The following is a 72,089-nucleotide window of genomic DNA, read 5'->3' on the forward strand; positions in this document are numbered from 1 at the left end:
CTAGAAAGATTAACTTGACATTTATTTACTTTATTGAACGGGTTTACGTAAGTTCTATATTAATATATTACAGTTCCAGGTAAGCATAAAAATAGTTACACAAACATCAAATCTGATGAACTTAAGCTCGTGTCGTTTAAACTATCATATGGCATATAATTTTTTTTCATTCTTAATGCATTGTTTGTATATAGACTCATCGAAGGAGTGATTTATCCATAACCTATCTATCTATTGCCAATAGTTTTTACAAATTACAAATTTTTAACCATCAATTATAGCGTACTCTTATAAAAACTAATTGCAGACATAACTCGATTGTCCTGCTCGTCGATTTATTTCCGTTCACCCCCTGGGTACATATATTTATTGTCTTTCCGAGAAATGCATTTATCATCAATAAGAAAATTGATCCCCGTGTAGTAAAAAAAACCATACCTCTTATCCTAGATACAAAACATTTCTGTTTATTTAGAACACAGTCTTACAGATTTGATATTGTATCCTAGTTAACACATTACTATTTTTTCATTGATTTTCCTCAGAATTTACACTGGGTTCTGTATATACTTGATTATGTTTTGAAACTGATATTTGTTTCTGCATTTAACGACTCCTTTCAATCACTCACAATGTAAAACAATAAAACAGGAACATAAATATAATTATGATACAGTTAAGATAGATTAACTATATCTAAATACATGGTATGAGAAACGAACACACAGTTCTAACTCCTAGTTGATTATATAACCATCCAGGTTCTACTATTCCCTTGCCTACTTCAACTAGGCACAGGAATTTCTTAAAATTCTCCATAGGATAGCATTACAGAAGTTAGGAAAAGTTAGGCAAGGAGTTTCGTTAAAATCTATAATGCTTTCCTATGGACATTTTTAAGTTAAGGAATTCATTTAAGTTAGGAAATGCTCATGAAACTGACCCCTGTATAAAAATAAGAAAGTTTGGTGTATGTTTGATGGTTTGTGTGCGTATGGTTATCTAACTCAGTCTTCAGAGGAAAGCAAATGGAAGAGAATATATAACCAAAAACGATAATCTTAATAAAGATATGCATTGATATGTCTGTTATATAAACACCAAGAAGAACAGAACCAGGAATTCCAACAGATTAAGCGTTGTTTACTTCGTCGACGACACTTACCATACAAAGGTAAGTTAAATAATATTTGAAGACATATTTCGAATGAGAATAGGAATTTTAATGCTATCGATATCTTTTGAATCATAATGCTTGAACATGAATAAAAACCTTAATGGCATACATGTATGAAACTATCATTTAACTTTTCAATCAAGATTATATACTTAATTTATGGCCCTGTCTTAATGTTTAATATTAGGATTGTGTATCACGCCCTGATCACGATATTAAAAGAGAGAAAGGCATAGTCTGCACACCTTTATGCTTAAACCTATCATGATAAACGACATCACGGTGTTATAACCTACAGCCGAGGGGGCAGTGTTATTACTCGGCACTTGACGTCTATGATTTACACATGATCCTCTTATCTAAATCGGGTCAATATGTACATGGATTAACACAGCATGGTGGCATTAAATAAACATAAATATATAAATAAGAATATCTCCATATATCTTTTAAATGTTTTGTAAACTTATTTAGTATCCTTCACTTAGACGTGAACTGAGATCTGGGATTAGAATTTAATTGAAAGTTATTTTCATTGTTTTTTTTTTATCTTTCTATTAGACATGCCTTTAAAAGAATCGTAAATCTGAATCCTAAAATTATTTTTAATATATAATGTGTAGAGCCTTCGACCATATAACTCAATATAACATCGGCTAAAATCCTCATTTTGCTGGCTTTCAGAAAATACGGGGGTTTGAGATTCCTCGATCAAAAGATTACGTCACAATCACCGGTAGGTGAGGTAATCGACGATAAATTGTTCTTTACATACGTCGTTATAGGATCTCGACCTACAGCGGATGAACGAGTGTAGGTAGTAGATGGAGGATTAGTCTGAATTTGCATATTACAGAGTAAGTCGCCCGCGTGTTGGTATAGATTGTGATGTCATGTGTTTGCGAGCGTGACGTAATACAATTTAGCGAAAAACGACGTGAATTTTAATCACAAAGTAATGACGTCAATACAAGCAGTCTGCAAAATATTCATGTCACAGTTACTCGCATAAAATTGAGATGTTTGTAATGTTCAAAACAACAAGTTTCAGTGTGTGAAACAACTCATTTATTTAAATTTTTTATTCTCAACCCGTTCATGTTAAAGTAAATATTAATGGAATGACTTATAGCTACATAATGCGAAAAAATTATTACATTTGAAACAAAGATAAATGCACCATAGATGCACCAATAAAATAAAAGAGTTAAGTAATTCACTTCACATACATTGAATAATGGTAAAGATACATGGTAAGTTGTGGTAATCACACGAAAGTGTCATTCTTAACATTTTACTGAAATTTGTTTATATTTTTTTTCAAACTTAATCAAGTAACCAACAGGACAGGCTATTTCCACTTAGTTCCAACGAGCAAAACCACAATAGTAACGATGATAAATACAATTATGTTTACAAAGAAAATCCAACTATAAAATTTGTCCAAAATGCTCACAACTTCTTTCCATGTCAATTCCGGTGATCCTCCATCGGCCTCTTCCACAAGACTCCGTCGTTACTAGTGTTTCTTTCTGATGAAGTTTTGTCTTGATTTTGTGGGCACACTTCAATGACTCGCCTTCTGGACTTGAATTGGCAGTTAAGGGTCCTCGCTAGTCTGATCAGCCATCATCCTCGATACTCCAGGGGTTCCGATCACTTACGATCTCTACACCCCTGGACTATCTCATAGTGAAATTGAAGGCAGCTCAGCTGAAAATATTTGACCAATCACAGACCAGCAAAGATTTCCTTTGAAGACTACAGAGAGAGCGACGCCCAACTTCAAAGCCACATAGTCAACCACAGTGTACCGTTATATGGTTCTTTTGATGTACATCAAAGGACTAAATTACCTGTTCTGTTCTGTTGCCTCCAGTTTTACGATGAGATAGTCCAGGGGTGTAGAGATCGTAAGTGATCGGAACCCCTGGAGTATCGAGTCTGATCAGCCATCGAGGTACAGGCACATGTTCATCCCTGTGGTACATGCGAAGTTGAAAGATATTGATAGAGGCTTTGACGCCACTGACAACGAGAACAGAAAAGACAAAGTAGGACAACTTGGACATACTATCTGAGTTCGCAGGCAGCACGGCATTCACAATAGTGATAAACACGGTGTAAGGAATACTGTCAAACTGAACCCGACACGCACGGCAGCACAAACACTAGCGGATTCATTAGCAGCAGCAGATAGATTGGCATCAGAGTGTTGACAACGTGGAAGGCGGGAAGTCGTGATATGGTCATGTTGAAATAAGCTGTGCTGTAGTCACTGATCACGGATGTTCCCGTAGCAGTATTGTCCAATGACCATTCACAATTTGGTTCATAGAAATCTAAAGTTATCGTTGAGCTCTGTGGTTGCAGCTTGACACGTTTGTTTGAATATCCCCATGGCATTAACTGCACTGAACATGTCTGCGTATCAAATGGGAAATAGGACACGTCAGGACTACACTTGATGTCCATGATGGTGCCTGGTACCAATTGACGTCACCATTGGAATCGATGGCCGCTTGCAGATGAGTATTTGTTACTGCGCGAAATTTGTCGGAGGCTTTAAGATTGAAGAGTCGTGGAAGCCAAATATTGTCTTCATTAGTTCTATATATGTTACCGAACAGAGTTGGGTCCCAACTGAGAGAGACGTCATTCCAATTTTTTAAAAATATGGCAAGAATATTCAAAGTTCCCGAAACTTCATCAAACTTCCGAATATTTAGAAGAGATATGTCAATAAAAACGGTTAAAATTCCGCATTGATCACCAATCGGACTGAGATTTTTGTTATACCCGTTGTTAAGGTTATTAAAAAGCGTGTCGGCATCCAAGATTGTACCCGCCTCAATACCTGTGACGGTCCACATCACCACAATGTAGGATATGATGAGACGAGCATTTTGTATTTGAGAATCGGTTTACTTATCTTACAGCAATAAAACAGTGACTGTTAAAAGTGTGATGAACGAGTCTGCTCTACATAAAAATACACCTGTGTTATATAAACACCAAACAATAACCAGACCAAAACGTTGTGACCATGACCGCAAGCTCACAAATTGGAAAGCTTTTTAATTTTGTTGGTCGGTGTGTTAAGTTCTTCCCCTTTGGATGACGTTAAAAAAATAAAGGCACCAGAAAACACGAAGACGTGACCGCATTTCAAATTGTACCCCAGGACACAAATATAGCATTCAGAGGGAAGACAACTAAACGAAATGATGACAATTCGGATTATCTGATAGCTATCGTTGACAAGTTCAATTTATTTATCGTATTATTTGCTTAAAAATATAATTATCGTTGTTGATCAGTTGGCCATAATCTGACATGAAATTAAAACCAGGTTAATATTTTCGCAAATCTTATTTTTGTCGTCTAGGCTCTGTCACCATTATTTTGTTGAAAATACAAAATAGAAAAGGAAGCTCATGATGAATAAATTCTAAAACTCGCTAAGACGTTAAAACGTTTTTGTGACTTCATGCATATGTTAAAAAAGTATCAGAAATGTTGTGTAATAAATTTTTATTTGATCAGAATTGCAATACGTGATAATTTCATTGTATCGTATCGGCTGTACATATATTTGATCTGATCAGTTCGCCAATATTAAATGAAATATTTTCTATAAAAAATGGTTGAAAAAAATGAGGTTTGTTTGTTTGTTTTTAATTGGAAGAGTATGGAGATGGATTTGCCAAATTACTGCCCCTTGACCAACACCACCAACAATTTTAATGTTTGGTATGTGATGCGTCTTATAATCCAGTTTGTAGATTTTATAGACAACACCACTGACAACTATACATTACAATATCCAAGATACAACTTAGTGTACTTTGTTGAATTGTCTGTGATCAGTAAAAAACGCCTCTCGACCTTCTCACATTACATGCATTTTCTCAATAACATGAATTGCGCTCACAAAATAATGACGTGATAATCGACACCTACCCACAAGGGAGCTAACTCTGTAGTAAGCAAAGGCGGAATAAAATGATTTCATGATAAAAGACATGTATGTAAAAATACAGTGCCCTTTTATTACGGCAGAGAACATACATAGTGCAATGTACATAAAGTGACATTACTTAAAAAATCTTGAACTTACATATGTACATAATGAAATGGCAAGATCTATGCATGTAATAGATCAGCCAAATGCATTTATTACATACAGTATATACATATATGACTTTCATAGCATGCAATCCAACTGAAGATTATTAATCATTAATTTTCATTGCATTCTAATACATACTTATCACTTTAAATCAGTGTGGAAAGCTCATTCTGATAAATACTTTTGTTTGAATAAAGCCTGTATCTCGAAAGTGATGTCTACATATGTATGAACGTATGTAACAATGAGTTCAGATTAACAAAATTTATAACATGTTACAAAAATAAGTTTTGTTATACAAACAATCTTTCAGTGGACAACAGTCATGACGAAATTCAATGTTGTGAACACAAAATTGAGTTCTTTCGTAACAAAATCACTTTCGTCTTACAATCTTTTTTTTCATTTTTATAATAACTTCATTTCCGTAATGATAGAAAGGAATTTTGTTAAACAAAATTATTTTTAGTGGACAAAAATCATTTTTGTTATGACAAATTTCATTTTTGTGGATAAAATTCAATTTTGTCTCGGCAGAATTCATTTTCGTCAGTAAGTATGCAAATGAGTCCATGTTTGACCTTTTTTTTTTTTATCTTTTATTATTTTTTCTGCATCATTTCATTCTACAGTCATTACATATTGTCATATTTCAATCATCCATGTACACATGTACAAATGAGAGTATGTATGATAAATGTATATCATTGGTAAAATTCATGTGTCATGTTTTTTGTTGATATATTAACAGAAAATTATCGCAGGATACGTCCAATACTTTCCCATTTCTGCCTGGTCTTTTTTGCTGCATTTAGGGTTAACATATATGTGGAGTATAATTCTAAATCTCTACAGTTTTTAATATAAAGGACTTTGCATGATTCCCAATCGGGTAATAATTAATTTGCCTTCTTAACGATATATATTTTTTATTAGCAAAATTAAAATATTAAGTCCTATAGGCTTCACATCTTTTATAACCCCAAATAGGAAACAATCAGGTTTCCTTTCCGTGATAATATCATAATGATATGCAACTAAGTTTATGAGACTTGTCCACAAAGATTGAATGTGTACACAGTCCCAGAAGAGGTGGCATATTGTTTCTGGTGCTCCACTGCAAAAGCTAGATTCTCCATTCTCAAGAAGTTTATGCTTTAATGCTCATTCTTTGGCGAAGGGTAATATAACCAGACTTGGAAGTTGTGATAGTGAATGAATATTTGTTGAATATATACGTAATCATTACGCTTATAACAATTCATGTACATTTCCCTTGAAAGACTATTTTGCATAGAGTATCAATTTAGAACTGTATGTACGTAACCGGCCTGTACTTGATATCGTAACATCCTCCCCCCTCTTCTACTAGGCCTAATAAATGTTAAATCCAGAGCATGAGCCTTTCACAAAAAGTCGGGACATATTCTGCTGATCAATGTAAGTATATTAAACATTTACAAGAATGAAACGGATGATACAACCACATGTGCTTGCAGCCTATCCATTATGTAATGCCACATTGGTTTAAGACCGTGTGCCTTGCTATACCAACGGTCACTATATCCAATGAGAGGCCACGTTACAAAATCGTGATGAGACAGTTCATTTGCATATATTCATATTTGGATTCGGTGACGAAATTGACTTTTGTGACACAAAATTGAATTTTGTGTTCAATTTTCATTTTTATCTAACAAAATTCAATTTCGTCCCCAAAATTATATGAATTTTGTCATGACAGAAATGAAATTTGTGTAGACAAAAATGAATTTTGTGTGCTGGAAGATAATTTTGAAAGACGAAAATGATTTCGTTATGGCAGAATTCAATTTTGTGTACTCAAAATTTATTTTTATTACAAAAAGATAAAGTCCCAATCGGCCCCCCGTAATAACGTCCTAGTATATGTTCGTCATAATGGCCATTTGAAAACTGTTACATCGTAACAATAACACAGTTCTCCTGATTGCCCACATGTCACTGAATTGTTTTAAAACAACCCAAAGGCGTCCATGTAAGCCGAGCGCTGCAGCAAAATGTACAGCAAGCGAGGCAACTCTTCATGTCTTGGATATTTAATTAGATATGTTTTGGTGAGAATGTTTTTTTTCATACGTATTTGGTTAAATGAGTGACTGTGTGGGTCGCAAAACTGACCAATGGGCAGTACTTTTCGAGCTACTGTTCAACATCGTCAAATGGAATTTGTCATTGGCAGCCAACTTTGATATTTTTTTACGATGACTATAATTGGTTCACACGCATGGAGTATACGTACAGTAGTATAATTAAGTCTTATTTTATGATTCGACCTCCGACTCGTGAGTTCGAATCCAAAGCGGGACAGACATTTTTCTCCTGGTACTCCTGGTTTTCTCCAGCTCCTAAACAGGACATGTCCTCTAATGGTCATGGTGTTCAAACCAAAAGTACATCATTTATCAGCTTATAAAAAAAGCTAATCGACTGTTTTCATAAATGTACTGTTTACTGGGTCATAAAAAAAACAAAAGTATTCGCGGTATGATGTGAATCTAACTTAAAGATATGTGGCATTTGACCCCAAAAAACTTATCTACACTTACATATGGTGTTGGGTAACGAATGTTTACGATATAATTATACACCACAAATGATAATTTCAGACTCCCTAACCACAGGGGTCTAGGAAGAATTTGATGGCGATGTACTTACTAATCATTTCTAATTATAATTTAATTACCATCACATAAACCTATGTAGTGTTGACCTATAGGGTTTATAGTGAAACATCCTTTCATGTCGGACAGCTTAATGTGCTAAATTAGTTAATTCTGAACCGGAAAGGACGGATTTGTAAACATCCCTCAGGGTATCCCAACTGATCAGCCATCGATCATTCACGTGTGAGCCTGGGTATATCCGATGTTTCCGGGATCCGTCCATATGATAGCGGTGTAATATGTACAGCAGTAATAGTATACATTGTACAGGGAGTGTGTATCGCGTTTGTGGTTGATGATTTTCCTATACGGAAGTTTGATAATTTACAATATGAGTCATGCATCAACAAAAGGTGTACAAACTGTTTGTTAATCTATTACAGAACTATACATTTACTGTCAAGTGATTTATTGGGATTATAAGTAATCAACAAGTAAGTATATTGTCAGATACTGAGAAAATATTTCTTTAATTATTCTTAATATCCATCCACTTTACAATTAATATATATGTGTTTATTGTTTATCACCAATGTATTCTATGATAACATCAGTTGTATATTATAATAAGCCGTTACCTTACATATCATAAAGTGTTCTTAGCATACTCTACAGGTTTTTTTTATGCCTATAGATATCGGAAAGGTCCCACTGTCTTAAAAATGCCTTAAAAGTTAAAATACATGTCGTGAAAAATTGAATTGAACTTTTTTATCACATGTAACTTATCGATCCAGTCAATTTCAAAGCTGTTAGTCATTTTTGTACTGATAAGGAACTGATATAAACTAACACTGGGCCTTACACTCACAATCAACTTCAAGATCACCAACTAAAATCCAAAATATTCACTTTAATTACACAAACTAACACCGGCTCCGTGGATTGATACATAACTAGCTAAGCTGCGTTGATAAGGTATTGAGAAATCGACTACTTCAGAAAGAGATAGCCTTGAAAGATGTAGTCACAGGCGTTTGGCTCTATAGACATTTTCTCTCTATATAGACACAGTATTAGAAATATATAGAGAGAACATGTCTATAAAGCCAAACGCCTGTGGTAAAGTTATGACACATTGACCCCCAAAGTGTGCAGTGCACCTGGTTTCGGATGTATGCCTCTTTATTAAGAAGGCTGTATACATGATATCCTTTGTTATTCTTTCATCAGATACCATTGTATCTTAGCTGATAAACCGGATATTAAAACATGCTGCACAGGAATGCCGCTATCTGCCGATTATACTATCGTTTTTTTCTTTAAATATTGTCATGCCTCTGTAGATATAGATTCGTGTTGTTTGTACATGTTGTACACCCGAATAAAGCTGTATATATATATATGGTTGTTTATATTAAGTGTTCGGCGAAAGCCGGAGTAGTCGGAAATAAATCAACGTTACACAGACTGGCTGCCCACATACATGTATGTGTCTCATCAATCACACACTTCGCGTAACTATATGGGGAGGAAGAATTGTATGTGGATGTTATGTATGGGACAAAGAAGTAGTTGTATTCCTCGATGTTACTCTATAAATATTGCTAGAGTCTAGTATTTGGTCAATCAAATATGATAAAATTACAACAAATGGAATTAACATAATATTTATGTGTAGGTGATCATGGTTTATATAAATGTATTAGAACTATCTTAAACTCTCACAAGAATTCATATCCTCGATATTCCAGGAGTTACGTTCACTGTCGTTATACTCACGAGAGTGATAGTAATCCCTGGAGTTTCGAGGATGAAGAATTAAGAAATTGAACACAATGTAAAGGATAGAGATAATGAAAACAAAATACTGTCTAACTAGTTGATTAACATCTTTATAAATGAAGGATTATTCTATAGTTAACACACAGAATTGCGATATTCCTTGCTAGCACCATACGATACAGTAAAATGAAACCCACCAAAATAAATATGGTTACAGTAACATAAGCTAGGGCGCAGCTGGTATTATTTTACACAGAGGAGATTGATAGTGTATGAAGGCTGAGTGAATACATCCTTCACAATTAATTATCTCTATTTTGGGTCTAGTCAAATCTTTAATGATAAAAAATGGTGCTCTGTACATGTAGTAGGGATTTCTAAGAATATGTTTATACATGTGTGCAATCACTTACGACAAAGGAATATCTACAAATGTTTTTTTTAATCATGCTTGTATATACGCACACATGTACATGCATACAGATCCAGAGCTACAATTCAAAATGATTACAATGTAAATATCCATTTAAAAATAAATCAATGGGGTAGGGTACTATATAGGGTAGGCCTACATGTATATACTATAACCCCCTTCCCCATCACCACAACCACCTCGTAACGTCCTTGGGGTGACGATAAATGTGCTGCTCTGGTTAATTAACAACTATTTAAATTTTGAAATATCCGGGAAAATAATTACTGTCAGCTGAACAACGAGATTAACCAGTGTATGGAAACGATCGCGAAATGCTGCAGTGGCTGGAGACCTGCGCCAGCTGTCACCTTTGAACTCTGACCCTAAGTGGGGTCACCACGCGCCCCTTGAAAACATGGATGCTGATCATGAACGTTGTCGCTTTGTCTGTGCGTGTTTTACACATTCCAATTTTGTTGGATAGTCTTTCTATGTGACACTGCATTGTATACAGTTCACATATGTGTTGACAATTAGTGGATGCTAATTCAGCTCTTCAAAGCACGTCATTATGTCATAAGTTGAGGTGAGTAGCAGACTGCTGTGTAACAGGTAACCTGGCAACAGAAACCATGAGGTTGAGTTTGAGAAGGCCTACCTGTCTACTGGAACGATGGTTTCTTTGATCACCATAACTTTTAAGAATGATATCCCTTTTTAACAATTTATGACATTAGGCCAAACTGATAAATGACAGTCAACAATATCACTTTGGGCATCACAGTCGTGGTTATGGAATAAATGATATAAGCCATCAGGAATACAAGATAAAATATTTTTTCACAGCAGATTTGTAAATTAGTGATGTGTCTACTTTGAATCGATAGAGAAATAAAACACATTTTATTGTACGATTCTTAAGGGCCTATTGTTAGAGTTCTACCAAATTGTTGTGGCTCTGACTGAAACTGTTGTTACATTTGTATCCATGGCAATGTAAATAAGGAAAATTAAATGATGCATTGATTGTCTGCTAAAATTTGTTAATCCTGGTGTTATCTTCAAAACATATATAACATAGGCCTATACACCAGGGGTAAATCTCACTCGATTCACTGCCATAGTAACCTGTGGAGTGTTACATGTACCTTTATCTGTTACATGTACCTTTATCTGTATATAATGTTGGTTAACTTCCTTGTGTACCCCGTTATATTGATATGTAATTTAGGATGAATATAAGTCTGTATTAACCAGGAACAAGGAAATATAATACATATGTATAGTGAATACAGTAAAAGGAATCCCTCACAATTTATCTTGTATAGTACATGTTTGATACCTGTGTGTATTACCTGTGTAACCAGCGCGTCCTTGTAAGTGTCCTCCTTCAAATCTTACATGTAGTCAGACAAAAACATCAGGTACACACCTGTACAATGAACAGCGATTATGGCTGAGCTAGTGTGAGATAATTAGGCCATTACCAGAGACCAGATACAGATGGTGAGTCATAATGTATTTCATTATTGATTCCGAGAAATAACACATTTGTATTTTGTTTTGTTTCACCTTTGTGTTTTATTAGTGTCCATCTCCCTTTGTGATATGCTGACCTTTTCATGGTTTTTTATCCAAAATGTCAGACATTTGTGGCCTTGTTACTGGTCCAATTTGTATGTCACTTCCATGTAGAATCCACAATAATGATTAATAGGGCATCTCCTGAGAATAAACAATATACATATATCTGATATAGGTAGAAATTTTACAGTAATATGAAGCAGCTACCAATTGGCCTCCAGAACTCATCCCCCCAATCACCCCCCTCCCCCCAACTCAGTGACAAAAGGCCCTTTTTACCCGGCTCCTAATAAGTGTCCTTACAAAAAGCCTAGAGAATCCATCTACTTCACTTTAGAACTACAGCTCCTCAGTCTCAGCCATGTTTACCTCAAGAACATATAATTAAATACTGTAGTCTATCAATCTCTTTCTTTGATGGTTTGAAGCAGGAACTGGTCTAAGCTGTTGTGGTTATTATAATTGTTTCATGACTTTCATCACAATCTTGTAGCTTTCAGCCTTAGGAAAACAGTTATTGTTTTGGACTTTCTTTACTTTTAAGCTTTATTTGTTTATTCCTCTGTTAAGCTGATTACATGCACTTTATCAATATGATTATTGAAGAGGTAACCATTATCTATCACTATCTAGTAGCATATAATGTCAATAGAAATTATACTTATTGTGTATTGAAATATACACTCTACTTGATTCATGTATGTGGTGCCATATATTCATTTTATCAAGTGCTAGAAAACAATAAAAATATAACTTTTCATTGATATTTTACCATTATATAAAAAGGAAGACTAAATTTAAGCTCCATGTAGGTTATATAGGTAGTGCCTGGAGGTAAATACATCCACATCAGCACACATGTATGTTTAAGTATGTTACACTAATTACCAGAAGCCTTTGTAAGGCCTTTGATCTTTAATACTTAAGTTAGAAAGCCATGCCACTCTAATAGATTTTCACAGCATCTTATGATGTTGTTAACTCTATTACCCAGCAACTTGTTTTACAAGATTTCTCACTAATGGAATACTGGCATTTCTGTTGGTTTTCAAATGAAAATAAAGAAAAAATATTATAAACTTTTCAATATATTTAAACTTTTTGAAGTGGAGTTTCTACTTATTGTATCACTTTCTTTAAGTCAGTGATTTAAATCTAGGATCATTTGATACTCAAGTTGGCACTATGGATACAGACTAGGAAACTTTTTAACTTACCATGTTCATCTCTATAAGTGACCCTCCACTTTTCTAGGCCTCAATTTTTCTTTCAATTTACTCTATTCAATGCTATTGCATCACAGGGCCCAGCCTGAAATTTCTACTTTTGATGGTCTATTCTAATGTTATGTTGCACTCCAAATGTTTTTTTTTTATCCTCCGCTTTCACCGAAACGGATGTTAATTTTGGTCTGTTCATCTGGTTGTCCGTCCATCCGTCTATAACGCTTGGTTTCCTTGCAATAACTGCCACAAATCTTACGAAACGATTTTTCTATAACTTGGTCACATGGTCAAATGTGCCAAGGGCTCAAATAAGTTAGCTCAGCATTTTCATCAGACCCTATTTATCAGAGTTATGGCCCTTTGATTAACGAAAAACAGCATTTTCGGCTGTTTCCGTTTGATAACTCTTGCAAATATGACTGGATTTCCTTGAAAGTTTGTAACAACAGTTTTAATGTCTTAGGGCCTTGGCCAATTTTGATCGGGACTTTGATTGAACCCTATTTGGCAGAGTTAAGGCCCATTGATTATTGAAAAAGGCTATATTCGTCTGTTTCCATTCAATAACTCTTGCAAATATTAACGGATTATCTCAAAACCTACTCACATGGTTAAATGTCTTGGGTTTTAGTTAAATTTGAGGGGCACTCTCATAGGACCCTATTCGGCAAAGTTATGGCCCTTTGAATAACGTAAAACGCCATTTTCGTCTGTTTCATTTAATAATTAACTCTCACAAATATTACCGGATTTTCTCGAAACTTGGTAACATGGTTAAATGTATTGGGGCCTTGGCCAAGTTTGATCAGCACTTTCATAGGACCCTATTTGTCGGAGTTATAGGCCTTTGATTAACGAAAGCGGGGATATAAATTCCACAAATTTGCTTTTCATTATTAAATCATGCAGTGCAGCATTTAATCTCTGTTTTGGTGATTGTTGTATTAAGTTACTTAGAAACAATTTCAATAATCACACCACTAAATATTTAAACAGTGCAGTATTGATTCTGCTGTCAGCTCATTTACTGTAATAGGGTGTTTTCACCATTGGACACTCATTACCAGTCTATGTAAACTATGCATAATGAGATAGCTGATATTCCTTTAAAACAATACTTAAAATATATGCCACAATCAGTAAATGGAAAAATATATGGTACATTGTACATAGCAAAAACCTGTATGTATAAAAAGAAAAACCTGTATGTATAAAAAGAAAGTCTTACCAAATGTTTCAATTACAATTCTGTAAACTGTGGTTTTCATCATGAGGCCTACAGTCTAAACTATCTATTATCACTTTCATGTATACGTAGTTGCTTGGACAGTTTGTAAAATATTTCGAAAGCTGAAAGCTTGCAGATGAATAGAACTTTAGAAATAGGTTTGGATTTCATCATAGATCTACATTACAAACACCAGCAAAACATTAGGCTATCTCTGTATCATGTTATGTAGTTCAACAGAATCTGAAGTATATGATATGCATTATTGAGTGCATATGGCACTCTACAGTGTATGGCACACCCACGAAATACTGAGAAATCCTTTCCAGCAGAGAGAGCTGTTAGTAAAATTGATTTGCAGACATACAGAGGTACTATTGTTTATGATGGTGGTACCAGTATATAAATTGAATAAATATCATTATTTATCCATAAATCTAATCTAGAATTTAATTTCATTTTAATATTTATCAACAATTACCCATATCATTATGTGACGGTTTATGTAGTCCATTCACATAATGTTTTGATTGAATAGCTATCTTGGTTTCCCAAGGTATTTCAAATCAATGTTATAGTAAGATTAGAAATTGCACCTGTAGCATAAAGTGAAAAAAAACCCAACATTTTCTTCAAAATAGGAATATATAAATAAATAGATAAAAAAAAATAAATGAAATAAAAAGTAAAAGAAGCCTTCTTTTTTTACTGTTATTTGGTCAATTGACATGTTGTCTCATTTTTTTCTACTTTAATGAACAATGATGGCTTTTACTTGAGAATATATATTTCAAGAGTCCAGGTGACCATTTTACGCCAAGAATGACTGGCTCAATACTCTTGTGATAAAACACTCATGTCAGCTGAATGATGACTAAGCTAGTATTCTACTAAAATTTACTCTCTCATGTTTTCCAAAATCCTGACAGAGACTTGTCAAACTAAACCTACCATCTCCTTGGGGTTCCATTATAGGCGCCAATATACAAGGGTAGCTGAGAACAAAAATGGCTTATTCCTGTTGAGCCCTCTCAACAAGAATCAAACCTCTGTTTTTCATGTAATAATTTAAAGCTTTAACTCCGTATTCAATTAAAGAAACTGAGCAATATAATTTTAGAATTTTAAAGTGCTTGTTTTTCGTGACTTTCGGATTTGTACTGCGATTAAGTTTACAAAGTCACAGGTAAAATATGAAGAATATATTTTAAAGAATCCATGTAAATATCTTGGATACTCCAGACATTGGTATGAGGTAATTGCTGGGTTGAAAGGGTTCAGAGATTGCAATGTTCTCGAACTTCATTCAAGGTCAAAATGAAGAGTCCAATAGAGTGTTTGCTGTTAAATCTTTTGGATTTCCCAAGAATCCCATAAACTTGATATTGATAATGAACCTAAAACATGTCACTCTGATTCATAAACTTTTTTATTCAAATGAGATGAGATATATTTAAAAGTGGCTTCAATTTAAGGAAAATCATGCCTAGAAATCTTGTACATCTTCATTATGAACTTTGAACTATGTTAAACAATAAATACTATCACTTTGATGTGGTAGGTAAGAGGTTTGAGTTTTTTGGCCTTTACTTTATTCAAGTTTAGTGTTATGTAAATTTATAAATACAATGCCTTAACATTCAAAAACGTAACATGCAAAGAATATTGAGATCCAAGTGATATACAGTAACTGTATGTATAGGACAAAGTGTTAACTACTAGTATAGTATAACTATAGTAACTGCTTTCCTATTACAGACGATGAGTACAGCAGGATTGCAGTGCTTGAGTACAGCATTGTGTGGCACCTTACCAGAACCTATCCACCCCTGTGACCTGTTGCCACCGACTGACCCAGATCCACAAAAGTTTCCGAGCATCTATAACAGTATACAGGATTTCAAACTAACAAAACCTACCTGGTCAGAATACACAGGTAAATGCTTTTGAAGAAAAGATTACATTTGAATGTATTTGTAGGTCATACGAACCGAAGGTCATCATGCTTTGTCAGTCAGTTGTCATCTGCTGTGTTTAATATCCATAAATTGATAAAATGACCGCTCTGGAGGCCAATTTGTAACATAATTTCTCAATTACATAGGGCCTTTATCAAACTTCTTCTCAAATTCTGCCCGTGGGATTGAGCTGAAACTTGCCAGGAGGCTTATATTTTCTGCTTGGTCAGGGATCCAAAATGGCCTTCACAGTCACCATCTTGATAATCTTTTCCAGTTTCACTTGTGCCGAGTTTGTCTGAGTGACCATTGGGTTCATTTGACCTAGACATCTTGATCTGCAGGTTGTAGAAATATTGTATCACACAGACCTGTTAGAAATTTATTGTACAGGCTTATTTGGCCATTTTGCCCACTAATAGATTATGCACCAGTTAAGTAATATGATATCCAGATAATTTCTCTCTCTATTCTCAAATAACCTAGCCAACTCATGTAAAATGTGAAGTCCTGATTGGAACCATTTACTATGAATGACCTTTACTTATATTCATCTGCCAACTAACCCACTAACAGGTTAGGGAAGGTAGGATACTTGACCCTATAATCAGGCCTAATGGTACAGATTAAGTCAGATTCAGGCAATAGTTGGTATAACCTTCACCTTCGTGGAATCTGGAGCTAATTTTACTGATGATTTGGTCAGATGGATCAGAGGATAAAACTGATCCAAATGAAGAAAGATCTCCAGCTATGACGGCTATTAATGCTGAAGGTATACCTAAAGGAAGGTTGGGGGTAAAATCTAATTGGCCTGTCAGATTTAAAGATTTCTGCCCCATTTAATGGCTGGTTTATATACCTCACAGGAGACTGGTGTTAGGCAGGGCACCTACCAGCACCAAGTCCTCAGATGTACTCAACATGCCAAAAGATCTAAGTAATATCAAACTCCAGATCCTCTTACACTGTGGTATTAGCTGTAAAGGACATGTGAACTGAAAAGATTTTAATTACAGCTTCTCTTCAGGAGTGAAATGTAAGCATTATCGATCATCAGATGATGGCTTCATGATCAACTGAAAGTTTATGAATTTGTTTCTTGGTAAATGCTTCCTATAACTATGTTTTTATTTCTTGAAGAAAAAATAATATTATTTAATGATAAGGTTTGTGAGTGTAGAGAAAAATGTATGAGGTGTGGTTTCTGAAAGAAAACTACCACATTTGCTATATCTTTTCTCATATTTGCACCTCTGCCCAAAGTTCTTTAGAAGTGTACAACAATACCTTAAATACCCTCTATATGTCTCTTGTCCCTATATTGAATTCAGATATCATAACTTGAAATTGAAGTTGGAGGTCTAAAGCTTAGACTCACCACTGGTCTCTAGAATTTTAAAAGTGTCACTGTTTGACTTGATAATTTGTGTGTCTTTTGAATTAAGCCCAACTCTAACTAGGGGGAGATAATCTAGTGATGAAATGAAGTAAAGAGCTGAGAAATTCTTATCTAGAGTCTTAGTTAGAGTCTGGTTGCCAGCCTAACTGAAAATCATTTTCTGTGGGGAGTACAAAAAATATTAGTTATAAAGTATTTTTGTATTTTTTGTAGAAAGATGTTTGGGTTTGACCACAGCTCCAAGTACTGTTGGTAAGTACAATAGGGTATCTTCAGGAAAGTGGTTCTTGATGTAAACAAAGTGATATAAAGTTGTAGTGGGACTAGCTCGAACATCGGCAACCAGATACATGTAGTTCAATCGCGATCGGAGGTCCCAGGTTCAAACGGCACTCTGACTGCTACATTTTCTCCCCTCCTATTACAAAGTCAAACAAACATAAGTTACATCAATTTATCTTTGATATTCAACAAGGACTAATGGAAAATCATTCTAACTTTGATTAACATGTGGTAAAGAGAAAAAAGGATGATTTGATTGATAAATGGATTGGCTTTGATTCATTATGATTTTTACCAAACAATGTACAATTTAAGTAGCTTGTAGTGTAGTTTTCAATCCTACAAGATGTTCTAAATTTGAACTAGAAAAATATTATTACAGTAAAGACAAGTCTATTATAGTAACATTGGTTTGTATGGTAGGTAATTGAGTGATTTATTTACACTCTGTCAGTCTGGGTCTGAGGAGCCAACCCAGAGGTGGTGATGAAAGCTGCCAACGCCAGATGCTCTGTGTGTCTGACAGCATGGGTTATCTCAAAAACATCTGCTACCTACTCTTTTAAGGCTGCTCATCTTGTTAAATGAAGGGTCATTTGTCTGACATTTGATCATTGTAATATACAGGAAAACACAATTGTATTGCCATGGGCAGTGAACATAGGTATTTGATGTTTAACAGAAACCTGTTGTAAATGCGTTGGGTATATGCACAACAATCAAAAGAGGTCAAAATTTAGTTTGAAGTTTTTTTTAAAATTTGTGTTTCTGTTTTAACAATTTAGTTTGATGTTTTATTGCCTAGTGAACAGCATTGTTAGAGTCTAGTTTTGACAACAATGGCTTAATTTCAAGGGCATATGCCACTGAGAACAATAAGAATCCCTGGTAAATATGACAACAAAACTCAAACTACAGTCCGCATCCCTCATCTTCCTAAGAACGCATATAGCTCATACAGTCATTAGTGGAGGGAATTTTTTACCTTGGATATTCATATGAGATTACAGTTAAATGTATACATCTTAGCTTGTACTCAAAAATAATTACAGAGGTACTGTGCTTCAAGGTCCTGTCTTCCAGTGATGAACATATAATTATCTGGGGTTTTCAGCTCATCTGACCCCCAGACCCAAGATGGTCAGCTGCTGACCTTTGGCCATTGTAATTGCAGATTATTAGTTGTCTTCTGTTCAATTTGTTTTCCTTTCAAAATGGTTCTCCTTCTAGAATAATCCCCCAGCACATCTCTACCAGTATAATGGAGGAGTAGGACAATCAGTTATAGCCTGTGTGTAGTATATAAATGAGTAATTTTGTGCATGCAATGGAAAATCATATTTCTTAATTATCACTTTATAGTACTCCTTACAGAACTTTGTTCCATATTTAGTTAATTGATATCGGAATCATAGCCAGACACAGGGATATCTTAAATACTTATGTTTTTTGCTTGTTGTAACTATAGTGGCTTAATAGTTACTAAGATATCTAATATTCAACCATTTCTTTGCCACTTTGTGGTACATTGGTCTATATTGACAAGGACAATAGCTTTTTGCTGACTTTGAATTTCCAGGTGTTCCTTCAGGAATTGTTTTCTCTCAAAGTTAGATTGTGAATTTGGTTTGACAAAGAAATTATCTTGTCAATTTATATACATATATTACATCTGACTAACAGGTCAGGCAGTGGGAAAATATTGTAGGGTTGTGAATTTTCAGATTTTCAATGGTATATATTACCAGTTAATATTCTAGTGGTATGTGTTATCTCCAGGTTTTCAGATGGTGATATGGGTGTGGGGGCTATTCTTGAGGATTTAGGTGTGTATAGATTTTTAAGGGTACAATTAAATAATCTTAAACTTATTTAAGGAGGAACTGTAGTTCATTTAAGATATCTGTTATCACAGGCTAAATGTATTTTTTTCATAGTATTTTGCAAATATGTGGGTGTAGCAAAATGAGAACAATTGTGTGAAACCAGCTGTCAAAATGACAAACATATTAACCGCCTAGTGATACATTACATGGTTGTATGTTATCAGTTACTACACTTGTAACATGAAGTTAAGTTTATTTCTCTTTACATTGATTAAGTGCCTGTTTAATGTGTTGATAACCCTGAGTATGGTTACATAAAAATTCAGAAGGATTAAGGGAGGGGTAAGTGGTGGTGGGGAGGGGGGTGGGGAAGCTTTAGAGGGCCTCCTCAGTCGTCACCCACTCATATACACTAAATATGGTGATTCATGTACTAAAATGATCACTGTGACCTTCATTTTAACCTTTGTTTTTTTTTTTTTTTAATTTTAATATTTGATATTGGTGTTTGATGTAAGATTGATATAAGATGTTGTGCTGATATTGTAGGTAAATTGCTACTTTTTCTTTTGTGTTACTTCAAGCTCCAGGAAACATTAATTAGATGTCATAGATACTTTGTACGTATATGTGCACCATAACCAATTTGAAGGTTTAATACCGCGGTTTCGAGATCCCAAAACGATGTGGGTAAAGTACTATTTACCGCCAATTAGTCCCACCTTCCGGTGATTATGACAAAACAAAAATCACGTCAAATGATGACGTCATATTCACCGGAAGGTGGGACTAGTTGACATTAAATAGTACTTTACCAACGTCAATTTTGGATCTCAAAACCCCCCCTATTGAGAAGTACTGATGGTTGTAAAAGGGTTCAGGACCTTAACATATCAGGGGATAAGTTATATTCTCTGTTTGATGGTGTGTTAAGACATCAGTGTGGTTGATTTTTATAGATAATATCACACAATCAAACAGACTTGTTGGTAAGTGTTAACTGAATGCCCAGGGAATATAGAAATGTGGCCAATCCCTTCCTCACACTGTATTATCACCAGGTCCAAAATGTATCATATGTTATGCACCTACATATAGTTGGTATACATCCATATATCTTAGTGGCTACCAGTCAATAGAACACTAAAATAACCAGAATATTAATGGTTTTTAGGTCACCTGAGACGAAGTCTCAAGTGACCTATTCTAATCGCCTTTTGTCCGTCGTCGTGCGTCGTCCGTCGTGCGTCGTCCGTCGTATGTCCATAAACAATTTACATTTTCGACTTCTTCTCCAAAACTGCTGAAGCAATTTCAATGAAATTTTGCACAAACCTTCTAAGGCATAAGGCCAATCAAAATTGTGAATTATGAGGTCCCCAACCCCCAGGGGGCTGTGGGAAGGGCCAAAAGGGGTAAAATTGAGTAAAATTTTTAAAATCTTCTTCTCTACTCACAGATGTGGTAGAATCAAATACTCTTCATAGATAGAAAGGTCTTAAGGTCCTTTACAAAAATTGTGAATTATATGACCCTGGGGTCTCTAATTTCCCCCTGGGGAGGGGGTTAAGTTTACTATAGTTTATATTGGGAAAACACATTTTTGCGCATTATTTGGTCATTTGTAATAGGAAATGAGTCAAATGTTGTCAGAATTATCAGTATGAGATGGCCATTTAATCCTATTAACAAATTTTCTATGACTGACCCCCAGGGGCCTTCGGGCGGGGTCAAAAGGGGTCAAATAGGCTAAAACTTCAAAAATCTTCTTCTGAAATTCTGGAAATGGTAGAATCAAATACTTTTCATAAATAGAAAGGTCTTAAGGTCCTTTACAAAAATTGTGAATTATATGACCCTGGGGTCTCACGTTTCCCCTTGGGGAGGGGGTCAAGTTTACTATAGTTTATATAGGGAAAACACATTTATGAGCATGTTTTGCTCAATTTTCATTGGAAACGAGTCAAACTTGGTTAGAATTATTAGCCTGAGATAACATTTTGATATCATATCAACATTGGTCCTGACCGACCCCCTGGGGGTAGAGGGGCGGGGCTAAAAAAGGGTCAAATAGGCTAAAACTTCAAAAATCTTCTTCTGAAATTCTGGAAATGGTAGAATCAAATACTTTTCATAAATAGAAAGGTCTTAAGGTCCTTTACAAAAATTGTGAATTGTATGACCCTGGGGTCTCACGTTACCCCCTGGGGAGGGGTCAAGTTTACTTTAGTTTATATAGGAAAAACATATTTGTGAACATAATTTGCCCAATTTTCGTAGGAAATTAGTCAAACTTGATTAGAATTATTAGCCTAATATATAGCATTTTAACATCCATATCCATCCTCGATGACCCCTGGGGGACCAGAGGGGCAGGATCAAACAGGGTCAAAATGATTAAAATTTCAAAAAACAACTCTTAGTTCACAGGTTTGATGGAAGCAAATACTCTTCATAGTCTAAAGAGTCAAATTTATAAATCACTGACCAACTTCAAGGCCCAGCATATAGTGGATATATGTCTTTAATATGTTTCATTATTTGTTTCATTATATATTCTAACTCAGGTGACCATTAAGGTCCATGGGCCTCTTGTTAATTTTAAAATCTCAAAAGTTTCAAACAAGGGAAGATAATCTAGTCTGTGTTTATAGATTTCAAACAAGGGGGGATAATCTGTGCAGTCTGTTTATAGATTTCAAACTAGGGGGAGATATTCTGTGTAGTCTGTTTATAGATTTCACGCTAGGGGGAGATAATCTGTGTTGTATGTCTATAGATTTTAAACTAGGGGAGATAATCTGAGAAGTTTGTGTATAGATTTCAAACTAAGAGGAGAGAATCTTTGTAGACTACTCTTTGTATAGATTTCAAACTACAGGGAGATAATCTGTGTAGTCTGTTTATAGATTTCAAACAAGGGGGAGAGAATCTGTGTAGTCTGTTTATAGATTTCAAACAAGGGGAGATAATCTGTATAGTCTGTGTATAGATTTCAAACTAGGGGGGATAATCTGATTAGTCTGTTTATATATTTCAAACTAGTGTAAAAGAATCTGTGAAAGCTGTGTATAGATTTCAAAACAGGGGAGATAATCTGTGAAGTCTGTTTATAGATTTCAAACTAGGGGGAGAGTATTTGTGTAGTTTGTTTATAGATTTCATAACAAGGTGGTGATAATCTTCAGTCTTTGGATTTCAAACATTGGGAGATAGTCTATAGAGTCTATCGATTTCAAACAAGGAGGCAGGGAATAATCTATAGAGTCTATGGATTTCAAACTAGGGGGAGATACTCTATAGAGTCTATGGATTTCAAACAAAGGAGAGATAATCTATAGAGTATGGATTTCAAACAAAAGGAAGATAATCTATAGAGTCTATGGATTTCAAATAAGATGGTATGGATTTCTAAAAAGTAGAAACAATCTATAGAGTCTATTGATTTCAATCAGGGGAGGGGGTAATCTACAGAGTCTGTGGATTTCAAACTAGGAGATAATCTATAGAGTCTATGGATTTCAAACAAAGGGGGGATAATCTATAGAGTCTGGATTTCAAACAAAGGGGAGATAATCAATAAAATTTATGGATTTTAAATAAGGTGGATCTAGAATGTGTGGATTTCAAACAAGGGGAGATAATCTAGATGCTATGGATTGCAATCAAGGGAGATATTCTACAGTCTTTATGGATTTCAGACAAAGGGGAGATGATCTGTAACAAGAGTTTAGCTAAGAAAATCTTATAAAAGCTGGTGGCCAATATAGCTACGTATGCTAAATATATACTTGATTTACTTGAAATAATATGTAGAATGTTGTATATATATATCACCTTTTTATGCTAGCAAAATATTTGTATTCTCATAACATTAAATAATCTAAAAGTACAACTGCACTATATATATTTCAGATATATAATTATGATATATTGATATGATTATTAAATGACTTGGCTATCTTAATGTATGAAAATGTACTCCATGACCCAGCCTTTCCTTGGAAAGTGGTCGGCACCATATGGTTAATTAGCAGCAATTCGTGCAAAGTTAAGCAATCTTAGGTACAAAATTAAGTGTTTATAGACTTCTCCCAGCTGTCCTACTCACTAGGGATTAAGTGGGATTGGATCAGATCTTCTGTACCTGGTCAACTCTCCTGGCAAAAGTTCTAAATTCAACAAGTATCAAACTCATCAGATCTATTTCAAGAGGATTCTAATTAAAAAGAGATAAATAGTTTTTCTAATGAGTTTTAAATACCCACAGATGTTTTTCAGTTACTTTTTTGTAATTTTAAAACAAAAAGAGTAAAATTCAACGAGGTTCTAATTATTGATCTACAAATACATTTATTAGTAATTTCTTTTTATGAAAGAAAAAAGTTTTACTTTTTATGTTTTTCTTGTATACGGATATGTGTCACCTATAATGAGTGCTGTTACATGATAGTGTGTAAATATGATAAACTCTCTACTATCTATCAGTTCTTTTTCCTTCTTGTATGGTTCTCTCTTCTCTGTAAACCATATGTCACCAGAACTTGAGTCGACACATGGGTCACAGGTTCACATGTGTGAGTTATAGTGAGTACATTTACTCAAGGTACATGTAGGTCACCGTGACCTACAAATGGATATTGAGAAGTAAAATTGACCTAGTATAAGGAAAAGCCTATAGCTACACCTGGACCACACTGTCATGTTATTTTCAGGGTATTCTTCCATCTTGATTAAAATCAAGTACCAAGGTATCATAATAAGAACACCTGCACCTTTTACATTTGTTAGGAATACAAATGATAAATGACGTGTTATCCTTGTACCATTTCTACCATTATTTCCTTTGTACACTTTTCTCCACTATCTTTAGTGAATCAGGTTTTAGTGATGTATTAAATTATCAAACAAGTACTGTGCACATAAATACAAAATCATCAAGTATTTCAGATATCATATGCATGTATCTATTATATTGCACGTATGGTCCCTTTTGTATAAAATGTAATTGCTATATTTCCTTACAATAGATTTTAAAGAAAAAATGAAATACATTTTATTTGTAATTTATAATCAATATCATACAGTGATGTAATTATTATTCAGATTCATTTGCTTCAAGAAATTGCTTAGATAAAGTCATTGGGTTCCTTAATGACAAATAATAGCCTTTTGAAACTTTTGATTTTAATTCCGAGAAACTCCAGCTAAAACCTAGAATGACTACAAAGATACAGTGCATGCACATTTTAATCCAATGAGATGAACAGTCCTGATGATATATAGTCCAACATAACTAAACTATATTATAACCAACACCTTTTCCCATGTTTCTCTTCCACCTGTCTTCCAGCCATCACCACCACCGAGACAATCACCACAACAGAAGGGGAGACAACCAGCGTGTTTCGCACAGTAACACAAACCTTAACTGAGGTTGTGACCAATGTCACGATTGACCTCAAACCCGACGCCATTACAACAGGTCAAATTATTTCTCTGGATTCATCTGTTTTATTAACATGTTATTGACATTTTACATTTTAATTATCAATATTGAATCAGTCAGAACAGCAGCTATCACTTCTTTAATGTAGAATAAGTTAAAAAGTAAAGGAATTCCGGTGATGATAATAAAGTAAATTTAATCTAATTTGTCAATTTTGTTTACTTTCTTTTCTTTAAATCTTATTTTACGCTGTTAATGCGGGGCTCGTTCTTTACAAATATTATATTATAGTATAGTGAGACTACATTATGTCAAATTGACCAACTTTTACTGTATATAAAATGGTATGTGATAGCTGTGAGACTGCACATAATATTGATTAATTTTTTAATTGTCCTGGATTAATTGGGTTAGTTGGTAGAAGCATGTGGTACAGATTAATTTGAATGAAAAGTTAAAGTTATGATTTTATTTGCATGTTTTAAATTGCATGATTACAATGACATTTCAATTGAAAATCTAGGCAAAGTTTTACCTAGTAGGTACACATTAAACAAAACAAAAGGCATTAAAATTTGTTTACACCCAGATGGAATTTAGGTCAGTGCTCCATTCTCATACAATCTGGGCTATATCGAACTCCAGGTTTTTTTGCTAAGTGCCAGAATTTTACAATAATCAAAATTGGCAGTAATTTATCAAAACAAAACTTTACCTGAAAATGAACTTGATCTAGATTAGACCAGAAAACCTAAGAATTGGTAAACTATTATTTGGGTTGCGTTGATAAAATTGAGGTTTCCGTGCCGCTAAATCTGTCTGTTTTTACTAAACCTTTGCCAGACAGCATTCCATGGCTGATTTGTTTGTTGATTAAGTTATAATTGGAACGTCTAACCTGATTTCTATAGAGCTCTTGGACGATCATCAGCAAATCTTAAGGCTTTTATGTCTAGGAGTTTTGAGCAGCGGCATACATAATGTACAAGTGCTTGTGTATGTACCTATGCAGATTTAGATTTTTAAGGAAATTTTAGCTGTTCTCAAAATTTTAATCTTGAGAAAATGAGAAAGTCAGAAACTGTTTGTGTCTACTATTATACATAACAGAATTATTTATCCCTATAAATGTTGTTTATTTTAAAGTCTACAAAAAATATACATTATTTCAGATAAGATTTTCTGATATTTATAATTAATTCAGTGCAACTCATTTGAAATCTTTGAGTAGCTTCTAAAAGTAAAAATAAGACAGTTTCATGTTTTGGTTTTGTTTTTAGGTCACCTGAAGTCTCAGGTGACCTATTCTAATCGCCTTTAGTCCCTTGTCGTGTGTCGTGCGTCGTAAGTCGTCCGCCCGTCCGTAAACAATTTACATTTTCGACTTCTTCTCCAAAACTGCTGAAGCAATTTCAATGAAATTTTGCACAAACTTTTTGAGGCATAAGGCCAATCAAAATTGTGAATTATATGGTCCCCACCCCCCAGGGGGCTGTGGGAGGGGCCAAAAGGAGTAAAATTGAGTAAAATTTCAAAAATCTTCTTCTCTACTCACAGATGTGGTAGAATCGAATACTCTTCATAGATAGAAAGGCCTTAAGGTCCTTTACAAAAATTGTGAATTATATGACCCTGGGGTCTCTGGTTTCACCCTGGGGAGGGGGTTAAGTTTACTATAGTTTATATTGGGAAAACACATTTTTGCGCATTATTTGGTCATTTGTAATAGGAAATGAGTCAACATTTTTGCGCATTATTTGGTCATTTGTAATAGGAAATGAGTCAAATGTTGTCAGAATTATCAGTATGAGATGGCCATTTAATCCTATTAACAAATTTTCTATGACTGACCCCCAGGGGCCTTAGGGGCGGGGTCAAAAGGGGTCAAATTGGCTAAAACTTCAAAAATCTTCTTTTGAAATTCTGGAAATGGTAAAATCAAATACTTTTTATAAATAGGAAGGTCTTAAGGTCCTTTACAAAATTGTGAATTATATGACCCTAGGGTCTCACGTTTCCCCCTGGGGAGGGGGTCAAGTTTACTATAGTTTATATAGGGAAAACACATTTATGAGCATGTTTTGCTCAATTTTCATTGGAAACGAGTCAAACTTGGTTAGAATTATTAGCCTGAGATAGTTTTAATATTATATCCACATTGGTCCTGGCCGACCCCCTTGGGGCAGAGGGGCGGGGCCAAAAAAGGTCAAATAGGCTAAAACTTCAAAAATATTCTTTTAAAATTCTGGAAATGGTATAATCAAATACACTTTATAGATGGAAAGGTCTTAAAGTTTGTTTATAAAAATTGTAAATTATATGACCCTGGAGTCTCCTGTTTCCCCTTGGGGAGGGGGTCAAGTTTACTATAGTTTATATAGGAAAAACACATTAATGAGCATTTTTTGCTCAATTTTCATAGAAAATGAGTCAAACTTGGTTAGAATTATTAGCCTGAGATAGCATTTTAATATCATATCCACATTGGTCCTGGCCGACCCCCTGGGGGCAGAGGGGCGGGGCAAAAAAGGGTCAAATAGGCTAAAACTTCAAAAATCTTCTAAAATTCTGGATATAGTAGAATCAAATAATTATAGATGGAAAGGTCTTAAGGTGTTTTATAAAAATTGTGATTCATATGACCTTGGGGTCTCACGTTACCCCCTAAGGAGGGGTCAAGTTTACTTTAGTTTATATAGGAAAACATATTTGTGAACATTATTTGCCCAATTTTCATAGGAAATTAGTCAAACTTGGTTAGAATTATTAGCCTAAGATATAGCATTTTAATATGCATATCAGTCCTCGATGACCCCCTGGGGGACCAGAGGGGCAGGACCAAACAGGGTCAAAATGATTAAAATTTCAAAAAATACCTTTAAGTTCACAGGTTTGATGGAAGCAAATACTCTTCATAGTCTAAAAAGTCAAATTTATAAATCACTGACCAACTTCAAGGCCCAGCATATAGTGTTTATATGTCTTTAATTTGTTTCATTATTTGTTTCATTATATATTCTAACTCAGGTGAACATTAAGGCCCATGGGTCTCTTGTTTTAGATTACCAGTATTTACATAATCTTCAAATGATATAACAAATTTAAAGCTAACTTATACAAATATATATAACAAATCAGACAAAAGCCATGTATGCAACTTGTAGTATCTCATACAATTTCTAAACAATGATGGAGTAATGATGCATGCCTTTAGGAATATTATAACCAATAAAGATCACTTATAACTCTAATGTTTCAATGAAACCTTAAAATTGTAGACGCTACAACACAAACCATCTCAGTTCATGGTAAGTGTGCAGGTATCAATGAGTAAAGTGATGACAAATAAAAAATAACTGTGCATGTTCCTAAACAACATATCAACTTTGCATATTCATGATTCCATACTACTTCATAAAACCTGTATTTAGTATTTCTCATTCGCCAGCCATAACAAATGGAAGCTTATGCTGATCGAGTGCTACTTTCACCCTGCACTAGCATAAGTTATGTTTTGACATAGTATTGCTTTGGCATTTTGAAGTTTGACCTTATTGATATCCTTAGAAAATGAAAAAACTAAATTAAGATAATTGTTAATTACTATATTAGTATATTAGCAATCAAAGAAATTCCTTCACTCTATATCTTTGTCCCATGTGAAATGAAGTACTGATTGTGCACTTTCGATTGACAAAACACAACGCAACTTATTTCATATACAAAATATGTATTTGTAACATGGACTTATACATGAGTATTCATCAGTAAATGGTATTTATTTTTGCCAAAATCATAACAGTCGATCATGCATAATATTGGCAGAATAGCATAACAATTCGGTGATCTTTAGTTCTATAGCTCTATAAACTACATCTATTTCAAGAAATCACCACATATTTGTTACGAAGATAATATATCATTATCCATATCTGTTTTAGTTGTCATTAACTTCTGAGTTCATGGGATAGATTTAAGAGTAACACATTAAAAGCCATACAGAATTAAACCATGATAACAGCATTAATAACAAAAAATAATACATTATGTATCTGAACCATGATTATATTCCTGTACACTCTTTTTTGTTGTGAAACCTAAAAAACTGAAAGTCTTTTCCATATAATTACTTTGATATAATTAATATGTATACATTCAAGGTCACAGAGGTCAAATGAAATAAAGTAATGAATTAAGTTACCATACTTTTCATTATTATAACCATGCAATCAAATGGGTAACACATGCCCATTTGGCCTTTTAGGTCACATGCATGAACTCTTATATTTTCAGGTTCATGTTGTGTTCATGTATGTAAATCATGAAAGTGAGCTTTATACATGATGAACATGTATATCTATAAACTACATTTTCCTGTACAATTTATTTCGTTGTATGATTCCCAAGATTGTTTGCCCTATGACTGTTTTTAGCTGACTGATGATGTAGACATGCATTGTGTTTATATCATGTGAGGTGCTTTATAACACCAGGGGGATTTTCATGTTGTTATCCTTAATGTGTATTTTTGATGACCAACAGCTATGGAAGTCTATATTTGTTGCATGTCGTTGTAGAAGAGGAAGTCACTAATTTGCTGTCATGTTATAATTTGAATCCATATTTCAAGTGAGTTTAACAGCTGCAACCACATCATATTACAAGCTTTTAGAAATGTCAACAATGACATAAATATGAAACACAAATATTTATATGGTATGTTATGTGGACACAATGCAGCTTTAAACAATGTGCATCAGTGTTTTAAGCTATATTTAGTCTGACCTCGTGTCTAAGGGGAACTCGTGTGGTTTAATCAGCTGGCACAGGCTTATTACTGATAACATTAATTATGTACCTAATGTTGCATACTGCTTTAATTTTAATTGCTAACATTGTTGTGGAATGTGTGATTAACCACCAAAATATTGTATTATTGTTGAATTTGTTGTTTTAATAAACATAACTTGTTGCTTTGAAAAAACCCATTGTCTATAAAATGATCCATATACTTTGATATATGGGTTTTTAATTAATTTGATATTTCATGAAATTTTGGAATTCATACTGGGTATATATAAGTTTTCATTACAGTTTGATGTATACGTTGGTGATTAGTTTGATATACTAATACCAATATCAATTAGATTTAGATTAAAAAGATGAGATGGTATAGTGTTTTAGGTTAGTGAATAGCTTAAATTAAAGGTAACCAATATTAAGAATGAAATTCATTTAAATTGAAATTTTTGCAATTGGTATAAATTTAGAATAATTATTTCATAATCTTGTAGAAATTAAATACTTAATTCCTCAAATTAAAATGTATACCTATAATTTCTATTTCATAGATGTTTAATATCGTTTTGTTTTCTATATTTGATGAACAGGTTTACATTCTTAGTGTATTCAAAGCTAACTACATGTATTTGTTTTTCAAAATAACGAAGTTTTAAATTGATTTTAATGTGTAGAGCTAAATTTCTCAATGAGATAACTGTGTATTACAGGTGGATCTAAAGATATTGATTGGGTGATACCTGTCGCTATTGTTATCTCTCTTCTTCTTGTCGTTGCCGTCATCTTCATCATCTACAAACTGTGTCACCATGCAAAGAGGTGAGTTCAATAACACTTCAAGTTTATATATATTTTATGTGAAGCACAGAATTCTTGCGTCCATGCACAAATAAACCTATCAAGTTTAAGACTCTTTTACAGAATAACATTGACCAAAATGAAATTCAATTTGATTTTTAAAATGGTTCATGAGAAATAACTATCTTGTTGTAGCTAGATAGGAAAAGAATTCTAGATGACTCATATCGGCATCAATAGGAAAAGGATGGGTTCATTAAACTGTGGTGTACCTGGTATTATATGATTTTATATATATATATATACTATCAGGAAGAGAACTTACAAGGGTTTTAATGCCTGTTATTCAATCCTATTTCAATTATAACCATATAAAAATCCTAAATTTCTAATTCAATAATAAGTTTTTGAAATGAGCAGGGGTATATAATATTTAGTTGAAGTGTACCTTAATCAAAAACACAAACATTGGAAGGAAATTAATATTGCACTTTCACATTTGATCTTCCTCTTTGTCTCTTTGTTCTTTCTTTGTCTTTATCTTTTAATACAGTATGTCAATGTACCCAATATACATTTAATTATAACTTCAGCTTGGTAGTGATATTTTAACAGAAGCCTAAAAGCTCAAATATGCCAGCTGTTATAACAATACTTGTATGCCAAACTCATGCAATTGATGAAAAAGGATACATTAGCAACCTGTTTTAAGTTGATAAATTGATTTCTCATCCTGAGGAAGTGATATGATTGATTGCAGTAAACTGATCAAGTTGCTTTTTCTAATATCTTACTATATTTTTATATGTCACTATGACCTGGGCCTGTTGTTTACTATATTTGGGTATGTCACTATGACCTGGGCCTGTTGTTTACTATATTTGGGTATGTCACTATGACCTGGGCCTGTTGTTTACTATATTTGGGTATGTCACTATGACCTGGGCCTGTTGTTTACTATATTTGGATATGTCACTATGACCTGGGTCTGTTGTTTACTATATTTGGGTATGTCACTATGACCTGGGCCTGTTGTTTACTATATTTGGGTATGTCACTATGACCTGGGCCTGTTGTTTACTATATTTGGGTACAATGGGGACAACCTACGTCATCGGAAGTGATATCGGGCACACAAAAACAATGAAAAAACGCCCGCTTCAAGATGAAAATCGGCTGAAATTATGACATAAAAGCAATGCATCTTCTAAACCTATCGCGCGTCAAAGACATTGTATTGTTAGAGACTCTGTGAAACTATAAGATATCGTCAAACTAGCTCAGATAATGCAAACACCTCGACACAATATTTTTCGACAGCAGGGATATCGGTCACATTTTATTCAATAAAACGTAACAAGTTGTAAAAAAATAAATTTTGCTGCCACAAAACCGTCCCATTTACTAATATGTATATATGACTATTGAAAGAAAATATTTCATTCATTATATCTTCTAGTGGAGAAACATAGACGGTGCTTAATTAGAAATTATGAAAGTGATATCGGTCACACTTAGAACTTTAGGGGTAACGGTCACATCCAAAATTACGAAAACTGAATATTACAGCATTGTACATGTTGTCGTTATTTACGCATTCATGCAACTCCAGTGGAAAAGCGCCAATACACTTTTATTGAATTTATCTGATCTTGAAAGATGACTTTTTAACCGATTATCAGCAATGGTTGGCGAGTTATAAAAAACCTTTCCCCCATTGTCATCCATCCGTCTTTTGTTTCTGTTATTTCTCTGAAAGTACTGGAGGGGTTTCATATGTAGATCCAGTTATGTATAAAATATTTCGGGATCAATCAGAAATCGAGATGGGAAACAAGAAAACATCATTTGTTTCGATACAAATACATGTATTTGCCAGAGAGTATTAAGGATCTATTTTAAATTCCATGTTTAGAAAGTCATCTTTCTTGATTCTAATAGTTGAACTTGCTGCTATGGTTCAAATTCCACATGTGAGCATAGTTATGCATATTTCATTTTGGGACCGATCCATTGACACAATGGCCAACTGGTAGTCATCTTTGGTTTTCATATAGGAGTTATTACCCATATTTATGTACTTAATGGACCTTCTTGGAATTTTATAAGTACTATCTCTCTCTTTACCATTGTTGTGCATAATGCACCAATTAAAGCACGGTAGTCGACAACTTGAAGTTCGTTGCCATGTAGACATACAACTATCAAATATCTTGTTTGATATAGATATTTTGATATTCATTTATGTCATAGGGTTGTATTTATTAATGCTCATTTTTGGGACAGATAATATTACAAAATAATGAATATTTGATTATCTTTGAAATTTTTGACTACCACGGTGCTTAATAGCATTCATATACATGTAGATATATTTACTTTTTCACTGCAACCCCACTATTTATACTTACCAAGTGCATTTGACATTCAGGGGTGCATGATCTGCTATCCGCCTATTTTCGTGTAACGTCATAATTTGTGTGCCATCCTTGACGATATTGCTTTTTTCCTTAGATATGCAAATATCTTTAAATGTTATCATACAATTGTTATCAAATGAAAATGCGTCCAGTTGACAATTAGGGGAGCATGAATGCCAACTGGACATCGGCTAATTCAACATGAAGCGCTAAAGATATTGGTCCCACATATCAAATTGACTAATTTGCAAATCCAATGGTAGACGTCACGATATTTCCTGGGCCTCTTGTTATCGACTGATTTGCTTTTATAATTTGTTTGCGTATGATCATTTGTGATATTGTTGTTAAGATATATTCTATTTACCTTTTCAACCGTTATAGTGTGTTTATTTGTATAAAGCAAATTATTGAGTTGAAAATCTTTGGAGAAACTATCAGTGAACTGTCATGAAGAACTGTACAAACGCTATCAGCTAAAAACCCTCAGTGATCCTGTCTATCATGTATTCACGTATCTCTGTTGCTTATAGATCAGTGTGGTTTTCCTTTTGTTTACATCGGATGCCTTTACATCTTTAAGTTTTATGTAGTTTCTTATATATTGTCACTGCGAAGTTTTTAAATTATAATTACTTTAACACAGAAACGTACTTCAAATTAGTACAATGGTACTACATGGAGATGTAGTTTGTCTTGGTAAGGGTTGCCCCAGTTCCACTTTGCTTCAGCAAGCATTCCACGCAAAGGCAATGCAAGAACAAATGGATATGTACAAATACATGTATAGACAAAAACAAAACAATATACAGTGTACGAATAATCAAAGTATTCAGCAAAAAAACAGTTACGATAATAGTTAATGATGTTTCATGTATCTCGTGGTATTTCCTCTTGAATGATTAGATAAGGAAAATCAAGCTGCAATATTTCAGCAATCTTTACGGAGCGACAAACCATTTCAAAAACTTTGGATTTGACCGTTACCATGTGAACGACATTCTTTTCAAAAACAACAAAACGCCAATTATACAGGTACGTCACTTTTGAAGCAGATAAAAATGAACTATAGTTACTACTTGAAATATAAGGTAATTCATATAAGTAAATAACAATAAAGTTACGAAATTTACACTTGACATATTTTCAGTGAATAAATTGTGACCGATAGCCACGCTGTCAAAACAAAAAAAACGGACGGATGAAGAGCAATGGACGAAAGGCGATTTCAATAGCTCGCCAACCATTTGCTGATAGTGGGTTAAAAGTCGTCTTTCAAGATCAGATAAATTCAATAAAGGTATTTTTTGCGGCGTATCCACTGGAGTCGCATGCTGCTTAAATAACGACTACATGTACAATGCTGTTATATTCAGTTTTAGTTACTTTGGATGTGACCGTTACCCCTAAAGTTCTAAGTGTGACCAATATCCCTTTTATAATTTCTAATAAAGCACCGTCTATGTTTCTCCACTAGCAGATATAACGATTGAAATATTTTATTTCAACATTCATATATTACACTTTAGTAAACGGGACAGTTTTGTGACAGCAAAATTTGTGTATTTACAACTTATAACGTGTTTGTGAAAAAATGTGACCGATATCCCTGCTGTCGAAAATTTTTGTGTCGAGGTGTTTGCATTATTTTAGCTAGTTTGACGATTTCTAATAGTTTCACAGAGTCTCTAACAACACACTGTCTTTGACGCACGATAGATTTAGAAGATGCATTGCTTTTATGTGATAATTTCAGCCGCTTTACATCATGAAGCGGGCGTTTTTTCATTGTTTTTGTGTGCCCGATATCCCTTCCGATGACGTAGGTTGTCCCCATTGGGTATGTAACTATGACCTGGGCCTGTTGTTTACTATATTTGGGTATGTCACTATGACCTGGGTCTGTTGTTTACTATATTTGGGTATGTCACTTTGACCTGGGCCTGTTGTTTACTATATTTGGGTATGTCACTATGACCTGGGCCTGTTGTTTACTATATTTGGATATGTCACTATGACCTGGGCCTGTTGTTTACTATATTTGGATATGTCACTAGGACCTGGGCATATTGTTTACTATATTTAGGTATGTCACTATGACCTGGGTCTGTTGTTTACTATATTTGGGAATGTCAATATGACCTTGGCCTGTTGTTTACTATATTTGGATATGTCACTATGACCTGGGTATATTGTTTACTATATTTGGGTATGTCACTATGACCTGGGTCTGTTGTTTACTATATTTGGGAATGTCACTATGACCTTGGCCTGCCGTGTTGTTTACTATATTTGGGTATGTCACTATGACCTGAGTCTGTTGTTTACTATATTTGGGAATGTCACTATGACCTGGGCCTGTTGTTTACTATATTTGGGTATGTCACTTTGACCTGGGCCTGTTGTTTACTATATTTGGGTATGTCACTATGACCTGGGCCTGTTGTTTACTATATTTGGGTATGTCACTGTGACCTGGGCCTGTTGTTTACTATATTTGGGAATGTCACTATGACCTTGGCCTGCCGTGTTGTTTACTATATTTGGGTATGTCACTATGACCTGGGTCAGTTGTTTACTACATTTGGGAACTTTTTGGCGGGTATCATGTTATATCAAGGTGAGAAAGTTTTGCCTCAGCCAATCAGGAACAAGTGAAAAGCATGACCATTTAATGATATTTTTTGAAAGCATATATTATTTGCAAGGAGAATGAGAGCCTCAGGACACCACTTTGACGAACTTTGTATTGTTTGACAAAGAAAGCTTGACATCACAAGCACACTTATTGACAGGGTGGGCCATGTTAACATAAAAGTGATATTGACTCAGTGTTTCTAAATATGGAAATTTGTTAATAAATATGTATGACCTTCACATGATCATGTATTAGTCAATAAGAAAAGTAGACTATTGGAGCAAAAGAGAAAGAGAAGAGAAAAAGAATTCAACCTGATGTATTAAATATTATAAAGCTTTTAACTTATTGGGAAAATAATAAGTTCATTATAGAAATGAATTAATTATAGCACTTTAATTACCATATTTGGTGTAATTAGTGCCCCTCCACCTATAATGTACCTCTCCTCCTCTGAACAAAGAGTTGAAATTAAATAAATGCCCTTCCTCCTCCATCCAGAGGATTAAAACAATGTTTTACAGCTATATGTGATGTATATAAAACATTGTATCCCATATTACATGAACTTGCAAATCTTTCACATGTAAAGTATGACGTAATAAAGCATCTCAAAGAAAAGAAAGCATATTTTAATGTGACAGATTAATATGCTATGAGTATGAAAAGAGCTACAATGTGGCTTACATTTTTTGTCCATGACATACATTTTGGACCCTTGCATGCACCCTCTTTGTTTTATCTTTTTAAAAGCACTGTAGTTACGGTGAATTTGGTAGGCGTTTCTGATGAAGGTAACAATGGAAATCAAAGATGCGAGGTGTAGTGTGTACCTTTTATATATTTATAATTCAGAGAGCACCATGTACTATGATTACATTGGTGTATTGTCATTACCAATCTTTCCATGTACTTGTAGTACAAGAAGTATATAGAATATATATTCATATACATGTCGTCAGTGTTCAAAGGCAGGTACATGTAGTTTAAACACACATAATTCATAACAGTAGTAATCAGGAAGTCTTAACAAGGAAGGTAACAGTTAAACAAATTATCTTTAAGTGTATCAAGTGGGTCATTATGAAAGGAAAGTGCTGTCAACATGCATATGGTAAAGTGTATAGGTCTAATGATCTATAGGTATTAGATATACAGTATTCATCCTCATACAATTTCCACGAATAAAGACACCCGCCTATTTTCTCGTTTACCGGAGGCTTAGTTTGTGCACATTTGTTGTGAATAATATGAGACTCTTTATTTGTTGTAAATTAGGTCAATATTTAGTGAACATGTAACAATAAAGCATCATGCAGATCCTGATTTAGACAATGCCAGCTGCCCTGCACTGCCATTTGTGGTATATATGTATAGTGACAGACACCACATGTTCTGTGAGGGCCATCTGATTCTGTGCTATATATATATTGGTGGGGATGAATTTATAACTAGGTAGACAGGATGCAGGTTTTTGCCAATTAATCTTAAGAGGTTTTGTGTCTGACATGCAAGTGAGCATCTTAAAAAGTCTAAACCAGGGATGATTTGATGAGCCATAACAGAATTATCTTATTCAATTACATTTCACGGCTATGATCGACTGAAATCTCTAAAAAGACTGCCAATATTTAGTTAATCCTTGAATTTTGGAAACAAAATGAGCTATATGAAAGCAATTGCATGGTTAATAGGCAAAGTTTAATCGTAGGTTTGTTAATTATATAATGATGACTTAATGATATTTATATCATTAAGTTTGATTAAAGATGCTCCACCGCCGACAGACCCTAAATGATACTCATCATTTGAACAACAATTGGTGTGTAATCGTGTATACATATGTCTAATAAACACAAAAAAAATATAAAAAAAATTATTTTGCTTTTGGTGCATGCGCAGTCAGAACTTCATTTTATATAGAACATAGTGCCACAGAATTTTTTCGGGATGCAATTAATTATTTCTAATATTTTTATCTTGAAGTAAAATTAGAAGCTCAAACTTTTCAATAGTAAAATGGTGTAAGTAAGGTAAGTAACTTTTCTAACTGAAGAAAAATACCAAATCGTCTGATCCTGTTTTTGATAGTGAAAATATACCATTCCTCAGCAGTGGAGCATCTTTAAGAGATCAAGACAATACATTGATAATTTTAACTGCAATACTAGTAAGAGGTTTTTGTAGTGACACATATGATAAACCCTTTGATACATCTTTTATTTTCTGGCGCATAAAGTTTTTCATTAGTACTTTTTTGTTTTATAGTTTTCCAAAGTTTGCCCTGTTAGAAAGAATTGTCATTCGAAAGAGGTAAATCTTATAAGACTGCGTCATTCTTTGATATATACCTCAAGATTTTCTGCATGCGTAGATCTAATTTATCAGTGTTGAGGATGCAGGGCATGCACACTTAGTCGGAAAATGAACCTGAAATAATTAGTTCTCTTTCTCAAGATTGGTATTTCTTGCATCATACGTTTCTTATTTAGTTTCCTTAGAAATTTCCTGCTGATTATTAGCTATGATTTCTCAAAAATATTGTATTTCAGTAACTTCATTAATTTTGTTTTGCGAAATCAGTGCCTGATCTACTCTACTTGCTTATAGCACCTGTCATCTATATATAGGTACCGTGTACATTTCTTTCTGGACTATTGAAAGAATACACAGTCTGTTATTTTGGTGTCCATATATGTACCATGACCTCATTTCATAGTAAAATGACTTATCTAAAGTTTCTAAAAAATAAACAACATTTTTGATACCTAATTATTAAACAATGAATGGCATTCCACTATAGTAGCTTGATTAATAAAGCTATCAAATCCAAGTAAGAGACATCTGATGAGGAAATCAAGAGAGAAAGTGAGAGAAGACATAATGATGTTTTGTCTGAGTATTGAGATGCTTCAAACTTTAAAGCAGAATTGATACATATAGAAGTTGTACCATAAATATTTATAGTAATGAATCGTTTTCCTGTAGACTATGTTAGTACCAACCTATACCCTTCCTGTACTGATTCTTTTCCTGAAAAACTAACATGTTATATATACAATAGTACATACTAATCACAATTGTGTACACATGCTGCATTAATTATTCAAAATTGTTAATGCCATATACTACTGTCATCATATTGTTGATTACTACAATCAAATCTGTCTAAAATGATCTCCCAATGGGAAAAGAAAAAAAGATTGTAGCCAAGTGGTTTACATGTATATTATTTACCATTTGGGATTATTCAGAGGTAGCGTGAGTAGTGACACGGTAGGTTTTACTTAAAAAGTAATGTGATTTGAATGTCAAGTGCTCAGGGCACTACAAATATGGATTTTTTTAAAAAGAATACTTACTATATGAACATATAGGACTATAAGTGTAACTAACAATGCCGTGATAATGTTTATTGTGCATGAGTACTTTAGCAATGCCTGGAAGTAGATATATAAAAGTATGGTTAGTTTTGTAGACCACTCTTGAGGTAAACCATGATTATGATACTGACAGTATACAACCTTAATAGTTATTTTTCTGGTACTCAGTACTGACAGAGTGAAGTGAAGGGAAGTAACTCTGATAGGTCAGAATAAGATTTTGAATGATCATGGGAATCCTGTTAATCATTTACTGCACAATCCTGTTTTAAATTAAAAAGTAAACCCAACACATTCCACAGAACACTAACATTCTATCAGGTCTCATTCACATACAGGTTGATTAAATATTTGAGGTTTTCCTCTCTTCCCTGTTTTCAACTACAAACTAAACCTACAGCCAGGTATAGGTTGGTAATGAAAGAGTTGTAAGTCGGAGGATGTTTAAAGTAAATACGATATCTGTGTGATGATCAAGCTGTATGATGTGGGTGGATGTTTTTCCATGCAAGACAGGTGATAGCTGCGGCTTTATCTGTAGGAAATCTGTTTATAGATTCCTGGTTGTATTTTACTAAGGAGAACATCTCTTATCTCACACAGAAATAAGTTTATTATACAGCTTTTTTGTGTGAGACTTCAAATTCCATTTAGTGAAAAAGCTTTTTGAAATAGTGTGATTGAAATAAATTTACGAAAAGGGATCGCATGACTGATCTGTAAATCTTTAAACTCTCCATAAAAACAAGATGCCATCAATTAAACTAAAACAAAAAACTGATAAACTGACAGAGATAAACAAAAACAGATAAGGAATGTGTGTTGTTGATATTGATAGAGAAATGTAGTGTATTTATATACCTAGTGTTTATTTACACATATGTATACATCATAATATTAACTGTATCTGTGGTATGCAGACCGCTGAATGCATGTCCCTGGATTGTCAGCATGACTAACTAGTTTATCACTATTGCCTGTATTAGCTCCACCTTCTAATGAATCACAGATTCTTCAAGATTTCATTTCAATGAATTCTCTCACTGATTCTTTTTATCAAATTTTCTTTAAAATTTGATTTCTAAGAACTCCAGACCTTTATCAAAAATAGTATATTGACTATTTCTACAAATTTGTTACATATGCATATAAACATATTTAGACATTTTTTAGCTTTTATCTTTTTGAAAATGTGAAGGAGTTGTAATAATTGAAAGTGAAAATCAAATGGTAAAAACAAAATTTCAGTCAAATTGTACATTATAAATGAAAAGCTAGAATAACATGTTTTCAATATATATGTATACAGTGAAACCTGACTTAGTGGCCACCTCTGTATAAAGATCACTTGCGTATACCGGGTAAAGACCACTTTCTTAGGGTCTCAAAATGAACATTTATAACATAATTTGACCTGTGTTGGCTATAGAGACCATTATTTAGACAGGTTTGTTTGTATATTAAAGATAAATATACCCTGTAGTCATAGATGATTAAAAGCAGCTAAAAATTCAATGTTTGATATAATTTTTATGCATTGTCATTTAATTTGTCAAGCAGTTCAGCAAAGACAGACAATAACGGACATCTTAGTTACCATGATATCTACCAGGTAGACGGAGAGGATCAGACAGGCAAGGGAGATAACTCTGAGAAAATACCTCTAGAAGTGATTGTTGATAATCATGAGAAAATAAGTATTGATCAGAAGAACAGTAATTCTGTACCTCACAGAGAGGAGGGGTGCACAAATACATGTGGGCATGATGAGACTTCAGATTCCGGAATCGCTAGTGTCGATTTACATGTTCCACAAACTTTTATTTCCACAAAAAGTGAAGAACAGCTTGTTAATCAGAACGAATTGTGTCCAGACTCTGATGGTGAATCAGCTATGGCAGTGGAAAATGTGAGCTTCAGGAAAAACAATGAAATGGCAGAGCTCCAGACACAACACGTCACAAACCATAATGATTGTGCTGACGTGCAAAATGGCTCCCAGCAAAGTCCCACATTCAATCAGAAGGAAGTATCCAGTAGTTCTAGTGCGGAGGTGTGGGATGGTGAAATAGAAAGTACTGATGAAGCTGATAAGGACCAGGGGCAGTCCAAATCTAATAATGTTATTCCACTAATTACTGAAAGGCACACAGACATCAAAAGTAACGGTTCATCAAATTCTCCTAATCCTACTGATCCAAAACCCAAAGTAAATAATATGGATTCCCCAGGGACTTGTAATTGTGAGGAGGATTCCCCAGTGACTTGTAATGGCAAGGACAGTACTGATATCAGAGGATCTATAACTCTGGAACATCCAAATGGACATTGTAACGGACTGGAGAATGGGGACCAGTTACCTGTAGGGGATACCTTGAGTAAGACACAGGAGATCGAGTCGGACACAATGTCTGATCACGATAGCTCAAGGCACCTGTTCCTTTGTAATGGAGCTTCCCCACCTGGGGAGGAAAATGGGATTCAGAGTGCTGATGTCATAGAGGGTCTAACCAATTCTGGTAGTGATGACGATTCTGTGAATATTCGAGTCAGTAATGGACACTATGGCAGTAACAGGACCAGTAGTTCTAATCAGAGTCGCCAGTCAGACCTCCGATCCGACTTAGAAAGCTTGATTAACAGTTTATAGAGAAATATGTGACCAAAATGTGTTCTTGATTCTATGCAAATATTTAATCATGTTTTCAGTGCAATGGGAAATGAAGGAGATTTGATGCAATATTTTCACTTTGTGTATATATCATAAATGTCAGGGTAAATTCATTTCAATCAAAATGTTTCAACTGATATCATTGATTTATTCCTTTAGGAACTTAATTGATATAAAATAAAAGTTTAATGATAAGGATGAAATGAATAAAACATTTTGGATTTTAAGCCAATTAATCTAAACATTCAAGATTCAACTTTAAATTCTTGATTTAGTTACAATTGATACTGACAATATTCAAGCTTTTTTCCAGAACTGGTAAATATTTTCTAAAACCTGCAAGCCTAATATGTGTTCTACAGTGGTAGTATTATGTTATTACATATGTATCGGAAAAGTTAATTGGAAAAAAAAAAAAAAGATTTTTATTTTTTTTTTTTTATCTTGAATTGTTATCTATTTCCTTCTTTTGTCATTAGAATTTTAAACCTTGGTTACATGTTCACAAAAATGCACTACTTATGTCTCTTGTATGCATTTCAAACAAGCTTCTTTTTATGTAATATTTATGCATCCCTTTGATGTGACAAATATCCCTGGGACCACAAGTAATCATTGTACATTTAAAAGGGAAAATTATAAACCTGTAAATATCAATTAAGTATTTGAATTGTAAATATGTAATTTAATTTATCTTACATTGTATGTAATTTTATCAGATGTACAGTATTTTGGTAACTTTTAGGAAGTCAATCCTGGAAAAAAACAGTAAACAGAAATGATAGTAGGTTTTTTAACAACAAAATGAACTCAATGCTAATGGTAATTTAATATTTTCTTTACAAAGAGCATTGCTGCAATTTGTGCTTTGTTGTCTGAAACAGACCTTCTTGATAATTGTTGAGATGTATTTGACAGATCTTATCTAAGGGACGTAACTCACTGTTCCTCGGGCACCTTATTTAAAGACCAAATCACTGTTGGCTAGTTACCGTATATCATTTCCCCTTTTATGATGTTTATATTTATTCATTTCAAGGTTTTTACTCTGTGCTCTTCATGTATTTAAGATAGTCAAAGGTCTTATAATTTCATTTATAAGCTGTTTCTCAGTAAAATTATGTGCACTTAAAATTTTCCTTGTAGCTTTAAATTGTGTAGTGCTTTTTACTATACACTTACCTTCTGATTAAATGACAAGTTAAATATCAGGTGATTAATTCATAGTACCAAAGATGTCTTATTTTTGTATTTTGTTCTATTTATTAATATCTTTTTAAATAAAGTTTAACATTGAAAACATGATTGTCATGTTTTATTTTCCTACATCATGGAAATATCATTTATATGCCAGATATACTATGGTAGAAGGTATTTAGAATAAAGGAGCAAATGCATAAGTATATGTATGCAATATAATACGGGGAAGATATGAGCAATGATTTTAATGAGATTTAACATAACATTGAAATTAATTTTTCTTTGTTTTCATACCAAATCTGGCTTTCTGATTGGCCAATATTTTTTTTGCATACCACTATGAAAAAAAAATCCGAGAATGGCGCGAAACCCCGACGTTATCGTGACGTCACAATAGAGACATTGACGTTGCGTATTGATTCGGAAAAAAGAATCCCTTGAAAAACCACTATAATGTTACATTTAAACATACTTGATTTTATCAAATAGAGTATAAAATTAATTATAAGTATTGATGTCACTATTTTTTAATTTTATCGGGGTATGAAAAAAAAATTGTTTGCAAACTTTTGTGAGAATCTGCTACGCTGATTCACACAGTTTGCAAACAATTTTTTTTTTCATACCCCGATAAAGTTAAAAAAAATAGTGACATCAAGGCTTAATTGTGGATTTTGGTTGGAGACAGCTGGGGGATGTGAGAATCGAATGAGTTGATAATCCAATGTCCTTAACACTATATACATATACAGCTTAACCAAGAAACCTGAACTTTGTTGGCTGTTGATATTTTTGAAAATTAAAATGATGTGAGTGAAATTTTTTTACTGGAACATACCAGCTTCCCATAATAAAAATTAATATTATACAAATGTCAAGATGTATGGATGCATATAGTGCATAATTCTATTTGGGGGAAGGGAGGCAACTGCTATAAATTACCTTGGAAATACATTGTTTCTATCTTGAGTAATATTCTCAAACCACATGATGAAGCTTAGAATTATAGAATAAAATTTCACATTAAATTAGATTAGGTTCACAACATATTTAAAATAAATATATGTCATTTATTTATATTTATAGATTAATAGGTTTGCAAGTTAATCTAATTGAAAACTTTTGAGGTATTATTGCCTCACCAGTTATAAATCATGCTAAAATTATTGGGCTCATTCATATGATATTTGGCTTTTGTTTTGTATTTATTTTATTTTGAAGATATTTTGCATGAGTTCAGAAAGCATAGACAAAAATGACATCCATGCATGAAATCTTTAGTAGTTCTCTTATTCTGTAAACCAAATTATTTTCATGTTTCATGAGGTTAGATATGTACTTCCCAGGTATTAATTGAAATGAGAAAATTTGATGAATGGGGAGGTATCGAAGAAACAAGTCACTGTGTAAACAGAATGGTTTACAGTACCAGGTATTCTCTATATTTTAATTAAAATAATGAAAATATCAATTTGCAAGTTGACCCTTTTAGAAGACAGGAGGAGATTAAAGAAAAAAGAAGAAAGTAGAATGAACAGAGAGAAAGAAGAGGTGGCAATAGACTAACAAGGTTCATTATCATAATGTTACAATACATGTAAAACAGATTGTAGATACGAAACAAAGAGATTATGACTATTTCCAAAGCAATATATCATACAGGGACTTTACACGAATGAAGATTGAAATGACAGTTAGAAAATATAAGAAAGAAGCATTTTATTTGTGTACAGTAGTTGATTTCAATCACACCTTTTAATTTTTTTAATACATTGGCAAATGGAGCTTTTGGGTCTATATTTTTAGCCCACCATCATCAGATGGTGGGCTATTCAAATCGCTTTTTGTCCGTGGTCCGTGGTCCGTCCGTCCGTCCATCCGTCCGTCCGTCCGTCCTTCCGTCCGTTAACAAATCTTGTTACCGCTATTTCTCAGAAAGTACTTAAGGGATCTTTCTCAAATTTCATATGTAGGTTCCCCTAGGGCCCTAGTTGTGCATATTGTATTTTGGGACCAATCAGTCAACAAAATGGCCGCCAGGTGGCCATCTTGGATTTTGATAGTTAAAGTTTGTTACCGCTATTTCTCAGAAAGTACTGAAGGGATCTCTCTCAAATTTCACATGTAGGTTCCCCTAGGGGTGTAGTTGTGCATATTGCATTTTGGGACCAATCGGTCAACAAGATGGCCGACAGGCGGCCATCTTGGATTTTGATAGTTAAAGTTTGTTACCGCTATTTCGCAGAAAGTACTGAAGGTATCTCTCTCAAATTTCACATGTTGGTTCCCCTAGGGGTGTAGTTGTGCATATTGCACTTTGGGACCAATCGGTCAACAAGATGGCCGACAGGCCGCCATCTTGGATTTTGATTGATAAAGTTTGTTACCGCTATTTCTCAGAAAGTATCAAAGGGATTGTTCTCAAATTTCACATGTAGGTTCCCCTAGGGCCCTAGTTGTGCACTATGCATTTTTAGACCGATCGATGAACAAGATGGCCGACAGGACGCCATCTTGGATTTTGACAATTGATGTTTATTACCGCTTTATCTCAGAAAGTACTTAAGGGATCTGTGTCAAAATGCATGTGCAGGTTCTCCTTGGGGTCTAGCTGTGCATATCTCATTTTCGGACCGATTGGTGAACAAGATGGCTGACAGGCCGCCATCTTGGATTTTGGTAGTTAAAGTTTGTTACTGCTATTTCTCAGAAAGTACTGAAGGGATCTCTCTCAAATTTCACATGTAGGTTCCCCTAGGGGTGTAGTTGTGCATATTGCATTTTGGGACCAATCGGTCAACAAGATGGCCGACAGGCGGCCATCTTGGATTTTGATAGTTAAAGTTTGTTACCGCTATTTCGCAGAAAGTACTGAAGGTATCTCTCTCAAATTTCACATGTAGGTTCCCCTAGGGGTGTAGTTGTGCATATTGCATTTTGGGACCAATCGGTCAACAAGATGGCCGACAGGCCGCCATCTTGGATTTTGATTGATAAAGTTTGTTACCGCTATTTCTCAGAAAGTACTGATGGGATCTCTCTCAAATTTCACATGTAGGTTCCCCTAGGGGTGTAGTTGTGCATATTGTATTTTGGGACCAGTCGGTCAACAATATGGCCGACAGGCTGCCATTCTTGGATTTTGATTGATAAAGTTTGTTACCGCTATTTCTCAGAAAGTATCGAAGGGATTGTTCTCAAATTTCACATGTAGGTTCCCCTAGGGCCCTAGTTGTGCACTTTGCATTTTTAGACCGATCGATGAACAAGATGGCCGACAGGACGCCATCTTGGATTTTGACAATTGATGTTTATTACCGCTTTATCTCAGAAAGTACTTAAGGGATCTGTGTCAAAATGCATGTGCAGGTTCTCCTTGGGGTCTAGCTGTGCATATCACATTTTCGGACCGATTGGTGAACAAGATGGCTGACAGGCCGCCATCTTGGATTTTGATAGTTGAAGCTTGTTACCATTATTTCTCAGAAAGTACTGATGGGATCTGTCTCAAATTGCATGTCCATGTTCCCCTAGGGGTCTAGTTGTTGCATATTGCATTTTGAGACTGATTGATGAACAAGATGGCTGACAAGCCTCCATCTTGGATTTTGTTAGTTGAAGCTTGTTACCACTATTTCTCAAAAAGTACTGAAGGGATCTGTCTCCAATTTTTTTTGCAGGTTCCCCTTCTGGTCTAGTTGTGCATGTTGAATTTTAGGACCAATCGGTCAACAAGATGGCCGACAGGCCACCATCTTGGAATTTGATAATTGATATTTGTTACCGTTTTATATCTCAGATAGTTCTGAAAGGATCTTTCTCAAATTTCATATGTAGTAATATGTAGTGAAAGTTTTAAAAGCAGAGAAAAGATCCCTCTTTCGTTTGTCAGACATAGATCATTCATTGGTGGGCGCCAAGATCCCTCTGGGATCTCTTGTTCTCTATATCTTAAGTCTATATCTTAAGTTTTCAATATAAGTGATTGTTCCAAAGGTTTGTTTGTTTTATATTTTTTAGGGGGTGGGGTTAATTTGAGTAATTTGCCTTCTTTGGAAAAATTATTACATTGGCAAAGCGTTTAGTGTAAACCAAGTATATAGATAGAAAAACAAAAACTGAAATGAAAAAGGTAAACAAAACGCCAATTGGGAGGCAAGGCCTCTACTCTAATACTAGGATTTCTTTTGAATCTGGTTACAGTTGTATAGTCGTTTAAATAGTTATAAAGTTTGTATAGTGGTTAAAGTGGATCTTATAAAGAATGAGATAACTGATCATGTGACCTGATGTACCTTTACTGTTATGGAGGTCACATATAGTGACAGAATGAGACACGATTTACCTACTTAGCCAATGTTAAAAAGCTGGAGTATTCCAGGCCCTGTAAGATCCATCAAACTGCAAATCATCGGAAATTTACATGTAAGGTGAAGTTTATCAATAAGGCAGTGTGACTTGGTTGATAAATTTGTTTGATTAAATTATTTTGCGTAATTTTGAACCATTTTGAAATTTGAAGTAATTTTAATTATTGGAACTCTTGGTTTTGAGGTCATCGGAACCTGAACAAGTTTGAATCCTTTTCTTTGGCTTTAGATGCGGTGTTAGACAGCCTTAGTACACTTGGTCATACTGATTTGGAAATCAACTTCTTATTCAAATAAAAAGACAAGACATCTTTATATAATGCTTCATCAATGTTCTATTAAGATATATACTAAACAGTAGCTGAATGAATTGGTAATCTTCATTAAAGTACCGAACATATCGCCCAAAATATGTTTAATGTAGTTAAAAGCAAAACGCCCAAGTCAAACCAAAACGCCAAATAGGCAAGCAAAAAACACAACTTTGACAAACAAAATGCTATAATGGCAAAATGCTATAATGGCAAGTGCACTATGTTGGAAACCAAACCTAAGGTTGGCAAGCAAAACGCTAGGTTGGCAAACAAAACACAGGGTTGGCTTGCAAAACGCTGAGTCGGCAAGTAAAATGTAGGATTGACAAAACGCAAGATTTGCAAGCAAATTTCTGGGATGGCAAGAAAGACGCTGGTTGACAAGCAAAATGCAGGGTTGGCAAACAAAACGCAGGTTGACAGGTTATCTGTGCTTCATATGTCTGAGCTAATCTGTTTGAATAATTTGAAGTGTATTTTTGTTACAGTTCAGGCGAGACGACTCATCCTGTGGATCTACAAGTACACGAGGAGGTGAATTATCTCAATAACAAGGCGGAGGTAGGCGCCTATTGGAGGGGACATAATCCAGAAAACATAGAAGAGAACGGCAATGTTGTAGGAAGGAACGGTGCATCCTTCAATGAAGCGAAAGAGACCGGGACCACTAACGGTTGTCATGCTGATCAGATGTTAACCGACAACAACAAGACAAAACTTATTTCTGCTGAGTATGATCAGACTGATGAGGAGAAGAACATATCCTTTGTTTATACAGATACGCCAGCCACAGCTAGTGAATTGGTATCTAATTCACCTAATTTGCAATCTCGCCGCAAACCGTTTCCCTCTCCAAAACGGAAGAAATCTGATAAAAAGAAACGTAGTCGGAAGTCCAAAGGTAATAAGGAAGACACCACTGTTATTTATGCAAATCATCAGTTTGAGAAATTAGCTAAAAGTCACGATAATACAGTTTTTGAAAGAGAACAAGACCACAGTAAACCCCTACCCCCGGAACCCCTGTTCTTACCCCCACCGACGTTCCGTCCCTTACCTCCTGATCCACCCGAGGAAAATCGGCCGACTCCAGCACGAAGACACAAATCAAAGGTGTCCCCATCGGCCAATGATACGTAGGATATCCCCATTGGTTGAGATCGGGGGAAATTAACAGCATTGTTCACATAACCGAAAACTATTTGCTGGTAAAATTGGTCACGTGTTGGTTTGAAGTAAGTCAATGTTTATTTTGGAAACAATCACGTTTTTAAATACTGTAGAAATACAACAGTTTGTATTATAAAATGAGCAGTTGATATAGACCATTGCTTGTATTCAATAACGTAATTTCAAAATTCATGATAGCTGTGGTTTAAACAAACTCTTACTTGCTGTTACTGTATTTTCAATTAGATTCAAGTCAATAAGTGTATGTGTACAAGGCATGTTAATTAAGTCATCACTCTCAAAGTCAAGTGTTTCGATTTTGCACGTGCTAAGTTTATGATTTATGTTTTCATTATTTATGACGTTGGAATTTGGTATATTTTTCTTTATTTGGTGCTAAAATGTTTGCTGTATATTTTTCATTTCGTACGATTTTCTTTTTGTTTGAACGCCGTTCGAAAATGATGTCGGTTTTTGACACATCAAAATTGGGAATAATGAAGGATAAGACTTACCATCTTAAACTTCTGGGGAATTTCTCATGTTACCACAGTCAGCAATGAAATCGGACCAAAAAGGTCAGAATTCAACACCATCATGTGACTGGTATAGCGAACCAACCTATACCCCCCCCCCTCCTTTCTGTTATCAAGATCCTGTAACCTGTACAATGGATGCTTACGGCAACAGATTCCGTATTAATTGGACTAGTTTTGTTATTGATTATCTTTTGTTCGATAATTTTTGTTTGATTGTAGGCAAACATCGTTTGAAATTTACGTTTTCCCAAACACTTTTATTTCATATAATGTCAAGTTTAACAATATATTCACAATGTAGTTTATATTATATATGTTCTACCATTTTAATGTGAAAATTTATTTTATTTTGAGAAGTTGTGAAATGTTATTTATGTTTAAAAAAATGTTTTATATAAAGTTAGAGATTTGTTATTTACGGTTCATTTTGCAATATTTATTTGTTTCATCAATATAATTTGTTAAAATTGTTTTTTCACGATAGGCTTCTTGATATGTTAATATAATATTTTATGCTTGATGGAGCTTCTACATTTCGTATGTATTTTATTCTGTACCTATTTATCTATGTTTTGGAAGATATACCATAGTTTTTGCAGATTTCGTTTATCAAGTCTTTTCTGATTTGAAGTTTTATGTAGAACACATTAGTTTGAGAGGTGAAAATTAAATGGGAAATACATGTCTTACCTTAGAACAGACTGGTAACCTATCTGTGGATATTGGAATAACATTCCTATCCTTGAAGTAGATAACAATCATGGAACTTTGTTGATGTAATTAAAGTGACATGGAGACTACTTATTAAGATTCAACTTCGCGATGTAATGCGTGGCCCTAATGTAGAAAAAAAAAGTAGTTGGCGAAAAATGAAAATTAATTGCACATACAACTGAACACATATTTAATCAATCAATGAAAACGTTTGGTGAACTGTGGTACAAAGTTGAACTATAAACCCCTATTAATCTATTTTACAACTTGCTGTAGACACTGATTATATTGATTACCGGCTGTTTTATGACATAACGATACGTTGTTCGATCACATCACGACTAAGTACAGCAGTAATACTTCACCTGTGCGCATTGTATTGTTGTCATGTTCTGTGGTCATATGCTCAATAGGCGGTCATGTCACCTGTACAGTTACGTCACACCACATTGTCAACGACATTTATTTTGTATTTGACGCATAATACACACATTCCACATATATTTGGCAATATGTACATGTAATATGTAATGTATGTATATTGTTATGTATTTCTTAAGAGGACTGATTCCGTTTTGATCATGAACAGATATAACATGTTCAATTTCTTCTTAACATGAATATTTCATTTTCTATGCAGGGTGAATACATACATGAACTAAATAAATTTTGAAGTGTTTATTAGATGCTAAATAATTATTAAGAACCTTTAACGATATGATGAACATATATTGATTTATTTCTTTATAGTATCTTTGACTATAAGGGTATTAACATTGAGAATGATCTGAAGCACCAAGTGGCATTTCTTCTTTTCATTTGTAACTTTTATCCTTCGATGTTTTGCAGAAAGGGCACTCAAGGAATGAGTAAAAGTTTGGTTTTCTTGTATTACAAAATATGACAATATACAGTATATTTTTCACTATTTTACCACATTTGCTTCATGAGTTACATAATTGTATTAAATCAAAGTGTTTAATTTGTACTAGACATTGAAATGAGAACAACATAAAATTTGGAATGATTATTCATGTTACAGCTTTTAATAACCCATCACGTATTGGCACCAAACCGAATTTGTTTTATGTTAATCGATCACGAGCTGATTGAAGCCTAATATGGTAAAGTCGATGGTAAGAGTTATTAGATGGAGATTACATATGTGGATATGAAGGATAAGGATGGATTTATTACACAACTAATTGATTCATCTGTCCGTGCATCCCATGCCTGTACTAATGTGCAAGTAATTATTTAAGGTGTCAAAGGTCTACACGTTTTTGTCACATATATCTTACTTTACGCATGGTTAGCTAGAGGTGTTGGGTCATACACAACTGTAAGGTTTATAGTCGAGGTCACGTTAAGGTCAGTATACTAAGGACAATGATATCGGGAGATAGGAGCAGTGGCGATTACCCGGGGACAGAAAGACCAATTGTGTTCCTTTCCATACAGCCCTTTGGGGCCTTATTACATCATTAGGTGTTGTTTTTGCTGTAAAACATATATATGACTGTGAATGTTGTTCATTGCACACTTTTTCTTTTGTTTAAATGAGTGACTGTAAATGGAAAAGGTTCTGCATTGGGACGAAACGTCATGATGCTTTTATATCTAAATAGGCAATTAAAGGAAGTTTTTAAAACATACCAATGAAGCTGATAGCGTGTCGAATTTCATGAGTTTGGTGAACCAGAATAAATAACAATAAGTGCACTTGTGTAACTTTATATAATTTTGTTTGTACTTGTTTGTATTTTGTTTGTTCCATTTTGAAATCAAGTCAACTTAATTTAGATAAATCAAAAATAATTGGAACTGGGCCCAGTTTCAAGATCATTCCTCAATTTTAAAGTGAGTCTTAACTTAAAATTTCTCATGGAAAAGCATTACATTAGTTAAGGAAAATGTCTTAAAAATGAAAAGATGTAAAATAAATTCATTTCCAATTAACACAACAAAAAATATTAAATAACTTGTTTTGCTCTTGGTGCATGCACAATCAATATTTCCCTCCATATATGATATAGTGCCATGGATTGTTTTCGGGACGAATAATATTTTTATCTTGAAGTAAAATTTGAAGCTCAAAGTTTTCAATGGTGGGAATGGTGTAAAGAAAGTAAATTTTGTAAATGAAGGAAATTACTTTTACATCTTTTCCTGTTTTTGGAAAATATCATTAGTCAGCGGTGTAGCATCTTTAACTTAAAGATGATTCACCGCTGACAAATGATATTTTTTCACTATCAAAAACAGAAGCAGACGATTTAGTATTTTTCTTCAGTTACAAAAGTTACTTAATTTACACCATAACCACATTTGAAGAGTTTGAGCTTCTAATTTTATTTCAAGTTAAAAATATCAAAAATAATTAATTGCTTCCCGAAAAAAATCCGTGGCACTATATCCTAATATGGAATGAAGCAGTGATTACGCATGCACCAAAGGCAAAATAAATTATTTTATAAAATTTTGGTGTTAACTAGACATATTTATACACGATTAAACACCGATTATTGTTAAAATGATGAATATCATTTATGCTCTGTCGGCGGTGGAGCATCTTTAAGAGTTTTTCCTCATATTTTCTTCAATATTTTCATATACATATATATGTAAATAATTTTAGATAACGGAATTTCCGAAGAATGTCCAGGAATGTTCGAGAAATGTATAAGATGACCTTATGAAAATGAACTGAAACAAATCCGTCCTTCTTGATTTAGGATAATATTGCATATATTTTATATTATAACTATGAAAAATGATTGATCAACAAGACAAAATGTATGTTGGTGCTCGTTAATTTTGCATTACACGAGGTGATATGCAATGCGTTTATATAGTGTTACAATATTAATTGCTGTCATGTGTTGCCTTTCGGTATAACTTGTTTGGGTACATAATTTGTTGTCATCTGTTAACTTTGGTTGTCGTTATAAAACAGAATAAATTTTGATAAAAAAACAAAACTTGTTAAATTATGATATTTTGCATCCGATTTCGGCGATTTGTTGATTAATTCTATGTCATTGTGTTCTTTTAATCGAGGCCATAAATTAACGTTTTCTGTATTGCTCGTTTTGGGAGAGTCAATTATCAATGGTATTCGAACGTTTAATATTATCAATGTGAAGCGATGCCGCTAATCTCAACTACCTTTCAATCAATACAAATGCCGATGTTAATATTTAAATGAAGACATTACCATTATGATATGAGTTACAGTGATAGTGGTAATTATTTGAATATGAAACTACATGAAGGGTAGTTACCTAGCCGTTGCAACGTACATTGTAATTTCACAATACACTGACGTTAAAGATATCTTAACAATATTTGTTTAACACTTCGTTTTCCGCAAATAAAATAATGATAGATAAAAATAAATGATATGTAAAAAATAGTTCAAATTAAGTAAGCTAATTAACCGATGCACTTGATAAACAACAAACTCAACTAATTTATATCCCCTGTATTGGATGTCTAGGATATCAAATGGCGCAGCGTCCGCGTCCGCCGCCGCCGTCCGTCCATCAACATTTCCTTTAAATCGCTACTTCATACAGTTCTGCATGAATTGTAACCAAATTGGCCACTAACATCCTTGGGGGAAGGGGATCAGAAATTGTATAATTTTGGCTCTGACCCCCAGGGGCAGGAAGGGCGGGGCCCAATAGGGGAAATAGAGGTAAATCCTATAAATCGCTACTTGTCCTAGAGTTCTGCATGTATTGTAACCAAATTTGGCCACAAACTCCTTGGGGGAAGGGGAACAGAGTTTGTATAAATTTTGGCTCTGACCCCTCCAGGGACAGGAGAGGCGGGGCCCAATAGGGGAAATAGAGGTAAATCCAATAAATCGCTACTTGTCCTAGAGTTATGCATGGATTGTAACTAAATTTGGCCACAAACATCCTTGGGGGAAGAGGAACAGAACTTGTATAAAGTTAGGCTCTGACCCCCCAGGGGCAGGAGGGGCGGGGCCCAATAGGGGAAATAGAGGTAAATCCTATAAATCGCTACTTGTCCTAGAGTTCTGCATATATTGTAACCAAATTTGGCCACAAACATCCTTGGGGGAAGGGGAACAGAACTTGTATAAATTTTTGCTCTGACTCCCTGGGGGCAGGAGGGGCAGGGCCCAATATGGGAAATAGAGGTAAATCCTATAAATCGCTACTTGTCCTAGAGTTATGCATGGATTGTAACCAAATTTGGCCACAAACATCCTTGGGGGAAGAGGAACAGAACTTGTATCAATTTTGGCTCTGACCCCCAGGGGGCAGAAGGGGCGGGCCCAATAGGGGAATTTGAGGTAAATATTTAAATTCCTTCAGAAAAGAAACAATGAACCAGTATTCACAACAGTACTTGGCATTACAAACCAGGTGAGCGATACAGGCCCTCTGGGCCTATTGTTATCCACTAATTTTCATGTCATTACCATGATACGCGGAAACGAATGTCATACATAATTGTGGATGTCATGAAAACTAGGCCTTAAGTATCCAATGTTACAACTACTGAAAGAATTTCGTTCAATTTGGTAAACATTTTTAGAACGGGGTTGAAAGCGTGAGTGACAAACAGACAGACAGACAGACGTAAATTAATACCCTGTTTCGATGATGGAATGCAGGGACAAAATGTATAAATGGGTATGAGACAATAAACTCCGGAAAGGTTGGAAATATTTCATTAACTAACAACACCCCTATTACGATATTTACCATCTCAAATGGGAATGGAAAAAATCAATTATTAAATTTGTCGCAGTGAAATATGGGTTTTATGGTGAAGATATATATATGTATTTGTATCAGAACACGGCATTTACAATTAAAGAAAAAAGCCAAAAATATAATATTCCGTGTATGTGTCAACGTTTTAACGTGCATTTGATCATTTTACGTTAATTTATTTTTCTTTGTTTGCACTGCCTGTGTGGGTCCAAGGTAAGCGGGGAATGATTAAAGATGAATGAATTGTGCATGTCATACATGTTCTAGCACTAATTCGCTGATAACATTTAAACATTCCATTTGTTCATTGTGTATGTTTTTAACGGGCATTTTCCATCTTATTTATTTGCTATGAAATCAGTTGGCCTAGCTAGTCTAGATGTAGGACAAAAACGTAAAATACAATTAAATAGAATAGTCCTTGTTTCTGGATGAATAGCAGTTACATTTCACCGTAAAGTAAGTTTTCACCCCACTCGATGAAATATAAATGTCATTCAAAAAGAAACCAAGAACGTCCTCTATTTTATGAGGATAGTGGTCAAAACTATATTAATATCTTTATTTAAGCATTTTATTTTGATGACATGAAATGAAAGTGTGTATGCAGTTTCCTACTAAATAATGAATTAGTTATAACCTACCTTAATGTTAGAAAAAAGTTCTTTAATATCTAGATGTACACACTTCTGTCAGATTTTAAAATGAATTGAGGAAATGTTATTATCAACATTTATCACGTTTTATGTAAGAAGTAGGTTATGGTGTTTAGAATGCACGTACACGTATCAACATAAAACTTGGTATAGGACATTAAAAAATATATTGTAGTCCGATTCTTTGAAGATACTCCATTGACAGAGCATAAACGATTCTCATCATTTAAACAATAATTGGTGTTTAATCGTGTGTGCATATGTCTAATTAACACAAAAATAATATGAAATAATTTATTTTACTTTTGGTGCATACGCAATCAGTATTTGATTCCATATATGATATAGTGCCAGGGATTTTTTTCGAGATGCAGTTAATTATTTTTATGTCTTGAGGCAAAATTAGAAGCTCAAACTTTTCAATGGTGGTGATGGTGCAACTGAAGAAAAATACTAAATTGCCTGCTCCTGTTTTCGATAGAGAGCAAATATCATTTGTCAGCGATGGAGCATCTTTATAAGAACAAAAATGTTAAAAGATAGCCATATAATAACGTCAAAGATAGGCATAGTTCCTTTCAAAAATCATCAAGATTAATATTTCCTTATAAACACATGAAAAGATAGTTATAGTTCCTGAAACAACGTCAAAAGTTAGACATTGTTCTTTAAGAAGTCAAAAGGTAGCCATATTTCCTAAAACAAAACGTCAAAAAGGTGTATTTTCCTCATATTATGACAACTACTAAGTAGTATTGTGTCTTCTTTTTTTTACATTGTTTTCCTTTACACTATAGCAAAATCTCATATAGTCTTAATTCGGCAAATATTTGGTTAATCAGATTAGAACGCCGGGTGAACCATACTTAAAAAATGTTTTTAATTTTGGAGTCGTCTGCTATGATAATACGGTAATCATATATTAGCACGTAGATTCATCATAACGTTTACAAACCATTTATCACAGAAAAACAATTTTGCCCAAGGGTATATAAAATTTCTCGTCCACCGATGATCTTAGCAATAATTTATGTCCCTGTCCGACACCATTTACTTATATCATGTCTACTTGAGCAACTTACTGCTCTTCCTGCGACACCGTTCTTTCTGATGAGATAATTAAAGTGGTTAAGTAATTGTTTGCTTTAAAGTCCAAATATGTTACTTTAATGACGGCATCTTATTACACTTTAATTTTAATTTATTGGAGTGATTCCCCTGATATAAAACCCCATTTTCAAGACTTGCTCTTTAAAGAATTAATAAAAGGATACACATTTTCGGTGTATGTCGCATTGTCATCCTTTGCAATTCGCTTGTTCATGCATATGGTAGTTCGCAGCATGGTTGTTGTGTCGCCTGCAACGCAGGGGCGACACTTAAGTATCACTATATCGGCGTCGGTGTCGGCGGCGTCGGCGTCCGGGAAACGGTTTCCGTGCGATAACTAAAGTAATCATTGTCGGATTTCAACCAAATTTGGTATATTGCTTTACATCAATAAGATCTCGGATGAATTTTGATAATGGTCAAAATCCGTCGATATTTGCAAGAGTTACGGGACTTTAAAATCGTCAAAACAGATAAATCCATAGTTTCTGTTCGATAACTTTAGTATTTAAAGTCCGATTGTAACAAAATTTAGTTTATTGCTTTAAATCAATGACATCTTAGATGGGTTCGATACTGGTCAAAATCCGTCAATATTTGCAAGAGTTACGGGACTTTAAAATTGTCACAACATGGTTGCCGCTCGATAACCTTAGTATTTATTGTCCGATTTCGACCAAATTTGGTATATTGCTTTATATCAATGAGATCTTAAATGGGTACGATACTGGTCAAAATCCATCAATATTTGCAAGAGTTACGGGACTTGATCACTTCACCTAATTATAAACAATATTTTCAACTGTAATCAACTATTTTTATGATGCTGTGCAGGCAACACGTCCACTTCCGTGGAATTCCTGTGTTTGATACATGTTATATCGCATGTTTTCTTCACATATAAGCACACACTAACAAGGGTTTGCCACGTAAAAGTTGAGACCGTCGCTAAAATATCCATTCGTTGACGGCACTTTTCAAATTATTTTCACCTTTCAAATTATTTTATAGCTTGAACATTGTTTGAAACAATATTAAATTGCCTTTCTTTATGCTTCTGCGATATTCTTTAAGATCTATATTACTGAAATATACTTAAGCAGTGGGATACAAACCATGTCTACGGAGGCATAAACTTATCTGACATTTGTATACATTCACTAAAAAGATCAAATTTTTGTAGGGACGTAAATTTGTTGATTTGGATAAAAAACGAAATCCACGAAGATTAACCCCAAGAAAATTACATGTTTCGCAGTAAGTGGGATAGATTTAGACCATCACTACTAGATTTATATACCCCATAACTGGAGATGTCTGGTGCCCAGTCAGGTATGGGTGTTAGGAGGTTAACTGCCTCAGAAACATCCGTCTTCGCCAGGGCCAGTGACACTCAGTGTTTGATGTGACAATACAGATGTGGTTGGCGAGTATCCTGGATGGCTTCAGGCTTTTGACTCAGCAGTCATACTTGTGCAGAGAACATAATATCCTCTGTTACATCCCATATTAAAGCTTAGTATAGCTGGACAGTCGATGCTCAGTGCAGGTTAATAATGCAGGTAATTATACTAAATAGTTCACTTTTTATCAATAACATGTTTAACGTTTAACGTTTGCCTCTTATAACTGATTTGTTTAACATTGCATATATGCTTATTTGTGATACGGGCTTAATTTACAGTTGTTTACCATTTCGTCAAATACAATTGTAATGTTTACCATCATAGATACAAGTTTATTGATCTAATTTTGAAGAAAACTATTAAATGAATCATGAAATCAATTTTGTCTATGATAGTTATAGCTCATCGTTGTCGTGATAGGGATTCCTGATTAATATTTTGCCGACAATCATGAGTATAACGAAGTATTCATACAAAACTCATTCTGTTTCAGCGGTACGTATGGATGTTGTTGGCACTTCCAGTTATCTGGGCACAAGTTTTATTAGAAGGTCCTGCCAGTAAGTGTATTGATTGATTTCCATTGAATTGTTACATTGTAAACCAATCATTCCTGCTAGTTGTCCGAAAGTAGCCGTTTTATGTCATTGCACAACAATTTTACTTGGGTAAAGCAATGTTCTAAAATATTTCGTCATTTGAAATAAAAATGAATTTCTGCCTCCTCATTGTCTTTTCTCCAATACTTGACAAGATTATCCCGCGGTTGCTAGGGAAAAGATAACTCTTTTACCGAGGTAGAGAAAAGACAGCTCACACGCGCTGGAGAATGACTTGACGTCATAATTACATGCGGCGACTATTGACGTTGCGACATTCCTATGATGGCGGTGCTTTTAAAATATGTTTTATATGACTGTATTTTCATCATGGTTCATGGGAGAAAAAGAATCAAGCATGAGTCTGTTAGGTGGACAGGGATATCTCAAACATCGTGAAAGATTTTGGCTGTCAACCCTCGGCAAGCCTCCCGAGGGTTGAGATATCACTGTCCACTTGACACACCCATGTAAGATTATATTATTCTCTACTGTTATATAAATAGAAGCTGTAAGAATTGAAGCATTTTTGATTATACAATTAGAATTATATAATCAGATTCGACTTCAATTAAGATGTTAGGAACTGCAATGATATATTTAACACATTATCTATTTCATGTTTATTGTGTCAGTAAGAAGACACTATTTATCAATACTCTAGTATGGTTAAGTTTGTCAGTGAACTATTCCTGTATTTCAGATTGTGTACAGCCAGCGAAGCCTGGACCCTGTTTGGCCGGCATAATTAATTATTTCTACAACACTACCTCCGGTCAGTGTGAAACATTTACTTTCGGAGGATGTGGAGGCAATGACAACAGATTCCAGAGTAAAGAGGATTGTGAGAGGAGATGTTCCTGCCATATGCCTCCTGGCCCCGGTCCGTGCAAAGCCAGCATGGAAAGATGGTACTACAATGAAAAGAAAGGTTGTTGTGAACGTTTCGTGTTTGGAGGCTGTCGACCAAACGGAAATAATTTCGAGTCTAAACGAGCCTGCGAGCAGACATGTAACTGGAGCTTTTCCGGGAAGCAGAAGCCGCTCGGTATTGAATGGGGAAGTGGATACGATAGAAAACTTGGAGAAATTGTTTACAAAAACTACGGCACAACGTTTGGTGGAAGTGGCACTATCTGGCTACATAATGAGATAGAGTCTATGAAATCTACTCCGGCAGTAGGTAGTCAAATCATGGGCATAATCAAAAGGACAGGAAGACGACAGGTACCAGGCGTACAAACTAAACAACATTACAAGATTATGATGGGAGGTCAAGGAGGCGGTCAAGGTCAGTCGGGCGGTGGAATGGTCAGCAGCGGAAGTGGTGGTATGATGATGAGTGGTCTTGGAGGCGATGATATGATGAGGTCAGGCGGCAGTGGTGGTATGATGAGCTCAGGTGGAAGTGGTGGTATGATGAGTTCCAGCGGAAGTGGTGGTATAATGAGTTCCGGCGGAAGTGGTGGTATGATGAGCTCAGGCGGAAGTGGTGGTATGATGAGATCAGGCAGTGAAGGTGGAGGTATGATGAGTTCTGGTGGAGGTGGTGGAATGATGCGTTCCGGCGCTGGGGGCGGTGGGATGATGAGTTCCGGTGGAAATGGCGGTTTGATGAGTTCCGGAGGAAGTGGTGGTATGATGAGTTCTGGTGGAAATGGTGGTATGATGAGTTCCGGAGGAATTGGTGGTATGATGAGTTCCGGCGGAAATGGCGGTATGATGAGCTCCGGAGGAAGAGGAGGAATGATGCGTTCTGGTGGCAGAATGCAGACTGGAGGAGGCCAAGGAGCAGGATTAGGCCCAGGAATTACCAACATCGTAGTGTAACATTGTCTCATGTTCATAAAACTTTTCGTGTTCTCCGTATAGGGTAAAACATTCACTTTATTAATTATCTGTACCATAACCTAATGTACCATTTATATTGTGACTTTCAAGAAGAAACTTCACTTAAACAATGGTTTTTTTTTACTCCATAATTGTTACGGCTATTTTTGTTTTAAAATTACTGGACTGGACTGAATTTTGCATGAAATGATGAGGAATTATATATCTTCTTTTCGACCACCACAAAGAAACCATTCCAAGATGTTTCCAATACTGCGGATATTTTCTGAATCATGTTTAACCAAATCCTGTTTTATTTGGACTCTCCTATCCAAATATGGAGTAACTCGCTTGATTTTACTACAATTCGCGTGCAACTGTATACATTTAATTTGTTAACCAACTTTACGTTAAGAGTGGAATCATTTATCTTTGACCCGTGAAGCCAGTGTTGACGTCGGTACGATACACGTTGGTCAATCCATTTTAACGCTAGTGTATAAAGCCCATGGCGTTTTACTGTCATCAGTTGTGATCTACTGGTACGGTAACAACACCTACAAAATGTCCTCTGCCCACGGTAGGACACCATCAATTTAAACCTTAAAATTACATTTTTGTTTACTTTATGCCAAATAAAATGCACTTGGATACCACCATGCCTCCAGTCATGCTTTGCCTACCAAATACGCTTACGTATACGTTTGACTAAATTCTTCATTTGTTAAATTGTTTCTGTGATAAAATCATGGAAACTCTCGAAATGGGATTGTTTGTTAGATATGTTTTGTTTTTCCTACATACATATTTGTGTAAAAATATCTTACTTATGGAAATATTTATTTATTTCTTTTAGAGATATGAATAGTGCAGTCATTTTTATTAAAATAGGATGTTTTTGTATTCTTACGGCTTTGGTTTTAGTCGCTTCCGATTCATTTTAGTCATAAAACTTGCGAATGACAAAGGATAACATCAAATTGTTGTATTGAAATCTTAAATTTAATCAACCAAGGAACTGATACAGGTAGAACGTTGGAGGACTTGATTGTTGACAGTCGTTAATTGAAATTCCATAGTCTGATAAACCCATCGATTTGTTTTTGTTACAATCTACACTCGTATTTTCATCACATTTGTCTCATCTTCTGTTTTTTAATTTAATTTTTACTTTATCGGAATTTGTTTGGGCAATTATTTGTCAATAAGACATAGTAAGCAATTTCGACAAGATTATGAATTTATGAGACAGTTGCAATTTTGCATTTGATTCAAAAAGTAGTTGGTAATTATTGAAAGAGCTCTTCAGTATTTCTAGTTAGCAAAGATGACAATGTGGTCTTAATTATCACATAAAATTGCATATAATGTAAACTGTCTTATCAAAGTCATACATATATAACAGACGTATGGAAAGACATGTTATGGTGATATTCCTAATCAGATGTTATCCGCTAATGTTCCTGACAACAGTTATTTATCGAAGTATGTTAAGTACCTAGTGTTCTACAAGTTACAATGTTTAATAAATTGTATTGAATTATTAGAGCAACTGTACTAACAAGCTTTTTTTTTTATTAAAATATTTGTGATCAGTGAAATAGGAAAAACTATTTTTATACCGCAATAATTTATTCTTTTTGTTTTCATACAAAATCTGTCTAATTGATTGACCGACTTTTTTTCATATCACTACGTAAAAATGGCGCGAAACCTCGACGTTATCGTGTTGTCGCAGTAGAAACATTGACGTTGCGTATTGATTTGGAACAAATAATCCATTGAAAAATCAATGCAATCGTACGTGTACATGTATTTTATTTTATCAAGTAGTCTGGAAAATTAATTATAAGCATTGATATCACTATAAATGCTCTAAAACTTCTCAGTGACAAATGGATGTACTACTTATGTTTCTGTGAAAAGAAACAATGCATGCTTGTAAACGTAAATAAAAGTAAATGGCGCTAAACAAGATTATTTTACATGGAAACACTAGAGTGCCACCGGTGATGCTCGATAACTAGAACTAAGAAGGTAATTCGAATTCGAAAGGAATATGTTAAAGATAATAATCATTTGCGTACACTTAATTATTTTGAGTATAATATATCCTTTAAATATTTTTTCTGCAATTGTCATTTTAAACTTCTCTAACTTTAAATGAAATCTTTCATTATGTCAAAATATAGGATCTCCAAACAATATAATATTTTCTTTAACAATCTTTTAAACAACATGGAATAGCCATGTCTAATGACAAATGTGTATTTTCTTGCTCTTTCTTTTTGCATGTGATACTTTTGCACAAAAAGCCCAGATGTGTGTATCTAAAATACACGTACATATATACATGTAATTGGGCACGTACTGTATCTACTGGTTCAACTCTTGAATTACTTAAAAATTGTGAATTATTCAAAATTCAAAAGAATAGAATAGAAATACAGCTCGAAATGCTAATTTAGTAGATGCACACATGTACTATGAGTTTGTAAATAAAAAACATTTATGCATAGGTAGGTACAATAATGACATGTGTAGCATTATACAAAAAAAAAAACAAACAAACAAAAAAAAAATAATGGAGCTTATAATGTTTTAAAAATCTTTTATTCGTAAATTAAATCTTTGTTATTTTGCCTTTCGAAACACGGGTTTGAAAATTATTTTTGAAATTCCTACTAAACATTAATTTCATTTCCAAATAATTAATTTTTCTTTGCTTTCATACCAAATCTGGGTTTCTGATTGGCCAATATTTTTTTTGCATACCACTATGAAAAACAATCCGAGAATGGCGCGAAACCCCGATGTTATCGCGACGTCACAATAGAGACATTGACGTTGTGTATTGATTCGGAAAAAAGAATCCCTTGAAAAACCACTGTAATGTTATATTTTAACATACTTCATTTTATCAAATAGAGTATAAAATTAGTCATAAGTATTGATGTCACTGTTTTTTAATTTTATCGGGTTATGAAAAAAAATGTTTGCAAACTGTGTGAATCCGCGACATCAATGCTTAAATAAAATCAAGATTCCAATAAATGATAACAAAAAAGAAATTAATTTATTTTACTAAAACTCCACGAGTTAGGTACTTTTTGAACAATTCGAAAAGTATGCAAAAGAATACAATTTGTAATATGTATTATAACCTTAGGTCCTAAAACATTCCATAATGTGAACTTGAAATTTGAGCGATATTGAATAATAGTTTTTGATCGTTCATGTGTTCCAAGGAAACCATATAACAAATTTATTTAACAACGGCATGCATCTACCGAATTCCGTTTGGGAATTTTGATTCAGTCTTGGCACCTTATCATATTATGCTACAAATATTTTCACTGTTAATGTGCATGGTATAACGTTTCGCTCCACAGGCGTACATCGCAGAATACTTTCAGTGACGTACATACAACGTGTGTATGACGTCTTCATTATATGAGCGCCCGTTATGATAAATATTGCTAATGGGACTCTTTGATGTCATTTATTAATATAGGGAGTAGTGTAGTCAGCATTTAGGTAAATCATAAATGTCTGCTCCTTTGACAATACGCATTGTCTACATTATCATACACCGAAACTGAGTAGGTCATGACTGTCCGTTCATTCTGTTTTATTACCAAAGTTTAGGTCAATTTACATCATCCCTTGTGTAAAACATATACCAAAGGCATTTCCTTACAACTCAAAACTCACGCAGAAACTCACATAATTCGAGCGAAAGGTGGACCTTGCTTTTATTAGTGATTGTTCCAGTTTTCCTTAAAAAATCAAAAAGGCAAATTCATCTCACATCTAAACGGTTGCAATTGTTTTTTCCATACAACGAGGGAAAACTTGAACTTTTGTATAATGTTTTAATCAAAGCTGAGTTGTAAATTTGTTCGACAAAACTTCATTCAATAGGAAATAAAGTATAGTTATTTTTTTCTTTTCTTAAAATCAGGTCTAAGGACTATTGAAATTACTCATTCATTGCTTTCGTTTTAAACAAGAAAGCAATATTTTAATAAACATTTTGGATTGATTTTTTAAAGAGAAATAAGGGTATTTTGATATTTTTAACATATGATTCTGTAATGGTTATGATGTTGATAATGTATAATGAACCGAAATGGTCGAAATTGACGACAATTGAGTTGGTTTGTAAAAGAAGCATTCCAAATTATAAAAGTTATATGCACATCATTAACAATAAAAATATTCCAATTCATGTTTTATCTACCTCATGTAAAAATGTTATTCTTAACAAAACCCAAACTGATGTATCGGTATTGATGTCATATGGTTAAAATGACGAGAATAACGTGTCGTGTCTTGAATGAACCATTGACACTTTGTTTCGTGTTCTACAGTGATCCATATAACATTTACCTGCTATGTCCAAAAATAAGCATAATATATGAGGGTCCCTCATATTTCTCTAGTTATTTTAGCAATGTAAAATGTATATGACAAGCACCAAAAACATGTAGACGATATTCCTAAAATAACCCATATCAAAGAATCTTTTTTCCCCGACATAAATTTCTTTTTACCTGAAGTTGAAGGATTTTTTTCGTTTAAGCTTTTTCATAGAGTGTGCGACCAAGTACGGTATATGTTCACCTGGATGGGTAGTGGGTAGGACATATCGCTGTCACAACGTGATTCGTACCTCACTTATCAGGACAGCACCACTCACTGCCTGTCATCCTCATGGCATCTAATATGCATATCCGTCATATATGATATTACGCACAATCCGGATACTGTGAACCGCGGTCGACTGGCATTTTCCATTCTCCCTGTGGTCAGCAAAAGGTGGACTTGACTGGTTCCGCATTGTAAAGAACAACTTATTTTCTTGAACGTCCGGGATTTTTCTCATGGATCTGTAGTGTAAAACAAATATTTAGAGTAAGTAATAATGATTTATTTAATTACAAAATTGGTGATGAAATAATTGTTAAAGATATTTTATTTCATTCAATAAAACTTAAGATTTGTGTAATTATAGTAATTCTGATTTTAACAAAATGCGAAAAATTAGGAATTCATGATTGAGTACACTCATTCCATAAAACTGAATGCTTATATTCTCGTTTCATAGAAACATTAAGAATAATTTAATATTTAATGGAATGGTTTGTTAATATTTTATAATAAAATTAAGGTAAAAGTATAATGTTTTATATGTCATCAGTTATATATACAAAGAAGCAATGGAAAGTTAACCACTTCCTTAACTATTGTTGATCCCTATTGTTGTGTAATTCGGTTTTTTTCTTTCGTGTATAGTGAAGTTAGAATTTAACTGATTTACCCATTTAAACGTTATAAATTGGAATCATTGATACCAATGACGACATATAAAACAAATTCTGACACATTGAAGCGTATGATAAGATTTGTTACAAAAAATAGGGAATACATGTCTTAATCGATCATCATAAATCCGCTCGCAACGAAAACTGCTGACATTTGCATTACATTTAGACGTACTCTTCTGAGGTTACTTTTAAGTAAACTATTCTTTTGACAACGAAGCTTAAATAATTTTCATCGTTCGAAAGGGAAATTAGTAGTGTTGTGATTCATTTATCTATCTCAACACATAATTGTCGCGTCATTTAACATGAATTGTCATAGCTTAAAGTTGAACGGTTATATGGTTTTCCACAGGATGTTGAAATATTCAATATTTTGTTTTGCCGTTAAGCGTTTTTGATGTATTGAAATCATTCTATCATATTTTACTTTATGGACATGGCAGTTTTTTTATTTCTGTGAAGCGTTGACAAAAGGCCTCTCTCTCAATGCTGTGCTTCTCTGTTTAATGATATATCTATAAGCGATATCCATTTGATTAAAGGATATGGAAAATGTCTTTTGAATATAATATTCTTATTAATGAATCTTTAAATTGTTAATTGAAAGCACGCGAAGGGAAAATGTGAAATAAGATAAGTGATAGCAATCAAAGAAAGATTTGAAAACATTATATTAAGTTTCAGGATTCATAGAACAAAATGCCATTCATGTTTCATATTTTTTATTTTTTTTATTATTCTTGATTTAAAAAAGGTAGCGAAATGAGTCTTTACTTTGTGAGATTTTATCTACAATTTCTAAGCGAAATACCGAAAAACCCCGACAAATCGAAATTACTGATATCAATATTGGAAATTAATTTTTTTATTCAGTTGAAAACAAAAACAAAAACAAAAAAAACAAGCGTCTCATATTATTTAATTTGTATATTATTTGAAATAAGTTATATAGTTCCGTCCATAAGGTTGTTTTGACCTTTGCCCTAAGACATATCTATACATAATCAATGGCGCTGTGTCTCGTTGACTCATTATACGTTTGATTTTTGTCAGTGATTGTCAGACTTGTCGTTAATACGATATACATAAAGTAGTCCCTTACCATCCCAGTCTGGTGACAGACTAAGGTTAGGATCGACGCGACGTCTTTATTTGCTTTTTATTATCGGTGTTTCAGATGAGTCCTCGGGTTGTTGGCCTTTTGCTTGTGACCTTTGTAACCCTGCTGAAATCGACCAATGGGCAGGCTCCTATGCATAATAACTACTTCGGACAGGGGGGAATGCTTGATCATGGTAAGAGAAAATAAAAAAAAGTTTTCTTTAATAAATTATCTTTTAATGTTCTCAAATATTGTTCTTATAGTATTTTAAAAGTTAAATACTGTTATTCCTATATAGTAATATATCTGGGGCATTGTCTGTTTTGTCGTTATTTTAAATGATATTTCATTATGATTAAGTTTTGTAAAGCATATGTAGCAATTGTTTCTGATCACCATATCAAATTGACACATTTCTGTTTCTAACGTCACGTATCGAAATAGTTTTGTATGTAAGAATAAATTAAATACAGAAAACGTATTAATACGCCACTATGTGTTCTTTGTTGCCTCGTTTTTGAAAGAGACACTCGCATCATGGTGATAAAACAATTGAAAAAAAATAACATATGCTTACTTATAACATATTGAAAAGGACAAAATGAAAACGTTAGAAACTTGTGTTTCATGTATATGAAATAGGATTTGCAAGGTGTAGCTAATGAAATTTAGATGTCAATATTATTAGTTTATATTATCACGAGTTTCCTCAATGGTTACAGCCGGCTAACTATTTTGACCTACTATGTCCTAATTGCAAGTAGCTAAAACTTGACTTCTGAGTATATTTGGACTTCTTCAGTCGTAAGTGTATACAAGTGATACATTTCGGAATCCCAAATGTTTCAAGTGGGAGGCTTCTTTCTTTAAAATATTTATAAGTAATTTGGCATGAAAAAGAAAAAGATTGCACAACAGCCATACAAAATACTCATTTAGGTGCTTTACTGCACCATTCAGCTGTTGGACAACACTTAATTGGTCATGGTATTCACGCTTGGTTGATTATGACAAAGACAACAGAAGTGAAAAGTCCAGCATTATGTTTTTGTGTCAGCCTGCCACACATTGTCTGTAACTCATAATGTGTCATAAGACCCTGGTAATGGGTTCTGTACTGTTAATTACAACAGCTAATTAATTAACACAAAGATTAACCTGTCTCAACAATTTAGTTGTTTATTATACATCCTTTTGTATATTTCTCGTTCTAACATGCGGTGGCACTGAATAATTAATTAAGTTTATTAATATATGCATAATTGTAATGATAGATAATAATGAGAAAATGTTTTTGCTTTGAAATTTACATATACTTTGCATGTATTATAAATCTTTCTGAAGATGTTTAAGTAAGACTTCTTGTATGAGAATACATCGTTGGAGACATATGCTCAGTGAAAGTCTAAAAGAAGCATATTAAATATCAATTTAACCATAAATTACTGCTATAAAATTCGTTTTCCGTATGAAATGTGTATAAGCCTAGAACTGACCTTTTTACAAATCAAAAGCTGTTTTTACCATTTAAACTTTTCTCTTTTCACTTGTTAACATATTTTTTTATTATTATTTCAGAATGTTATGAGCGACCTTACCAGACTTCGTGTGTAGGTCCAATTCCCCGGTACTTTTATAATGCCACCACCAAAATGTGTGAACAAATAAACAACGTCTGTGGATATGGTGGATTTTTTAGCCTTCAAGAATGTGACAATAAATGCACATGTCGCTTGCCTCCTGAGGCAGGCACCAACACATGTCATGGAGCGGTAGAGTCCCAGCGATACTTCTTCAACCAGAATGGAGACATGTGTTTACCCTTCACATATTATGGCTGTGGAGGAAACGGAAACAATTTTGCCACGCCAATGGAATGCACTATGCAATGCAATCCCCCTCGTGAGATCGAACAAGGAGACGTTATGAGAAAAATGGGTTTCACTAGCGAACGAGCCTTTGAAATGCAGGCCGGTTTATTCAATTATGGCGCTGCTCCTCCACCCCCGCCTCCGAAAACTAACCCCGGCCCTCCGCCACCTCCACCACCACCTTCATCTAACCCATCGCGCCAGCACCCACCATCAGCACATCCACCTCATCATCCGCCATCACCACCTACAGGCCATTTTAGTCCAACGTCCTCTTCTTGGAATAACCATCCAACGCCAACCTATCAGCCACGATGGCAACCCCCGCCTCCGCCACCAAACCAACGCCCGTCCTTTATGCCACATATGAGATCCCCAAGACCTCCTCCCCCACCTAATAATCGTCCATTCGGAAACGGACAGAGGATGCACACTCCGCCGCCCAATAATAGAAGGAATATTGGTCCAAATCACATCACACACTCGAACAGCAAATCGACATTCAGTATGAGTAATGTTAAAGATAAACTAAAAAAGTTCGCTAGAAACGTAATAAACAGACAAACACCAAGAAAAGACAGGGGTGGCATGAATTGGAGTCGTCCTAATCGCGGACCAATGCCCCGTAACGGTCCAGTAAACATCCCTCCTACACCAACAATGTCCATGCCCCAGTCAACCGTGACTCCCATGAGGAATAACTGGAGAGGAAGAATGAACCAAGGCAACCAAGGAAACCGAAGGAACGCTAAAGTAACAAATAACAAAATTGCTGCCAAGCCGACACCAAGTGACCAAGGCGTCAAATCCGGGTCATTGAATCCGCCAAAAGTTAAAGCCGCTAAAGCCACAACAACGCAGTCCAGTGTTGGATTTAACGGTGGAACTACAGACTACTATTACTATGACAACAATGGGTATACAACAGCGGGTTACTACAACAATGCTCAGTCAGGATGGAGAAATTTCGGTTGAAGAAAGAACAGGTTCAAATTATTTATTGCGAATGTGTGATGGTTTTTCTTCGGGAGGAACCGCGTAAGATTTAACTTATGCGACGGATTTTACACATTTATTTACAATCAGATTTGATATAACACTTACTTTTTGTACAATATTCGGCGTAATCTTTCAAGCTTTTCACCTATTATCATAATACATCTTAATAAATCATGCAAATATTGCAATGCCTGAGCAATTGTCAAACAGTCTCGGATTAAAGGAACTCTTTTGTATTTTATTAAAATTTGACTTTTTTCATAGCTTAAACGGTGGTTAGTTATATAGTATATTTGCCCATGTTGGGTGATGAACTAAAATTAAGTTACACGTGGTTATCAGGACGATTGAGATGGAAGCAGTTTGGAGTGATTGTGTGGCATTTGTTGCTTCTTGGTGCTGCGATATTTTTTGTTGTATTTTGCTTGTGTGTGCTTGTTAAACTCTCAAAGAGAGTCATATGATCGAGAAGCATTTCTTTATTTTAATGATTTATATAACTTTATTAATTTTCAGACGTAAATTATTTACTTTATTTATATAGAATATTTATAAAGGCATAAATGTAAATATGAGCTTGTAGTATTATCGAAAAAAAAACGTTTGACTATATTGGCCGACTTTGAGCATCAGTTTTTGACAATATAATGAAAAATGCAGTAAATGAGAATAAATAAAATCGTTGTGTTTTTAAATTGTTTGTTTTGTTATTAATCAAGAAATGAGTTGAATAATAACCACCCCCACCTGTAAATTAATTGATGTAAAAATGCTAATTTTAATGTGGTATCTTTTCCTAATACAGCCGCCAAGACGGTTGTTTGGTGGAGTTGATTATATGTCCAGGGACTTACTTTAATGTGTACCATCAGCCTAATAGAAATCGACGAAGCATGGTTTCCGATATGCAAGAAGAAAATAAAAGGAAAGCAAACAGAATTAGGAAATGTTGGTAGACCTATACGATGCAAGTAGATATACCGGCGGATTCTGCTTTTGACATCATTTCAGGCGTTAACAAAAATATTTTAACTACGTTTGGGTATCAAAAACGTTTAAAAAATTAAACAAAAATGATTACTAGAAAGTTTATTACACGTGTTAGCCTATATAATACCGTTTAAGAAATCGGACTATAATCGATAATTGTGGGTTTTAGGCGCTAATTACCGATACTTCGGGTTACATTCGTGTATTTTGAGTTATACGTATAGGTTAACCTGTCTTTAATAAAAGCAGTTTTGGAAATATACTTTTTGCTTTTCTTGAAAATATATATTTCCCATTCAGGGTCTTATTAACTCCCTAAAGTCGTTTCAATTTGAGTAATGTTAATATAGATAAAATAAATAGGAATGTGTTTGTTAAGTGATGAAAACAATGGAATGCAAACACGACATTTAAAGATATTCTATATGGAGGAAAATGTATTTTATCTAAATTGATTAAATGCTTATTTTCATAACGTGGGTCGTTTTATGTTTCCGCCGTCGTCGTACTTGCCGCGCGTCGGTTGATTATCACTGCGTCAGACGGCAAAACAGCGACATGAATCTTCACTGTTGACATAGTATACGCAGGGAATCCTGCATTTGGTTGGTGTTGTAACATCCTCTTAGGCCATTTTCGTATATTATAATTGGTTTAAGAAACTTTTATTTTTTGTTTAGCAAAGATAGTGGGCCTATAAATGAAGCATATGCCAGTATAATATGTACAATTTACGAGCTGGAACAGAACGGATTCCTGTCACCTGTCATACAATGTGCTGAATAATTTCCTACACATGAAAGAGATTTAAGTACAACATTTGTCTTTGGTAAATTGTATATACAGTTTTATACAAGTGTAACCAAAACTATCATTGTTTTGTGGACGGGCCATACCTCACCCATCTGTCATCAAAAGCGTCAGTATGACGTACGGCAAGACTAGATAGACTACCACAATTAGTGATAGGAAAGGACGTCCTCACGAAAAAAAGAACTATGTATTCTATACAAAGTCTATTTGATGCATATTTATAAATGAATAGGCATCCACATTGGCAAGGAAAAACTAAGAGAACACCTTTGAGAGAGAAAGATAGTACTAATACAAGGGAAATGACAATATATATTACCAGATTAAGAAGCATTAACTTTTGTTTTAATTTTTTTCGTTTAACGGTAGAAACACACTAAACCAACAAATGGTAAGATTTTAAACTAAAAATCACCACAAAATATCAATGTTCACATTTATGAAGATTTTTTCAGCATTTAACTCAAAACTCAATGGCAAAGTTTTGATATTACGGTATTATA

At 34.3% G+C, this 72,089-nt stretch overlaps 2 protein-coding genes and 1 pseudogene across 13 annotated transcripts; 2 read left to right on the forward strand and 1 right to left on the reverse strand.

The window, feature by feature from the left end:
* Positions 1 to 2,436: 2,436 nt before the first annotated feature.
* LOC138319638 (neuronal acetylcholine receptor subunit alpha-2-like) lies at positions 2,437 to 4,083 on the reverse strand (annotated as a pseudogene).
* A 3,862-nt stretch (positions 4,084 to 7,945) lies between these two features.
* On the forward strand, positions 7,946 to 43,119 carry LOC138318322 (clumping factor A-like). Of its 12 annotated transcripts, none has more exons than XM_069260583.1 (8): positions 7,946 to 8,448; positions 15,951 to 16,128; positions 17,766 to 17,804; positions 25,014 to 25,145; positions 28,388 to 28,417; positions 30,620 to 30,728; positions 38,034 to 38,078; positions 40,706 to 43,119. In XM_069260583.1, exons 2-8 carry the CDS (start codon positions 15,954 to 15,956, stop codon positions 41,796 to 41,798), a joined length of 1,623 nt encoding a protein of 540 aa, XP_069116684.1. In that variant the 5' UTR covers positions 7,946 to 8,448; positions 15,951 to 15,953; the 3' UTR covers positions 41,799 to 43,119. The 12 variants fall into 12 exon arrangements, with proteins under 12 accessions (XP_069116684.1, XP_069116685.1, XP_069116681.1 ...); XM_069260584.1 differs by lacking the exon at positions 7,946 to 8,448 and adding an exon at positions 10,259 to 10,740; XM_069260580.1 differs by lacking the exon at positions 7,946 to 8,448 and adding an exon at positions 11,519 to 11,660.
* A 14,745-nt stretch (positions 43,120 to 57,864) lies between these two features.
* LOC138319639 (uncharacterized) lies at positions 57,865 to 70,478 on the forward strand. Its single transcript, XM_069262789.1, has 6 exons — positions 57,865 to 58,208; positions 58,546 to 58,612; positions 59,355 to 60,477; positions 65,380 to 65,398; positions 66,989 to 67,106; positions 68,492 to 70,478. Exons 1-6 carry the CDS (start codon positions 58,203 to 58,205, stop codon positions 69,757 to 69,759), a joined length of 2,601 nt encoding a protein of 866 aa, XP_069118890.1. The 5' UTR covers positions 57,865 to 58,202; the 3' UTR covers positions 69,760 to 70,478.
* Positions 70,479 to 72,089: the final 1,611 nt, after the last annotated feature.

This window comes from Argopecten irradians, chromosome 3 (genome assembly GCF_041381155.1).
Source record: "Argopecten irradians isolate NY chromosome 3, Ai_NY, whole genome shotgun sequence".
Taxonomy (NCBI): Eukaryota; Metazoa; Mollusca; class Bivalvia; order Pectinida; family Pectinidae; genus Argopecten; species Argopecten irradians.

Coding starts and splice junctions, on each gene's coding strand:
- LOC138318322 (XM_069260580.1), top strand. Junction 16,129..17,765: donor TACCTGGTCAGAATACACAG/GTAAATGCTTTT, acceptor TATTTTTTGTAG/AAAGATGTTTGGGTTTGACC. Junction 17,805..25,013: donor CACAGCTCCAAGTACTGTTG/GTAAGTACAATA, acceptor CCTGTCTTCCAG/CCATCACCACCACCGAGACA.
- LOC138319639 (XM_069262789.1), top strand. Junction 58,613..59,354: donor TTTATTAGAAGGTCCTGCCA/GTAAGTGTATTG, acceptor CCTGTATTTCAG/ATTGTGTACAGCCAGCGAAG. Junction 67,107..68,491: donor GGGGGGAATGCTTGATCATG/GTAAGAGAAAAT, acceptor TTATTATTTCAG/AATGTTATGAGCGACCTTAC.